Here is a 63,664-nt window from a genome sequence, read left to right as displayed (position 1 = left end):
TTTGGCAGATTAACTAAAGGTGTGCGGCTGCTGCGGTGGGGAAAGATGAGGCTGAACTTACAATGGGGTTTAATGGAGACATGTTGAAAGTTGTTGTCACTTCATGCCCTCAAAAGGCATTTTGTTTAATTATTTTTGCTTAATTTTTTATATTTTTCAAGCTACGAGATGTTTTCCTACGTTTCTCATGAAAAATGATGTAGGGTTTGGGAATTATGGCAGGTTTAAAAGAAAATATGAAGGCAAACTAAATCTGTCCTCCACTCTAGCTGTGACATCACGCACTCTAAAATCTGAAGAAGGCCTCTTTACCAAGGTCTGAACAATGTTTAATATCTCTAAAAGTATGAATCAGATTTTAAAGTTGTGTTACACGAATAATGTCAGAAAGATGTGTAACATTTTAAAGTTGGAATGAGGTTTCTGAGTGAAAGTATGAAGGAACAGTTAGCAGTTGAAGTCGCATGAAGACTTTTCAAGTCTGAAGAGTTTCTCCATTGACTTCCATGTTGAAAATGTGATGAATTATGGGATATATCTCTGGAATTATGAAAGTTATGAATGAGAAAAGTAATAGCCATCGATTCCCGACCGAGATGAACGTTTTGATGTTAGAACGGAGTTTCTGCGATGTGGAATGTGGGAGCATAAGAGGCGCAAAATAACCCGGCGGAATAATAAAAAAGAATTTTGTGCGTAGAAGAACAAGTAGTTGGAATGCTGTATCAGCATTCCCACAAAATTAGGCGTTAACTAGGCCTAATTAAAATGCGCTAATTTGCATGCAGTTACCAAGGCATTGCAGGTGAAAAGGCTAAAACTAAAAAACTAAAAAGCGTATTTATATAGCAGTTACTTACGTCAAGTCAGTATTTTCCCCTGAAATGTTATGTTTAAATATGCAGATTAGCTTTAAATCTATAGATGAATTCCGACATGGTAGTAAAACGAACACCATTTATATGTGTTTTTGGAAGTTTTCTTTCCATTAGAGTGAAAGAAAAGAGAGTGAAAGAGACCAAAATACCAAAAAGTACATGAAAAAAACATATAATGTCCTTAAACAGTAACTTCATAATTTAGATGGTTGGCTGCTCATTTAATAACTATTAAGTGTACTAGTTTGTTGTCTGCTGTGTGAGGGTATTAAAATAAATTGGTCAGTAAGTCAGTGATGTGCAACTATAATGAACTTTTTTTTTTAAACATTTTTTTATAAATGACTATGGGAAGTGCCCTTTTTCTCACTAGAGCTCCTGCCCCCCAAAATGTCTGTGCACGTCCCTGCTCCTAAGGCCTTCTAGAAGTTAACTCGAAGAAAGCTACAGGTGTGTCCATTTAAACGCAACATTTTTCTCAGATAGCAACACAGCAGCAAAACACACCCAAAATCTATATTTTATCAATTCACAGGCCGTAGATACTTCAATATCAATTATCTTAAAAGAACACTATTTTATTTATGGAAATTAAAGTAAAAATACTGTTGAGCTGCAGTATAAATGAGGAGCCTCTTATTGACAGCATGGTTTGTTAAGGTGTCTTCTTAAGGAAAGCACTACATAAATATAGTTGTTAGTAATGTTTTCGAGCTGTGTCTTTGTTAAATCACGAAATACTGAATGTGTTAAGAGGTTTTTCAATTATTAAAAGCGGAAAACTGAGAGGAATAAAGCCAGCCTGACTCACCAGGGAGGAGCTGCACTTCATGCCGACATCCGGAGGCCTGTCCCGGGCCCCGGGGTCGGTGTCTGCTCTTCCTCGGTGGAACTTCCTGGAAGTGTTTAAGGCTCGACGACATGAAGTTGAAACCTTCTTCTGTTGGGATTCTCCGGTGGTACTCAAGGAAACAGTTGATCATTATTGTCTTTCTTAACTTTTAAATGTAATAAAATCACTTTTAAATGACAGTTTTGTGTCCTTGTTTCTGTGTCTCCCTCGCGAGGTCCAGCAGGTGATTTAATTAACAGCAGACACTAAGTTGCGTTCAATAACTCCTCTGTAAATCCGCATTTTACGAAGATACGCAGAATCCTTCATTTTTCTTTCAGAAAATAAAATGTTGACACGATTTTTGTTTATTTATGTGCACATACGTGTAGCCTTTAAAAAATACAGTAAGTATTTAATTAAAAAAAGTTTGAACATTGTGCAGGAGAGGTACATTTACCTCTTCTGTCAGATGTCAAAATAAAGTAAAATATTAGTGAGTTTACTTGGACTACAAATCACATGTAATACTTTTCTGACAGCGTTTGAATGCACCCAAACAGACAGACCATGAAGCAATACAATCATCATTTAAATTGGCAATTTTAAAGTGAACACAATTATTGTTACTGTGGAAGACAGTCAACTCTGTGAGGTGCCGAGTGAGGGCAGGTGGAGTTTTATGAGGAAGGGAAGGACTGAGATGAGTGGAAAACGTGAAAAAAATGATTGTGATGATGAAGGATGTGAGTAGAGACAGATAGTGTGTGAGAAAAGAGAAATGAGAAAGAGGAGTGTGACTGTGAGCTCAGTTGAGAGCCCGTAATGAAGCCGGGCAGCTGCAGAGGAGGGGCCATCACTGATGGGTAGTGAAGGACACACACACACACACACACACACACACACACACACACACACACACACACACACACACACACACACACACACACACACACACACACACACAGAGAAGCAGACAGCTGAGATTTAAACAACACCATGATAGACAGGCCATGCAGTTGAGGAGCAGAGTTCATTGTCAGGACTGAATTCATTGCAGGTTGTGCATTATGCCTTTCCTGCAGTGAACATTGCACATTTAATTTCCCTGTCTGAGACTGACATTTTTAAAAATCATTATGCCTTCATAATTGTATTTGTGAATTGTCTTCCTACAAGTAGCAACACATAGTGTATTCGATGCGACTGAGTGGGTGCAAAAATCATAAACTACAGTATCTAGTTTTCCATTACACGGTTGCCATTATTTGAGCATAAGAGTTTTGTTTTCAGATATGCACGTCTTTTTTTGAATAACTTATTTTGGATATTTCAATATGGTGACAAGGAAAACAAGTTTCCTCTGTCTTTTTTAATCCAATGTTTAACGAGGTACACGCTCCACCTGCGTTAATGGAAATACTTGCATTCACAGAAATGTGTCATAGAGGCTAACTGAGATACAGAGTGAAACTAATAATCAACATATTCAAATACATTTGCAGACAGGGCCTGACAATGAAGTAAAATAAGGATAAAGTGTGTTTTGCTACTACTTAAAGCCAAAGGAAAGATTGAAAACACTCTTTGTTCATAAAGGCCATCCGTGGTATATTTCAATACAATCATTTAATGTGGTTTGATTCATTTTAATTAAGAAAAAAAGCACAGGATTATAATAACTGCATGACCACATTTTGGGGATGTTCCATAGTCAGGGTTTAAAAATGGAAGCTGCATTACGTAAAAGTAACAGCAGGTGGCAGCAAATCACTTAATTTCTATATTTCCCAGTATGTGTAAATACAGTGATGTGCATTTTTATTTTTTAGTGAAGACAGCAAGGTTTATCATGAGACCAGGTTATCTCTTGATAAATATTAAAGATGATCAGCGTTGTATTCTTAACTTTGTGAAAAATATATCATTGGTCAACACAAAAATATGGTTAAATAAAATTGTTTATTTAACAATTATTAATCAATAAAAATAAAATAAAATGTTACAAAAAATCTTTACAAATCATGGCTCCACTTTAATCTTATCCTGACATAGAAAAATACAAAAGGCACTGTGCATTAGAGTCTGCTGCATATAGAAAACATTTCGAACAAAATATAGTCTACCACTCAGATTTACAACATGTTATTATTAATAACCCCCCTTCAAAAAACAAACACCTCATCCATCTCGAGATGAGAATTTCCCATGTCAATGTCCGACCAGTGCAGACTCGCTGCTAATAGGAGTATCTTTTAAGAAACACGACTGAAAATCAAACAACTGATTAGTCTAAAGACAAAGAAATAAAGCTTGTAACTGTACTGGAGTGTAAGAAGAAACATAAGATAAATACAGTTCAAAGACACAAAACACAATAAGGGATGTGTGGATGTGCATATGAGGAGAGTTACTGTACCACAAACTTTTCAACCAATAAGCAATCAGTTAACCCAGAAACGTCAAGTCCCTGAACACCACACAGGTGTGCAGAGATATGTTGGTTTATTAAACCTCCTCTGGTTGAACATTAAGGAAAATATGGATTCACATGTATTCTCGGGATCCATTTTTAGGTCGTGCCAAAACAGTGTTCTTCAGCATACACTGAGAGGGGGGTATTAATGTCAAACTAGAGCAGATAAACCAAAACACTGAAATGTGACTTGTTAAATAAACACATGAAAGATTCCTTAGAGTGAGGGGAAGGAGAACTGCAAGAAATATTTCTTAGTGTAAAATAAATCTTGTGTGGTAAAGTGGCTTTTTTGTGACACATTCTCTACAAACCAAACCCTCCAATCATTATTCTCTGTACCTTTATGGTGCTATATACTGTGCAAATTCACTTTTCATTTAAAGCTTTGAGTAGTTTTTACCAAAAAAGCAACTTTTAAGGACACATGCCATTCTTTTACAATCTCTTTGGCATCCAGCTTCAAGTCCTGCTTTCTGTCGGGAGGAGTCACACTTTGGAGCAGTCGTAGTGCAGAACATTTCCTCTAGGCTTCCAGTCTCTGAATCAAACAAGTCCATTGATGATTCTCTTCTAAAATCATAAGAAGCCATGCTCGTCCAGTCCTTTAGGAGTGATGGGGTTCCACTTTGCAGTCTTCTTTGTGGTGGAATAGCCTGCAGGACAAAAAAAAACACTGAATTAATGCCAGAGAAAAAGTTACGCAATTTGTATGAATGGTAGTGGTAAAATGATATGTATTAATGCACTATATTCTTTCATTAAGGCTTAAGCCAACACCAGGAAAGGCCACGACACTAACACTGTTTATTTCTTATTTATGCAAGTTAACATGTTTTCATCTTCCAGAAAATGGAAGTTAACACATTTTGTTGTATTTTATTAGTTGCAAATAGTAATAAAAGTATATCTATGCTTAAGCCATTTGCTGATGAATACAAATAAAATAATGTAATCGTGTAATCCCTTCCCCTACTTCTTTTGTTTTTTTGTGTGAGCCTTGTCTTGGTAAATATATAATAAAATCCATATGAGAATAAAGGTTCAAAAGAAACGATATACCTGCTCCCTAAATATTATCATCAGCCATAAAGGTGGAGCATTAATAAACAGCATGAGTAACATGACTAATGCTCATGGTACCTGAGTCTCTGCTCCTGGAGCTCTCTGCAGGCTGAGGCTCGGGCAGGGGGAGTCTCCCCTCAGCGTCACTCTCCCCTGACGACGTGTGCTCCTCCGCCTTCACGTGCACGGCAGTCTTCTTGTGGTATTTGGCTCGGTAGGTGTCCGTCATACAGCTGTCCACGGTGAAGTAGGTGGTGGGCAGAGCCATGTCGGTCACACTGGGGAAGTCCGTACCGTCATCGTGCCCGGGCTTCGGACTCGGGAACCTCTCCTCGCTCTCGCTGGCCGAAAACTCGTTCCTGTCCTGATCTGATGACCCCGACTTGGAGCTAGCGTCTGACGAGAGCCGGTGCTCCGCAGGAGTCTCAATCCACCTCCGCAGGGTGGTGTGTGAGAGCGCAGACGAGCCGTTTCTAGGCTCTCGTATCGGCAGCTCCGGCGGGTGGGAGTAACCGCTGCCAAAGTTCTTGGGGGGTAAAGGTGGGGGGTAGTGGTGTGCGAAAGGTTCCGAGTGGGCGACAGTGTCTTCGTGTTCAGAGAAAGGTCCAGCGAGGTCGTCTGAGCTGTTCCACTCGGAGCTGCTCGTCTTGGCTAAGTACCTAGACCCCGGGCTCACGGGACTGCTGTCCACGTTCTCCTCATGCTCCTCGTGCTCGCTGTCCACACCGTTGACCTTCTCGAAGATCCCTGGAGTGTATCTGAAGGCTCTTCTTCTGTTCCAGAGCAGAAACACAAACCACAATCAGAACCAGGTTTAGTTTCAAGTAGGAAAGTTACATAAACACAATAAGTTGGAAGGACCCAGCATGGCATACTTTGAGATGCTGACCAGTGAAAAAACGTTTTATTCTTGCACTTAATATATATATTAAAACCCTCTCAATGTCTACTTTCAAAGAACTTCCATACCACCTCAAAAAGACAAACTTTCAATTATTTTAAGGAATAGTTCAAACCATGTTTTTACTATATTTTGCTCACCTTTGTATTGGTTTTCCAGAGAGGCTGTCTGTATCATGTAGATCTGGAGATTGTCTTCCGTTCTCACCTGGAGAAAAATAAATCCATGAGCATTTTATATGACAACATTTGTAAAGTCATGGTCATCACTAGCAGTCAAAAAATATCACATCTGTCTTGGATTTCTATTCGAACACAGCTACAGTATTTTCCCTGTGTCTCTGCAGCATGTTATCTAACCGAGGTCATGGTGAGAGGAAGCATCAAAGCAGTGAGTCTGGCAGAGCACCCTCGGGTCCCGAGTGTACCACTGACTGATACAGCTAAAGAACGGGGCCCTCATAGGCAGAGTGAAACAGTAAGCACCCTGAATGAACTCCAGCAGGTTCACAAACTCATGGAAGCAAGGAGATCTCCCAATGTGGTGTCAATATGCGCTGCAATATTTGGAGATTATAGCACGTGTGGTGTAGCACAGGTGTGGGCTGGTTTGGAGCTTAGCCACGTTAGCAGGGTGGGTGTGAATTACAAGAGACAGACAACAGCTGGGTAACAGGACGAGGAAGAGAGTGAGCACCATCTGCGATGTGTCAGCAGACCCTCCTCTCCCCCCCCCCGTGCTCTCTCAAAGCATTAGCGGCTAAATCCTTTGTGCTGGCATGCAATTACGCCGGGGTCAGACTGCAGACTCCAGATCCCCTACCCAACACTGTTGCATGTTTAAGCCCGCTAAGTCCATGTGGCAATTCACAATTTGATGACGCTGATCTGCAATGTTGGCAAGCGACGGCAACAATATCTTCTCGCAAAACGGGGAAAAAAAGATGCAGTTTACAATGCTTTCTCTCTCTGAGATCCCCTCATCTTTACGGTCAGACTGTTGCCAGGAGAAAGCTTGAAGGCGAAAGCAGCTGGAAACCAAAAAAGGGCAACAAGGCTGTGTTGTTGTCGCTGTCCGTCCGCTGTGGTTAAAATCAAAAGAGTTTTCGGAAAACAGCTATCAAATAATTGCTGAAGACCACCAGACTTATCCCACAGACAAGAGTGTTGATCTCCTGAGCTCACCATTGCATGTGTCTGTTTTCTTCAAAATAAAAACATTTGTATATACACAATTGAAGTATTTTATCAACAGCACAGTATTTAATTGTACATGCACCATTATATCACTTCAACCTCCTTATTTCTTTGTGTTTTCTACGTTGCCCGGCACTAGCTTTTGTGCATATAAAAATAAAACCTTTGAATTTATAATCCCATTTGAATTTTATGTAAATTCCTCAGGTTCAGGGTCTGGCTGGTCTCCAGAAAACATTCACTTCGGTGGAGTTCTGGGATCACTGCTGTATCTGCAGAGCCAGAGAAACAGATGTAGCGAAGGTGTCCAGCTGTTTACATGGCCTACTGCACTGCATGGATTAAGCTGTAGCTCAGTGGCATTCAATGCGCCATCCCAAACTGGTGTACATTAACATTTCTCCTGGTATTTCCACGTTAACTGGAAAGCATGAAGTCAAGTTGCTAAAAAGGATTAAAGAATGTGATGCTGTCTAACATGCATACATGTTTTTAGTTTTTGCAGTAAAGTGAAATAGGCACCTTTCTGCAGTTTTCCACTAAAAGGACATTTAACTAAGGGAGTTTTCCAACATACCATCTGCCCGAGTGTGAAACTCCCAGAGAAAATAGAAACATGTCCTCAATACAAATCAAGACATGCAAAACAGTTCTGACAGCCCTTTGAAGTTTTGTTGATGTAGGATGTTTGTTGACAATAAACTAAAAACTAATTTCACGTTTTTGGGGTTGTCGAGTTGAGATTTTAAGTTCTGCTGTCTGCGGTTCTTCAAATTCCTGAACATCAGTCAGACTCGCATGCATATTTGCAGTTCAGCTTTTCATTAGACCCAAACTATGTGGGGAGGGGAAATAAAAACTGTATCTGTCCGTGGCCTAACTCCAAAAAGTCATCACATGTAATTACAAATAATTTAGCATAGCCTTTGTTTATGGGCCAAGAGGAAGATTAAGCCACAATGAAAATATGAACTCTATTCTATGGCATTTACACATTACTGCTGAGGAACATTAAATCCTCAACACATTAACTAATAGATACAGTCACTCCAGAAAATGTAAATCCAAATACCAGAGTAACACTTGGGTCACCAGGAGAATAATACAAAAAAAAGGATAAGATGCACTGGGGGAAACATTATAAATAAATAAAATAAGTTATTACAAAAATACCAGTTGAAAATACTTAATTCGTCATATGAAAAGAAATGCATCTCACAGGAGGACCATTAAATATGTTGTAAACCTCCAAACTTTTCACCATCTCTAAATATATTTTGTTTCTAATTCTCATGGTTGTTCTCCCAGTCCATCATTTTTTTTTTTTACAAGTTCCTTACATTTGAATTTATGAAGTTATCATCTTTAGTCCAATTTCCGGTAATTTGTAAAGAAGTGGGAATTTTTCTTTTGGACCATTGAGGGAAATCTGAAAATATTTGACAGCTCTCTTACTGTTTTTTTTTTCCAGAAGCTAATTCTACCAGCATCTTGAAGTTCATTGTGTGTACCTACTGTGAATTTAGGGATTCCTAAAATATATAAATTGTATTTTACCACGTGTATTATTTCCAATGTTTTGAGTTAGGTATTTCAAGCACGATTGTATAAGGTCAATTTTCTCATGTATATTTTCCATTATAGCTTCTCAATTAAGTTTCTATGTCTCAAAAAGTTCTTAAGGACAAGTTGAGAAAATGTGTTACTCTCAACATACAGTACTGTATCGCAGGTTGAAGCGTTCCCATGACTTGACAGCAGCGACCTTTCATGCTGTTTTAGACAAAATGCTACACCGTGTGAATTTCAGTATAAAGCAACGGGATGAGATTTATCCACGACACAAACAGGTTGTGATTAAGGTGAAAAGCAGGCCCCCAAACATGGACATTAGGTCAAAATGAGCGAGCCTGCTGTGCTCCAAATGTCAAGTCCCCACTCCCCGCCTACATGTGTCTGAGCTTCAGGAAGGATTTGGGACTTCAATAGACTGCAGCTCAGGCCGGACTGCAGCTGAACTCAGGCCAAAGAGCCTCAGCACACATTAACTGCAGCTTGTCAATACAGTTTGCAGACAGCAGGGTGAAAATATCCCAAACTGATGTTAAACTGAGAAGAACTCATAGATCAGAGATTGTTAGCCAAGTTAACAATTCAAACATTAGTCAAGTTAATCCAAACTAACTCAAGATACAGCTGTAGATACTTTTCAAATACATAAATAAGTCATGTTACGAATAAGAAGAGGTAAGTGATTAAGAGGTGGTTTAGTGTATGATGGCTGTCATGTCCCCTTAAAGGCACTAGGGGGCAAACAAACAGCGTGAGTAAATGAAAAGCTTTACCAAGTGCTTTAGTCAACTAATCAATAAGGCAGAATAACAGAACAATAATGTACCTTACAGAGATATCAGAAAATGCTGTTTTCAGTCTATTCCATATAAAAGGTTTGATGCTTTTCTCAGTTGTATATCATATAAAAGTAAATATGTTTGGGTTTTGAATAAAACAAAGTATTGAACAACATATTTGTGGAAATGGGATGCATGCTTTTAACTATGTTGGTACATATTTAGACCAAACCATTGCTCTAGAAAATGATCTGCATTACATTTATATTATAAATATTAGTTATTTGCAGGCCTGCACAAATGTCACATTGTCTACATACACATTTGTACAGAATGTAGGTTTGGGCATTTCATTAGAAACATACATTTAATTAGATGAATGTGAACAAAAGGATATTGCAGCATTGTGGATTATTTTACACAAAGAAATATCTTTGCATGTGCTCACAGCATTTAACTTGTTATCCCAACTCACTGCACTTGTGTAAAAGCTATCTTCAACTGTGTATAAAACTGAAGGCAGACCCAATTGTAGCTGCTGTTTATGCAGCACTGCAGAACTCTTTGGGACCTTGAAATAACTGCAGTACAACTAAATGGCATTTCATTGCCTCATGTTTGAATACCACCTTCTGACAGGCCCAGTCGTGGCATTTTCTGCCCGGCCGGGCACAGCTGGGCGGCCCCTGCAAACTCACTCATCTCCCCCTCTACCCAGGATTAACTCTCCTGCTGAGGGAATTAGTGAGGCATTCTTCAAGATATTTGTTCGTTTTCCTTCCTTTTCTCTATGATATCTCATGCACGATGAGCTGGATACAAAATGTGAAGTGTGCCGAGGCGACAGACCGCCTTGCGCTATTCAAGAAATGTAATCTCCCTCCATCCTGTCTGTAGGATAAAAATAATCTTTTTTGCAACTGCACAACATGACTCATTTTAGGCTTATCATGCTTTATCTTTACAGGCTTTTTTCTTTAACAGTAGTGGTTTCCAAACTCATAGAAGAGCAGTTATTAATTCTGATAAAGAAGCTTTTTTTATTCACTGCAGTTAACAATTAACATGTTTTCCCTCCCTTGTATTTACATTACGTCTGTGGGAACAAAGGTCCAGGTTTTTATCTCCATGCCTAACTTTTAAAAGGGTTTGCTTAGCAATAAAGGAGACTGCCACACTTAATTGTAAAAGGCGATTCTTTCCAGTTTTTCTACCCGGCTTGATACTTCTGTTAAGCTCATGTACATTTCTCTGTGTGCTGCATGACATAAACTTTACTCAGGATAAAAAAAAGGTCAAGGCAAGGAAGCAGAACACACGTATTTCCATACAGTACCCCTTCAATCAGGAGGTGACCTTACAGTACTGATGGCACAATAAATCACGGAAATTGCTCAGTGCCATCTTAATGTTTCAGTTCCTTACACAGAGGGGAACTTTCTTTAATGTCAGGGCCTCTGCGAAACATTGACACTTTAATCTGTGGCTTATTCCCACAGAGTAACAAAGAATATGTATTTGTTCCTTAGCGACACGTACCAAATGCCTAAATATAAACACATCTCAACCACCTGCTGATGAGCCGAAGTGGCTGAAATGAAGTTATGTGCAGAAGTAAGACATTATTTTTTACTTACCAGTGGAAAATGAAGAGTGCAATATTTCAGCTATCAAATCATCACTTCTTCTCTGAGGGAAGTGATCCCTAAAAAACAAAAATAAATTAAATTATTCATGCCCAGTGGACTGAAGATATTCCAGAGTTTGATCTTTCACCAACCATTTAAAGTTAAATACATGCAGCAAAAAAGGAGGACTAAACCTCCATGACCTCAGCCTGAACATATGTTTTAAGTGCTATACTTTCCATCTACTATTAAGTGCATAAAGATGTATGAAAACGTCATGCCATTATACACAATAAAGTAACACATGTATACAAGTTTTAGGCTTTAATCCAAGCCTCTGACCAGATGTAACCATATGTTGATACAAAGATTATCAAAGCAGCACTTTAGAGTCAAGAGATAGGTTTGAATAATTCACCAGGAGTTAAGGGAGCGAGTTTTTCTGCTATTCTGGATCAAACAATCAAACAAGCACTACAAAGCCGAGGAGTGACAGCGCGGCATAATAAGGCCGGCACATCTGCCCTCTGTGCATTTATGTTAAATGGGCCTTGCTATTCTTAGAAGATTTTGTTTGTATTGTTTAATCATTTAAAAATGGCAGCACTTTTGAGACGCACTTCCTTAAATGAGTCTGGCATGGGATGACGAAGCTGCAGCAACAATTGTGTAATAGTCATCTCTGTGTCATTCTTTGCAGAGTGTACTCAGCTGAGCTCAGACTACATTAGTACAGAGTGCTCTGGAGGCGAAACACAATCTGCATTATCATGTACAAAATGTAAATATTCACCACTGATTGTTATTATAAAATGTGTTTTATTTTCCATCTGATGTGCCATTAAGTATGGTAATTGTTTTCTAGATGAATTGAACATTAAATCACTTATTTGGGAAGTCCAAAACCAAAACATATGAACCGTTTGGTCTATAATCAAAAGATATTTACTGCTGATATGATATACTAATTAAGAACAGAATATGAGGCTATTCTTATAATGTTCTTAACTTTACTTACCGTTAAAGATACATTTATAATCCAAATATTTCTCCAGCTCTACCCCTTTGTTTACTTTCCATTCTTGTCAAAAGTGCTGCATTTCTTGTATAAAATGTGCTAAACAGAAAAGGTTTATGAATAATATGTACCTGGTCAGGTGCAGCTCAGGGATGGGCCTCAGGTCTTTTGAGGACAGGGTCTCCACCACAGGGGAGTCCAAGTTAGCGGAGCCGTTGCTGAGTCTGTCGCTGCTCTCGTATCCAGACTCGGTCCTCTGCATCTTCCAGTTGTCGCTCCGCACCTTCAGGGCTCCCGAGCCCTTCGACCTGTCCTTGTCGCTGTAGCCCCCCCGCCCCTCTGAGTCCAGCGAGCTGCGGCTGCCCCCCGTCTCGTGCCTCTGCTCGTCCTCGTAGATGGTCATCAGGCTCTTGGGTTTGCGTTCCTCTCGGCCTCCCCACGTAAAGTCTCTGTCTCGCTCTCTCTCTCGCTCTCGCTCCCTCTCTCGCTCCCTCTCTCGCTCTAGGTCTCGCTCTCGGGTAGGAGACTGACTGTTGGGTCTCCTGCGGGGGCTGTGCTGCCTCCTCTCCTGATTTACTGCATTACCCCCACTCAAAACACTGTCAACATTCAGCGCCTCTCTCATGGGCTTCCAGGGCCGGCTGGGCCTGCTCCGGTTTGTCCCGGCGCTTCCGGGACGTTCCCTGGATTCCTGGCTGCTGTCCGAGTCGTATCCGTTGGAGACCGGTTCCACCCTCCGACTGTGGTGGCTGCTGGTGAAACTGGGAACACTGGGCAGCACCTGGACCCTGGAGGTAGAGCGGACGGGCTCCTGTGAGGGGCGTACTCCAAGGTGGGGGGTGCGTTCAGTACGAGTGGGACCCTTCCCCTGGCTGCTGTACAGACGGGTGTCCACGTGCTGCCTGAAGCCGTTCTCAGGGGGGGACACGGAGCGAGAGTACGTCCTGTCCGGAGCTGGGTCTGGTTTGAAAAAACAGAAGATTGATAAGAACCTGAACAATACATTAATAGATACTATATAACAATACATGTTTTACATTAATGATTCAACAATATCTGGTTTCAAACGTTTTTTCTTGCATTTTTATGACTTTTGGAATTCAATGTCTTTTAATACTAGTAAAGATCTGTAGGAACCATGCCTGAATTTGATCATAACGCATTCAAAAAGTAATTAGAATGACCACTAGAAAATATTCATGTAGAGCCCCTATGGGAATTATAATACACTATAATCCTTGTAATAAAAAAAGTGTCATTGAGTGACAAGCAATTATGGTTGACCTTATGTGGCGTAATACAATTATCATTGTTATCAGGCATTATTAATATTTGTGACTGACTTCAACTTTCATTTTAAAGTTGTATAAGTGTGTTTATTATGCAATAAAGTCATTGAAAGTGTCAGTGTTGGCATCGACAATTTAATCGTATAGTCATATTTGTCCTGCTGAAACTGATAACAAAAAGACAGCGTAATGAATAACACTTTCACTGACACCTCAACACAGTGCTAAAGCCTGGTGCATGCTGGGAGAAAAGTGTGTGTGGGGGGGGGGGAATGACGACAACAGGGTTCCTGACATTTATGCCTGCAGATGACAGAGAGGTGTGAATTACAGCCGACAGGAGTCCATTCTCCTCTCTGGTGTCTACAATGCAAGCTCACACATATCCATGCATATACACACGATAAAGAAAGCGCTTTGGTGTGTGTGTGTGTGTGTGTGTGTGTGTGTGTGTGTGTGTGTGTGTGTGTGTGTGTGTGTGTGTGTGTGTGTGTGTGTGTGTGATGTGTTATGGATGTGCGTCTGCTGTTCCAAGGACACTTCCAGCCATAATAGCCACTTTCGGAATATATAGGTAGACATCCTTCCTGGGAACAAGTTCATTAATGTCAAGCTTTACATGCACACACACACGCACGGAAGGGACATTGCTCAACAATTGTCTGCATAATGAATATTTTCATATAAATTACAATCTTTATTATTTATGCGGTGAATAATTCAAAGTAACAAGGTTAGTAATCGATATGCAGATGATCATGTTGTTGGTGAAGTAAACCTAAATCTTCTAAATGAAATCAAAAAAGGTCATTCTGATTAATTATGCAAGGTAAATGCATTTTATGTAACTTGAAGCCAACACTGCTTATGCTAGTGTTAACGTCATCATCTAAATAAATTGGAAAATGTGATGCGTGGTAATGCTTGAGGGTACAAAAAGTAAAAGTAATACTACATATAACTGCCACTCTTTGGAAAGAGATATAGTTCTATTGCTTCAGATTTTGCTGACTGGGAGCCAGAGTTAAATCAATTCACACATTGCTCTCTCTCTCTCTTTCTGCTCAGATATATGAAACCGAGGTATTTTCAGGACTTTCTGAAATGTTGTCAACAAAACACAGGACTGTGGATCATTTTGAATCAAGTCTTAATCAAAATCCCGGGGGTTATCCAATATGAGCAGAAAGGGTGCTCAAGCTGTTCTTGGGTGTGTTTTTTCAGAAGATTTCTTAGCAAAATGCTAGCCTGTGAACGAGTCCCCGCTGCTGTATATTTATTCTACTTACATTAACTATAGTGTCACCTCCAGCCCCGCCATTCATCACGCCAACGACACTAGCCTCTTTCAGCAGACTGCATTCAATCATAAAAGGGACTTGAGCTCGCTACCAACACAGGCTGCTGCTGTTGACATGCTGGATTTGGGAGCGTGTGACAATTGTGCTCCATAATCCCTTCACTGATACTTCATTGAAAGCAGTGATGTACTAAAAGAGTATTAAAAGGGTACACCAATCAGCATGCCCATTACAATGTATGGGGTAGAAGGGAGATACAAAGTGTGGCAGGAACATTTTAGTTTAGTTAAACGAACACTAATGAATGCAGTGTTTATATTAGAGTTGTTCAATTAACCATATTTTAACCGAGATTACCATTATGGCTTGCAACGATTACGAAAACAACGTAATCGAAATAAAACGATTATGTTTTTATTATTACTTTTTTTATATAATTTTTTTTTTTTGGGGTTTTCAGTTGAATTATACTTAAAGTTCAGGGTAATCAACTGTTAAAAACATACTGTTCAAATGTTTTCCTCCAATAAATGGATGTTTTCAAAGTCAATGGATAATCACATTTAATAATCGCAATTACAATTATTGACCCAAATAATCGAGATTATGATTTTTGCTTTAATCGAGCAGCCCTAGTTTATATGTTTGTAAATGCCCATGTAGAGTAAAGAGAGGAGGACCAATGGCTGTGAATATGATAGAGGGATGAATGCAGGCTCCACTTAATCCCCTTTCTGACACATTGCTCCCAAACCAACGGTTACATAAGGGCTGGGGAAGTGCAGGCTAGCCATGATGTGTATGTTTATGCACTGTATTGCATGTGCACACTGACCTCTGTAGCGTGACTCCGGCCTCCGCTGGCCGCTCCTCTCAGCCTCTCTTCTGGACGGATGCATCCCTCGCACCTCCGCTGCTCTCTGGGCAACTTCTCGAGAAATCTCTCTGATGCGACCTTTAGGATCGTTTGTGCCAATTTTGACTGTAAAAGAAAAGGAAAGGGAAGTTGTCAGGAATCACTGCGCTCTTATGGAGGAACAGACAACCTGACTCTCTGCTGAATTAGGAAGGGATTTTCACAACTGCAGACTCCACTATATCTATGTATATCTCATACAGTGTACATATAGATATTTATTGTCATTTTCCTTGTCACTTTTTCCCCCCCACTATTTGTCCCTGGTATCCCTAATGCACTGAGCACAGGGTATATGCAGGAATCCTGAAGTCAGATGTAATACCTTTTAAGACCCTTTCCATACATTGTAAGACCTCATCGTTATTTGGAGTTTTAACCGGTTACATTGGCGACACACTTTACTATATACAGTATTGATTGTCCTTCCTCCTTATCTTCCAGCCATTTGGACGCAAACTTGCATTTCCCCATAACGATGTTGTTTAGCAACCGGCGTAAACGGACCTTCGCGCGCTATACAGTGGCGAAGTCCCTCCCCTTCCGGTGGACCTCCATGGGACCTTATTTCGGAAAAATTATTTATTGAAGTCAATGGAGAGAGAAAGATTATCTTTCAATCCCGTTTGAATTGTGCCACGAATTACACATATGATGTTTGTCAATTTAAAAGATAATTTTGCAAGTCAAAAAAGTCACAGTTTGTCGTTAAACTGTTGAAATACCATAAATAAAACTACACAGAATCACACTACACACCTACGCAATGATTACATTCAGGCAGACTGTAGAATACAACCTCTTTGGACAATTTATATACTTCTTGAAAACAAGCTACAAAATGTAATACCTTGGAAAATGCCGTTTAATACTTTTTAGTTGCCTTCATTTTCGCTAAATTGATTTATCAACTTTTAATACTTTTTAAGACCCCGCGGACACCCTGGAGCAGTTGCAGGGAGTGTAGACAGAAGAAATCTCAACATCATTTTTCTGAAATGTAAATGCGGCATTTTCTGCCAGGGAGGGAAAAATATCTCCATGCTGAGGATTTTAAGCTCCGTCTTTGACAGATTGCTTTGAATGATTAGTCATGAAACTAGAAAACATGATCGTACTGTGTGTCAGATTTCAGCAGGAATATAATAAGAACATAATACCAGGAGTTGTCTTGAGATACACTTCAAAGAAACTCGGTGGAAGACCTTAGATATCTGGCTGGTGGAAATTAAAGAACATATCAAATGTATGGGAGAATAAGGTCCCTTAAAGCTTTAATTACAAGTCAAATATGATCACTTTTATTTATTTTACCAGTAGTATTATAAATATATATTGTATGATTAAATTGTACCAAACTTTATATCCAAAATTAATAAAAGAGCAGTCCTTCCTGCTAATTAAGTTGTTGCATCAAATTAAAACTTTAAAATAATCTTCTTCACCCCCAACCCTACCGAGGGTCTCTAATCCCCTCTGTATTACTAACACGGCCAGATTTAGTTGTACAGCGAAGACGTTTAATGATCTTGTCCAAATCTTTCCTTGACCCCACTCTCTGTGGTTGAAAGAAATTCGAAATGAAGCAGTTTTTAAGGAGTCGATTTCATTTTTTGTAAAGACTTAATTAAAGGACTTGTTCAAATAGAAACTTTTGCTGCTTGTTCATCCACATCCTAGGTAAGAAAACTCTCTCTCTCGTTTTCTCTCTTACCTCCCCGACCCACGCTGTCCTGAGCGCTGCCCCGGCTGAAGGTGGAGGGGGTCTTCTGCTTGAAGGAGTCCTGCCCCAGCAGAGCCAGGTTCTCTTTGGTGAGGTCCAGCTTCTTAGGAGCTACATCTGGAGATTCCAAGCCTGCAGAGGACAAAAAGAAGAACATTTTTTAAATTCAAACTGAGGTCATACATGCAGTATCATCTTTTTTCAAGAAACAAAAAGCCATGTTACTTGAATCATATGATAAATAGAGCAAAACAAAAACACTCAAATATTTAAATTTAAAAATCCACACAGCGTTGTGCTTTGTTTTTGCGGGATGATCCAGTTTGGGTGCTCCGTCAGCTCTAAAGAGCGAAGAGTTTGGACCTGGGGCTCGGCCAGCCGGGGAGTTGGAGGAGGATCTCTAAAAGGGATCAAAAGCTGCCCAACCAAACAAATCCCGGGATATATAATCCAAATGACCAGCTGCTCTCATCAACACATTTTCATTACTGCAAGGCCACTAATATATCAGGGATTTTACACGTCGTCCTGAAAAGAGTTGTTTTTTTGGTATCTCTGATTTTTAAATCCATTTAAATCTGTTTTAAAATGAAAGGAATTTTCTATTTATATTGATTCAATGTGTACTCAGAGGAATAAATTACCAGCCGGGCAATAATTCTACTCAATGTGAAAACGTCCTGTCTATTCAAATGTCCATATTCCTGTATTTTTCCTTTTGTTGTTTGTCAAACACACTCCAGTTGGGTGGTAAGAGGAACATTGTATTGTCTCCAAATCCTGCACTATTCTTACGATGAAATACTAAAAGGAGAGTGCACGCCTCAGCTTCATATTGATGGCTGTTTACAGCATGGCACAATAATTAAATAGGTCACTTGGGAGGGGTTCTGGGTCAGTGGAAGCAAAGAGAAACACTCAACAGCAATAATAACAGAGAAAAGCGCTTCAATAAAGATACGTTTTCATTCCCTTAAAACAGGCTATTTTCAATAAATTCCAGACTGTCAAAGCCATTATTTTCAAATCAAAATGTTAACTATGAATGCCATCAAGATTATAAAAAGTTTACAAAATGTATGTGACCCAAAGTAATCAAAGATGATTTACACTCTGCATATAGTCTTTATTAGGCTCCTTATTTCAGCCACAACTGACACATGTTAAGTAGTTTATGTAAAATAAATCCAGACTTAATGTTTACCTTGCACGTCTCCGTTGACGGGGGTCTTGTGGGGGGTCTGGCTGCTCTTTGGTCTCGAAGTATCGTCTGCGGGGATCGCACTCCCGTCGGGGTTGGCGTAAAACAGAAGGAGAGGCTGGAAGTGACCTTTGATACATTTGCTGACCACATCTTTCCACCTGGAGCCGATCTACAGCAAGACACAAAGGAAAGGTGTTCAATGCATCTGTATATGTGAGAAAAGAAAGTGAGAAAGAAAATCCTTCCTTTCCTCGATCCGCCTTCCTTTTTTTATTGAAAAAAGGGTTTAAAATGTTGGATTCTTGTAATGGAAAGTCAAGCTGCCATGGTCAAATTCATTTCATACAAGCAGACAGATTGTTCTTAGAACATCTGGCTTCATTTTACAAAGAGGTTTCAACAAGGTTTTGTTGTGTAAAAGATCTGATGCGAGTCACTTTAAATGATTACAACCCGAACGCAGCTTCTTTTGGAATCACTTTATCTTCAACTAACAGAAAATGGTGTGACTAAAATTAATGTATTTATGTATGTGTAACACACTGAAACCAAATCAAGCCATTAGCCCAACGAGGTGCGTGTCCGACAGAGAGGCAGGCTGCAGGCGAACAGATGCTTCAGTGTGGGGAAAAAAAGAGTTGAGGTAAAGAAGAACTAATGCAAGGCAAACAAAAACACACACAAAGGAATGAGAAAAAGACATTCATAAATGAGAAGAAGAAAAAACTGTGGATGTAGGGCAATGTAACTAATCAATGTTTTTTCCCCAATTACAATTTTGGCATCAATCGACTATAAAACAAGATAATATAAGTTGGAGTTTTGCTTTGGCAGTGCACTAAAACATATTTGTTCTAATTAATTTTAATATATGTTGTTAGATATTGAACCCTGTATTATATATTAATGTTTAGAAGAGTTCAGTATGTTGTGGAAGTACACAGTCACAGAAATGCTGCAGGTTTAAACTCAGGTACAGACTTGGCAGCACCAAGCGCTGTAGCTCCTCCACCTCAGTGGTGGGGGGGTGTGGGGGGGCTGCACACGCAGCACAAGCTGCTGATGGATTGACACGGGAGCCAGCCAGCCGCTGCACCACTGTCCCCGAGAAAATGAAAGGATGTGAAACAAAAGGCATGCTCATATGTGCACACCATGAAAACACAGCTAACATTTAGAGAATTAGGGGCATGAAAGGATACGTGGCCTATAAAGTGTACACACACACACACACACACACACACACACACACACACACACACACACACACACACACACACACACACACACACACACACACACACACACACACACACACACACACACACACACACACACACACACACACACGTACACACACACACTACACTACACACACACACACGCACACACAACTTACACACACACTTACACTACACACTTAACACCACAACACACAACACCGGACACAACCACACACGGGACACCACACGACACACACACACACACCACAGTCACACACACACACACACACACACACACACACACACACACACACACACACACACACACACACACACACACACACACACACCTTTAACTGGTGAAGGGACCCGTAAAAAAATCTATACAGGTTAAGCTCCACTACTGCAGTACTTTGTGAAGATAGAGTTTGGGAACTGCAGTAGAAATGAGGAGGGGGGGGCTCATAAAGGCTCATCAACCCGGAGGCTATGAAGGGCAATCGATGAAGCCTTTATTGACCGATAAAGACAAGACTGAGCTTTGCTACTCTTTGCTGCTGGTGGCAAAAAAGACTTTGATGAGTACTGAGGTGTCCACATTTTGAACTGGAGCCCGTTTGTACAGTAGTAACCTGCGAAGATTGAACTAAAATCATGAAGAAAAAACTGCCCTTGTATATGTTGTCGATCTGTTAGAGGTGTTGACATTCAAATTCAACATTCAAAATGTTTAGTTTTTTTAATGTCTATTGATAGTTTCCATGTGTTGCTGTTTAGCAATCTTAAACAGCAAGCCATAATTGTGTTGTTGTGGTCATAAATGTTGCTCACAATTTGGATGTGTTCCATAATGCAAAAAATAATCACTTTACAATCAAGCAAAAGAAAGAAAATAACTAATTCCCCATATCAAGACAAGCTGGATGCAGTGTATGCTTTGGCATGGATTCTTTCTATGAACTAATTTAGTAATAGACAAATTATTTAATAAAGAGGGCACCCAGATCTTACCTCTTTCACCGTAGCGTCATCGAAGAAGACCCATTTGGAGGACTTGGTGTGGAAGGCGAAGGCACAGTAGTGGCGGCTGGAGTAGCAGATCATCCCCACCAGCAGCAGCTCGCCCTTTTTGGCATGCTCATCCGTCACCCTGTAGAAGAGCTGTGCAGACACACACACACACACACATTAATATATATAAATATATATACAGCAATTACTCAGCGGCCTCAGCACTACAGTAAGTGTGCAGGCAGTGAGTGATGTTGACGGGGGGGGGGGATCAGTTACTCCATCTGTTTATAGATTAGGTCTGAGGGAATGAACCGCCATCGATTCAACAATCAGGACGAATCAGGAGCCGCTTTAAATCCGAGCCTTCACTGCACGTGATATCTGAACTAATTCTACAGTATAAGGCGTGGGAAAATACGAAGGTTTAAGGTCACGATTATCATGGTTAATATTACAAATAAATACACAATAAAATCATCAAATATGCTTGAAATCTCATACAGAGTGGAATCACTTTAACCTTCATTTTTTGAAGAAACTATTTTATTGCATCATATCATTTTAAAAAGATCAATAGTAAGGTCGCCTACATAAATAAATTATAAACATAAAAATCAGCAACATAGCCTGAATCTTTTCTTTCCTAAACAATTTGTGTATTTAAAAAAAAAATCAGGATACATTTTCGTACTTCTCTAGAATGTTAGAGAGCTAAATCAGAGGATATCCATTATTATCCCAATAATGGAAATGCACCGAAATAAACTTACTGTGAGTGTTTTTATTGCAATAACAATAAGATCCTGGACACAGTGTTCTTATTTTTATGGTCAAACGGCTGTTATAAAGAGTGGTTTTCTTTCTTCTTTGCACAAATATCAGCAAGAAATAAAGTCAAGCATTTGGCAGACATAACAAGCCATTTCTCCCGCCCATGTTTCCTGCACAGCCCGTTCTCTGTCTGCCTCTCACTCTCTCAAACAACACATTTCAAAGCAAACTAATGGGGGGGGGGGCTCCATGTAACACCCAATAAAGTCACATGAAACACTCTTTAATGAATTAAGGTCTTTGTGGCACAGTAGTGGGAGGTAGATATATGTATGTGTGTGTGTGTGTGTGTGTGTGTGTGTGTGTGTGTGTGTGTGTGTGTGTGTGTGTGCGCACGCATGTGTGTGGAGGGGGGGGGCTGATAAATTCTGGTATGTTGGTATGCTTGGAAATGCGTGAGCTGTCAAATAAACGCTTTGAATGAAGGAGTTGTGTAATGTGTGGAGCGTTTGAGTAATGATTGCTGTGTTTGCTTGTTGTCCAACACAGTGTCCTCATGTGAACAGGCTACCGAGGAATAATAAAAAGTACATTTTTCAAATACATATTTCATTTATTACCTAATGTGATTTTATGGACTGAAAGGGAGTTACACTGTGTGCATACTTTGGATTAAACATGTGTGAAATATAAACAACTAAAGAAGCATTGAACATGTTATTTTTCCATCTCGGTGACGGCGTGTTCAGCCCACATGTTCTCTCAGACACACACACTCAGGAAACCACAGAATTGAGGGGAGGGGCTTTCTGACCAGGGCTTGTTGATCGCGGCGCCGGCCAACTGGGCATTGGGCGTTGACTGCTTACGCAACGGGCCGACTTACAGAGGAATAAATCCCCACTTTATTTCCCACATATGTTCCAGCGCAACAAAATAAACTGATCCTAAAAACAGCATAAATGACAGCTGTGTGAAAAAAGTCCAAAACGATACTGTCAAACTGAATGATGTCTGGAGAGAGTTACTTCATATTTTTTTTTTATTGAATTACTTCATGTCAAAAGGCAAATGAAATATTCTAGTTTTGTGTTAATATCCATGCTGGAAATCCAGAAACTATTGGGCAAAAAATACCAGAAAGAAGATAAAAAACTAAAATCTTTCGTTGTTTTTATGTATTCAAATGTAGTTGTTGTATTCATTTGGGCTTTGTGGCTAATTATTTATCAATAATTCTACACACAAAACCTATTTTTTTGTTCTTTCTTGTTATTGTTTTCTCTTATTATATTTTTTTCCAATTTATTTTTATTTGGGCTTGATGATTTAGCTCTGACTTGCTGATATTCTAATATGTTGTTACTTGTTTTTCTAACTACTTCCACTACGCAGTGTCTACAAATATTCAAATGCATAAATCACAGAGTGTCAAATGTAAATGAAATGTTGGTTGAAGGTGACTCACCGCAGAGAGACTGAGATGAGGCCCCAGCGATCGGACCACCTCCTCTGTGAGGTCGGACTGATCCGAGTCCCAGACGAAGCCGATAGTGACGATCTCCGGAGAGTTCATGAGGACGCTTCTGATCCGAATCCTCTGACCGCAGTTGCTCTAGAGAACAAGGAAGAAGATGACAGTTTTACTCAAAAGCAACTTCACCAAATGACCAAGTAAGAAATGAATATCAAAAACAAAAATGTTGGAGAACACTCCTTCAAACCATAAAGAAACGGAATTGCTAAAAGTTTCGGCAAGACATTTGTTACTCTATGAAGAAATGTGAAAAATTGCCATGTTTTAATCCAAATTATATGCACATTTTATCAACATTTCGCATAAGTCTGCAAAAGCAAATATGATAAATGCTTTATTCCATTCGTTGCAGTTATTAGGAGTTTGTTCATTGAGAAAAGCAGTAGGTGGAAAACCATTATACCTTTACAAAAGAAGATACAAATCAAGATGACTGAATTAAAAGAGCTCCAGTGGAAGGTCAAACAGTAAAAATAATGAAGAAAATTGCATTTAAATATAACATTTGTTAGTTTCATCATGTATAAAAGTAAGGTAGGTTATTTAATATAAGTGTGGAACAATGAGGAGAATATTTTCCATCTCATCTGGGGGGCAGAAGCTTCATGTATATCATATTTCATCTACTGAACCTGTTAACATTCAGCTTTTAACCATACAACAACTTTTGACCACTGCCAAGAGGAAAGACTTTTCTGTGATACTTCACAATGCATCTCATGTGCTTTGTATAAACACTTTCCAGAGGACACTTACTGGACAGTTACGGAGGTCCCCTATCGTACTTGCTGCTCGTAACAGTTCCCCAAAAGACTCGTGTGGCTGAAGAGTCTGTTGACTGAGAGAGATGAGAAGCATTGTCAGCAAGAAAAAGAGAGACAGATAAAGATAGAGGTATGTGGAGCAAAAGACTACGAAGTGTGAGATGTCAGCTAAAAGGTATATTAATGGCCATGTTGCAGAGGGAGAAATGAGCTGGATGGATGAACACGAGGAAGCCGGGAAAGTTTCACAAAGCCTCACCAGAGTGCGGTGGTGGAGACATAATGCACCAGCTCTGTAAACGGCAGTGGGTCGGAGGACGCCCCGCAGCTACGGCACACAGACTGCAGAGGAGACAGAGTCAGAGGAAAAAATGTGGTAAGTTACAGGGGGAAAAAAGAAACACAGGTGTGATTTCAGGGCTGATTATCAAGTCAGCATGCCATTCTAAAAAAGAGTTGTAACAGAAATACTCACAGAAAGAAAAAATCCCCAAAACTGTGGAAAGAGATTCTGACCAATCGTGCTGCGTTCGATGATGATTTGCATTATCAGACATCACATTTATCAAATGAAGTCATCAATCTCCCCCTGACTATGCAATCCTCATTTCGGCCTTGTTAATATTGCAGGATTGGGCGCCCTGCACTGACTGTCCCCCGAGGGATTTAGTCCAAAGGCGTATTATCTGTTAGATTCACAGATAGGACGGGTGCAGGACAGGGACAGTCGGTGATGGGAATCACAGTGTGTGTGTGTGTGTGGGGGGTGTGGGTGTGTGTGTGTGTGTGTGTGTGTGTGTGTGTGTGTGTGCTGTGAAGGAATTTATGTGAACACCATCTGTGATTTATCTGCTGCTGCTGCTGCTGCACCGTGGAATCTGACCAGAAACACCCTGTTTATTCCACCGGGGCGACCCAGTATCAAAACATGACAGATTGGATTTCTACTGTCTCAGACAGTGATTCATGTACCCGTCTGTGTGTGCGCGCGCGCGTGTGTGTGTGTGGCTTAATCCTAACGTTGGCTAGCATGGTTAGCATGTCCACACCTTTCTGTACAGGCTGAGCAAACAAACACTGTGTGCAATAAAACATCAAGATAATTAACACCTACTCCTCACACAGCCTGGTGTGACCCCTTTTTTTTTTTTTACGGATTGTATATCTACAACAGCGTTAAGAGACCATTTAACGTTAAATACAAATGGAAAATGATGGAGCCAGCGGAATATCTTGAGAACAAACTCAGCTTTTACGAGATTAGAGCCATAAAAGAAAAAAACAGATAAAATACAAAACAATATTTTTTTTGTCGTACATTTCTTTATTAGTTTTTTACCCATTATCGCCATATTATCATAAATATGTCCATGTGCAATTACATAATATTTCTCCTCACCTGCTCATAAAGTGTCATAGCAAACTTCTGATGTGTGATGCAAGACTTTGAGGTACAGGCATCCGTCTCCTCAGGCACGATGTGCAGGTGGATCCTCTCCAGGATGTTCTCCTGTAACACAAACATCTATCAGGGATTGGGTTCAAATACAGCGACCTCTCTTTAAAGCACCGCATGCTAGGCTATTTGCTTTTCCAGCGAACAAACCGGCAGTACAGTGGGACACATGTTGCAAAATCTGACATTTGAAAGGAAAACATATACTGAGGCTCCATTATGGCTCACACCAGTTTCTATTTTTCTTGTGAGTTTATATTATATTAAGGCTGCAAGGTTGGTCTGCAAACGATACAAAGGCACAACTTGACTGGCTGTTAATCTGACACTGGCTAAATCCATAAATTCATGCTGCTGCCAATACATTTCATGCTGAATGCTCAAGGTTAAAGATCTGCGCAGGATGTAAGCTTCACTCTTGGTGTAAAAGGTTACTGTCAAGTTTATGTATTGACTTGGCAAAAAAAGTTGCTTTCTCTGCACCCAACTAAATGTCGGTTGTGAGCCATTTCGACTGATCATAATTCCATTGTTGAGGTTTACTAAAATAGATTTACATTGTGCAATTTTCCAAAATCTCATTGGTTTCTCATACAGCATCTCTGTATAGTATGTGTATTCACTCTCTGTCCTACACGGCTTGTTGGAGCTCCTGCCCCCCCCCCTCCCTATGAGCCCAGTGGCCGTCTGCGAGACAGTGAGACACAGCAAAACCAGCCCGAACACACACACACACACACACATACACGCAGCCTGGCTGGGAGTTTGTGTGTGTGCTCACACACCGACTCACAGCCTCGCCACATCCCGCCTTCTCAGGGAGGAGAAATCGGCGGAGCTGCAGCTGAGAAAAGATTGAGTGTGTGTGTGTGTGTGAGGAAGTCCACGGATTGGTCAATTTAGACCAATCCACAGACGTAACGGCTCCACGGATTGGTCCATTTTTACCAATCCACGGAGGGGTCGTTGTTACGTCACTTGGTTCCCGGAAGAAAAAAATTGGAAAAAAACATCTCCAACGAGGCGTTCTGGTGCAGCATAGACACGTATTTTCTGTGTTAGAGTTTTACTAGCTACAGGGTGTACTTTGAGGGTTTGTGACTTTGCAGATAATAACCGGAAAAGCATGACATGGGACCTTTAAGATAAATAGTATCTTAATTCTAACCCTGGTCCAACCTAGTGTCCACTTATTGTCAAATCTTCTCCACTTCTGCTCCAGAGACATTAGATTCTCAGTCTTGTTTATCCATGTGTAATTGGACTTCCTGGGTGTGTAAACAATGATTGTGGGATAAAAGCAGGATACATCTGTAATGTTGAACGCAGAAAGGATAAAAATAAATAAATAAATAAACAACTGATGGACACAAGAAGAAAAGGTGGAAAAATCGAGGATATAAAATGCTGCAGGAACTGTTTTGTATTAAGACAAAAAAAGAATTTAAATTAGTTTACTGCTAATAGTGGAAAAACAGTTTCTGCCAAAAAGAGCAGAAAAACTGGAGCTGATATGTAAAAAACATAAACGATGAAGGGCGAATAAAATCAGCCCAGAAATGATGCGACAAAACATGGTAGCAGAAAAACAGAGAGGTTCAAACAGAACTCTTATATAACCTGTCATGATGATATTTAGCGGCAATGGGGCAGGGGTTGATGGGAGGGGAAGGGAGGGACAGAAGCTCTTTCAGTGACCTCGCCAAACAGTTTGTTGCTGTGCATTACCCCGGTGTGTGGACAGGGTAACACACAAACACACAAACATCGCTCTGAATACACTGCTGGGTTGCCACAGGAACTTACAAAGCACTCTGCGGCGTCGTCCATGAAGCCCAGCTGGAAGCGGTGCTCGTCCTTAAAGGTCTCTGCCAAGGCGTGACGCAGGTTGTCAGAGGGCAGCGCACGCTCCCGACTGTGCTGGAACTGGGAGAAGATGCCCTGGAGAGGAGAGGAGAAATGGTTTACTCATGGACAGAGGGATATATTGTTTATCATAATTGTTTTTGTCACCCTCACTGCTGAATAGGGCTGTATGATTAATCCAAATGTCATCTCAGTCTCGGTCTTAACAAAATATCCTTGTTTGGAACAGAACATCTTAAAAAAACATACCATAAGCATTTCAATATATTTTTCAATGATAAACTGGAGTTAACAGTTAAATATATGAATTTAGATGATGCTTTCTACCTTTAATGCACAAAAGATGCATGATTCCCCTAAACAGAAGTGTCCAGGTAGCTGCCTCAGGCTGCGTCTGAAGATGTCCAGCTGCCACAAAACCTGAACGAGAGAAACAGAAGGTTACTTTGATTCTTCACACTATAAAACGTTATAATAGGTATTTATTTTGTGTGAAAAAAAATTGACATCCTTGGATCTATTGCTTAATATGGCAATCAGACGTTAGGTTACAGACTCCAAGGTCATGAGGATGAGGAGTGGGCGAGAGGAAGAACTCCCTCACAAAAACAGAGCCTTGGGTAACGATCATCTTCAACCAGCTCAGCCTCTGAGTCACAGTCTCTGAGAGAGTGACCTCACTGTGGGCACACTGCAGTAATGAACCAACTATCCAGCTAGTGTCCCGATAGTCAAGTGCATAAATAAACTGCCAGGAAGCTGTGACACACGCAGACAGTGAGTAAAGTCTGAAACTTTAAATAAATGATGGTCATATTTTGAGAGGGTGAAGTACAGGTCCTGGAGGAAAACCACGACATGCAAGGGAGGTTAAACAAAAAAAGAATGTAGCGGCCATTTGTCCTTATATCAAAAACGAATTAAAAACTTCTGCCGAGGCACCAGAAACTGAATGTTACGGAGAGATTGAATCCAATGTCCTGGTATGAATATAGTTTGTTCAGCATATTATCTTTTCAAAGACCAAACAAAACAAAGAACAACAATTGTACCTCTACTCTGGCCCTGGTAAAAAGAAAAAAAAAAAACATATGCCTTTCAGGTGCCCAATCCCACCTCCACCTGTAAATACGTTTTAACCAGGTGCTGCCTGGAACAACCGGAACTCAAATAATGACACTTAATAATGATGCTGAAATAACTAAAACAGCCATAAAATAAATGAATGAATAGCTTCAACAGAGAGAGAGAAAGAAAGCACTTGTCAAAAATATGTATTTTGCAACACATATGGCTTTTTGGGAACATAGTTAAATATATTTCCAGTGATGGAAATATCAGTCTGTCAATCATTTTGGAGTAATTTTAAGTACCTTGTAATGACTATGTTAATAATGTCCTCCCTACCTGCACGGCGCTGTTGAGGAAGCAGCTGTTCTGGCCCGGTTCGTTCAGCAGTCCTTTGGTGGGGGCCAGAGACAGCATGCTCCCCGGCTGGTACGACTTCCCCAGATTGCCACCCGGCTTCCTGAAGAACTTGACCCATGCCATCGGATAGGGGGGGTCTGCCTCAGACAGGTGGGCCGGGCGGAGGTTGGTGCTGGGATCAGATCCCCGATAGTCCGGGGTTAAGTTATTCCTGCAGCAGCAGCACTGCTACACATCTAATCCATTTCTGCAGCTCACGTAGAACATCCTTTTAGTCAGTCTGCTTTCTTAAAAAGTTGATCCAAAAAAAATAAAAGTCAACACAAAAAGTTAAAATCCAAGTGTTTGTTTTGGAAAGCCGTTGATGATCCGCGGTCTGATGCTGGTGATGAGATGAGTTTTGACTTCGGAGCAGCACGCCTCAGTCATCCTGACGCTCTGCAGCACGAAGCTTCACAACGCTTCAGAGGGGACGGCGGACCCCTGCGAGCTCATTCTGCCACATGGTCCCGATGGTATTGGAGATTTTCCGCTGCAGTCAATTGTCCCTCTCAGAGGTCAATCCATTGCAAAGGTTTGTCAAGGCCGGGCAGAAAACACAGCTGCGTTAGAGACAGAGAGAACCAGATTAAATGGGATTTAGAAGACAATATGGAGCTTATCACCACTTTCTGTTTTTTGTCTGGTGTGTAAGCTCTATTGATGTTTAATTGCAACATTTCCGAGTCGTTTCATAACATGATAATGATATTCCATAAAAGCGACCGAGACCACAGTCTTCATAATATCCTGCTTGTTCTAGGTCAGATGTCGACAGAGTTTACACATTAACTTTTCAAAACACCCTTTGCACTGGAGGCGTGTCCAACTGAAGCTAAAGTTGCAGAGTTTCCTTAAAAATAGATGGCAACTCCCAAGAGACATTTACAAGGACTGATGGTAACGTTTCCTAAGAACGTCATTGTGAATAATGTTACCTACAATTGAGCCATTTATTTTCTAAATGTAAATTCCTTCTCTTTTCACGTGACTGGAAAGCAACTTGTTTTATAAATTATACTACTGATATTTATCCGTAAGTTTTTCACCCGACTAATGTCAATAAAAATGTAAAAAAAATAAGGAGAAGGCCCACAGAGCCCAAACAATAGTACGAACAAATTAAAACAATCCTATCTGATATCTAAAAAAAGGGTATTCGTAATTACCATTGATTAATCTTCCGCTGAATAATTGACCGCATGGATTTATAGATTCACGAAACAGATGTATCCCTATAATTGTCATTTTAGCTCTACTGTAGATGGGAGCCCCAACTAAAAGAAAATGTGTCAGCAATTGAAAACTTTCACCCAAAAAACTCATTTTGTCAGTTTTCTCTGGCATTGTCATTCTTTTGTAACGACAAAAAGAGCATAAGAGCGCTGTCCTGGCCTATTTTTAACTGGAGAAGAGCAGCGGAGGACATTTCAACAAACCACTGAAGATGCACTTCGATTGATAAACTTGCAGTCCATGCAGCTTCAACACCACAGTGAGAAAGAGCAACACAATCTGCAGAGAGTGTGCACAGCGCTGAACACACTCCTGTGAGCAGTTTGATGGATGAACACGTTTGTGCTGAGTGAGGCAGTGGGAGCTGTGTGTGGGTTATTACAGTACAGGAAGATGTGCGTGCTGTATACACAAAGCCTGTGTTCTTTCATGTCATTCTAAAAGCTTGCTCTTGGAGAAGTTGCGGCGATGTACTTGTAGCTTCAAAAAAAGTGTGAAGAAGCAACAATGAGCAATAATTCCTTGTGTACCACACAGTGATTCATCCTGTTTTTGTCCCTAACACCTTAAAGAATAAACCTCAAACACTTTGTTATTCAGAGTGAGGACAAAACAATATGTCCTACTTTGCACTACAATGAAACTTCCCTCTTGTGACACTCTCCAGAAACAACAAAAAGCTTCAGCCAAAACCCGTTGGACCACATTTACATACTGGTATTTCAGGAATCCTAGATGCCCGATGGTACAGTGTCACCTCTCGACAGGTAACAGTTTAACCTGAATTTTAGTCATTTCAGTCCTCTCCACATGATGCAGCTAAACATGCTAATGGACTTAGCGACACAGCAACAACAGCATTCCTGAGCAATCTGTAAAGCTCAGTGTTGCTTAAGAACGGCTATTTACAGATTAGCTTGAGAGCAGAGAGGAAAACTTTTCACTCCACCTTTACCAATAACATGCCTCGACGTGTTGGTGCCGTCTGTACGTTTCTTCAATTGTCCAGGTCACAACCTAAGTTTTCATAATTTTTCCGAGATCTGAATGCCCACCTAAATCACTCACTACACAAAGTAGTAATACTGATTGATTTAAAAAAAAGTTTGAGGGAAATTATCAGACATGTTTTTATTCTCTTTCAATATATCAATGAACCTATTCATGTCTTAGCACTTTAACTTTAATTTGTGTAATGTACACCCGTCTAATCTATTTAAGCTTGTTTTAAGTTGTATTCTCTTATTAGTGACTAAATGTTATAAAATGTCATTTTCAAAAAAAAAAATTGTAAAGCACTTTGAATTGCCTTCTTTTCCCCTGAACCTCTGATTAAATATGTGTATGTCTCTAAACTCCTTTTATTTAGATGTTTAATTAATCTTTCATATTCTCATATACAGTAATATCACTTTAACAGCTAGACCCCTCCAGGACGTCACAATTCAACAAGTTATACAGTTAAAATATTGAGTCCTACTTTTTCAAACAACGCATGAACTAGAGTGTAAAGTATCTCTTCAATTTAAATTTACAAACAAGCAAAGACAATACCACACATCCACATCATTCATTCGGTGGCATGGAAAATGAAGCCAATGCAAGCTTTATATTGTGACAGTGCTGACAACAGCAAGAGTAAATATGGCTCTGCTTTCAGGTCTGAGAGAAGTTATTAAATTACGGCAGTCCACTTGAAAACTGCCAACCTCACTTATGTTTAATCACCTTTTAGTCTGGGCAGAATTGAGAATTGCTGACTAGGATTTAATGACATAAAAGATAATGCCAAGAATGAGTATAATAAAAAGAATCCTGAGTATAATACAAAGTATTTGCCCTCGCTCAACGATTACAAACATGATTTTCATATTACTGCATGACAATGAGGCCACTGCTGAGGAGAACATTGGAGCCACATCCGTTTTCCCCCCACAAGAAAAAAAAATAAAAAATCATTCCCGGCTTATCAGATTAAGCATGACACCTTTCATCTGACAAAATCATGTGACTGCACCATGGCGCGTCTGCACCGCAGGACAGGCGCACATTTCTGGACACAGACTGGCTGAGTTACAATCCAGAGAGGTTAAAGTGGAACAAACTGCACCGACCTGTGAGCAGAGACATTATCTGAACAGGTGGCTGTGTACGAATGGTTTTCATTTATATTCTCAAACATCTAAAACAGATCCCTCATAATAGATTACAAGTGAATGCAGCCATGTGATGTATCGGCCTGTTTGTTTTTAAAGCTTGGTGGAGAAAATGACTCAACTGGCCGGTCACAATATTTTCAAGCAGCCAGGTTTACGTCATTATTAGGTGGGAAGCCAACACGGCTACCACCCTTCTGCTTCAGTCTGTGCTGAATTAAACGGTTTTCTTCAGGCTGGTTTCCTCAATTTAGGTTAATCCTTACAAGTTGGCAACATTTTCCACACCAACAGGTAACAGAATGAGCTCGTGTCTGTACGATAGTCAGTTCTGTTTTCAACACTGGTCTTTTTCTTGCTTTATATGACCAACATGACTCTTTTTCCCAATTCAGAAAATGATATTATTGAATTGATACACAAAATGGTCATGTGAAGCTACTGTATAATGTAAGTAATAATGTAGAAGACAGAAATACACCACCATTAAAACCTCAACTTTAACATTAAGCAGGTTAAACCACATACAACAGATTTGATGATTTGGATGTATTTGATACGAGATAAAATCATTAACCCCTGTGGGGAAATTAGGTCACGACTGCAGCAAGATGTTCAATTCAGTCAGGTAAAAACGTTGTACCGATCTGAGCCAAGCAAAAGGAGAGATTTCCCTTTTTCTCTCAACAGCAGCGGTACAGGATGTCCAGTCTTCCTCTATAAACAAAGACATGCCCAGACTCTCTCCAGGATTGACTTTTTTCTTGTCACAGGGAAAAACGCTAGGGCTAGCACCTTGGAGCAATCAGCCCCAGTGTGTGTGATGTGCATCAGCACCTCTGATAGGCCGAGGGGTTCTGAAGGCACGCGGAGCAGGATGCTATAATCTATCTATTAGCGATCTGCTGATGGATAGCCTCATTTAGAATGATTCAATTGATCAGCTTCCGATGGAAATCCAAACAGCCGCTGATTAATCAAACTGTGGAATTGAGTCACACTAATTCAATGTCTAGAAGACGTGAAACACATGGTGGGAACAGCAGAGAAAGGAGGTATTCAATATGTAAAGAGGCTTTGTGGGAATCTAACACCCATAATTAGTTCACAAGCCTCTAATGTACATTCAATCTTTCATACAGAGCCTGTAAAGACATTTTAATTTGCTTTATAAAAACACAACTTCCAGCCTCTCCTTAACTTCTGAGATAAATCCAGGTACCCTTTTCAAATGCAAATCACTATATATTTCCATCATCTTGGTGCATTTTCCTCCTGCATGACAGCTGAGCATTCCCTCGGGTTACTCCTCAACTCTGACTCTGGTGATGAATGACTTTCCTGACTCAGGGTTACATTTAACAACAACTTCGACTCCCAGGTGTAAAAGCAAAAGTATTGTACATCTGTTTCTCCGCTATTTTTAGTCAAATCTATTTTGTTGTATTCTGATGTCTAATATTGGACAAGAAATGTGTAAATAATTCAACTCTACCTTCAGAAAAATAACTTCTGAGCTATGTTGAGTCATACCTCGTGTGCAATAGGTTGGGGAAACATATATATTTTAAAAACTTTTGATAGAGTAATATCCTGGGATGCAGAAGAGTGGGGAAAAGCAAAAAGTATCCTCACAAATGGAATAAACAATGCTGAGCAAGGAAACAGTTTGTACTTTGTGATTATAAACTGCAGTTTCCTTTTACTAAAGTGTTGATTTATCTCCCACTGAATTTTTAAATGATCATCCACTGCTACACATTCACATTTTCCATGTCTTGAGTTCGCCTTGGGTAGAAAATAATCAACTTCTCCTTTGTTGATGCAGTCATGCAAACTTCTGAGTCTGAATCATTTGGTAAACGCATGAAGGGAGTCGAATGTATTGAGAGATCTCACAGATGACTCCCACTCAGTTCACCACTTTATATCTGTAAAAAGCTCACTTAAAGTGGAAGTCTAAGTGTCTGACATGAGGATATAAACATTTGTCTCTACATTTCCTCTCCACTGTTCACACAATGTTCTAATATCCTATGATTTATGAATTTGCTTTTCACAATGCTGTCCGACTGTTTATTTTAATCAAGAGAAGTCTGGAAATATACAACGCCTCAGCACAAGTAGCCCCCGCCTGCTTGTAGAGAAGAAGCAATAAAACCTGACCCTGCATGCTCTGACCCTAAGAAACTGTGAAACTTGGACTGTGGCGTTCCCTGTGGACTGCAGACAAGCTTTGAGCCTTTGGGCAACAATGCAGCGGGGTTTCCTGTGTGGGCTTCCTGCTCAAAGGCTCGCCACTTTCCAGGCAGCACACGGTCCAGTGTTCTACCCTGTGAAACTGAACAGGTCCCCCACACCACGCTGTGTCACCGCTTTCTCCTCGTTGAGGAAGAGGAGAACAAAAGCACTTGGTCCAGGAACCCCTGCTCAAAAGTTACATCCTCCTCTCCCACCCTTATAATTGCTTCCTTAAATGTATCGACAATTTACAGAAACTTGCCAACTAATCACAAGCATGATGAGGATCAACAACTTACTTCTCATCCTTAAGTTCTATCTTTTTTAAATATTCATAGTCACTAATCATTATTTTTCATTAACCATAAATATGCTGATTATTTACTCTACTTATTGTTTGTTCCCTAAAATGTCAGAAAACGAATGAAACATCTCCATAATTTCCACCAGATCAGTTTATCAAAGTCCAAAATCTCTTTCTTGCTTTGTTTGAAACACAAGGATTTTTATTTTAATATAATATAAAAACAGAGAAAAAAAATCAGGAAATCCCCATTATTTTAAAACAGCAGTTAAAGATATTTTCGGATGAGAGATTATTACTTACTAACTACAAATGTTAATCGGTTTTCAAACATACTGTCCGGATATTGTTCTTATTGATAACTCAACTTCTTATCTTTGCAGCACTAACAGGTACAATCCTTCAGTTTAAAAGTAAATATCAAGTTACAAATCTTTATTTCAAGTTAGCTACCTGAGTCTTTATCAAAAGCAGAATCACTCAGTGAATAAAGCAACCAATACTTAGAAAAAGAGCACTTACTCCAGGTACTCCAGCAAACAAAGAGGTGACAGAAGGCTGACTGTCAGAACTGGTTCTTCAGCATGTCGGTCCTAAAGGAAATGTTCCACAGGCATCAACATACAGGATGAGTGTGCACACACTGTGAGCTCACTGCTGCTGCATCACCACTGTGTGTGTGTGTGTGTGTGTGTGTGTGTGTGTGTGTGTGTGTGTGTGTGTGTGTGTGTGTGTGTGTGTGTGTGTGTGTGTGTGTGTGTGTGTGTGTGTGTGTGTGTGTGTGTATCATTAGGGTGAGGTAAAGTGGGAGAAACCAGTCACTGCGTGAGTCTGGAAGTGACTTCTGCATTGTTGGCCAAATATATATGGGGTGCCAAACTTACGCAACATGAACCTCTGAGTGCACACAAACATGTTAGCCCATACTGCTTTTTATCCTGATGTAACACCATAAAGACAAGGGAAAGCGTATCTGTGTACGTATTAACTATATGAAAAGCATACGTGGGTTACAAATACTTATTTAAACAGACTCAATAAATATTGTGTTGGAGATGCGACATGAGTTGAGACTTAATCCTTATTTTGGTGAGGCTAGCTGCATATTTTAAATAATGAATGATACACCCGAGCTAGCTGTCAACAACAAAACCATAAAACAGACCACTTTGAAATAAAATACCAAAACTAAGTTAATAAAAAAGACACTATGGACTGTCGAAATAACAAAGCAAGTATTTTAGGTTATGTGTAGCACATTTTTGACTTGACATGAGTGCTAAGTGAAGCTAAAGGACAAGAGGCAGCTAATGCTAGGCCTACCTGACTTACCTGAGCTCAGGTGTAACTACATTTCCGCCCCACCGTACTCCTGCCACACTGATAAATAAAGTTCAAGAACTATTCGTGTGGCACTGGAATAAAGTGTAACTTACCCCAGAGAGGAGAAATGAGCCTGAGTGCGGAGTGTAATATCCTGCAGCGAGAAAAGAGTTGAAGTATTTTGGTAGAGTTTCGGGGGAGGAGTCGCTGCTGGAGAAATCCACTTCAAGGCAGACAGAAAGTCTTTCCGCCGCTGAAACTTCCCTCTCTCTGGCTTTGTAGGATTAATTTTCTCTCAGAAAAGCCACTTGGGACACAGTCTCGTTACACTTTGCGGTATATTCCTGTCCAGAGGATCCCGCTATAGTTCGCTGATGCGCGGCAGTGGAGAGCAATGGTCGCTCGGTTCTCTCCGGGCACCTGAAATACTGGATTAGAGATGTTTTCAGAGCCGAGATGTCAAACCCCGCCTCTTCAACAGTGTATTTACTGCAGTCTGCCATGCTACTGTACACCGCTGCCACAGCCACAGCGCACACACACACTCACACACACTACAGCGCCAACTCTGCTGGCAGCCTCGTTAATGTTGCTTTATGGTGCAGGGGTTTGCAGTTAGCCAAATACAACTCTCTAACTGCAAAGCTACAGCATATGCATGGCTGAAAACATGTTTAAAAAGTAGCTGGTGTTTCAAAATGTCCCCTATAATATATTTGGATGTTTTTATTTTATTGTTGTTGTCTGCATATCTGAATATATGCGTGCATATTATTTGTAAGTAGCATTGCAGCAGTGTGGTGGGCACATGGCAGTTAGCCTACACTTTGCTTATTTATCCTGACGTAACTGCATTAAAACAGTGAAAAGTGGGATTTGTGTATGTAAAACATGTTTATGGGCTTCTAAATACATATTTGAAAAGACCTTCCAAATATTATTTTGAAATCAAATCTGAATACAAAATTAGATTATTAATTTAAGCCATATTTTCGTTACTCTACTTAAATGTGTTGCTCTATCTACTACATTATTATTGTTTAACTCTCCAACTGCATACAATACATAATTTAAAAACGTGTTGGTATCTAGCTTGTCTTAATAAACCGCACAATCAGGGGAAATGCATTTCGATATTGTTTTGTTCGTGTGCATCAGGGATACCAGCCATAATATCTTCTTGCATATATTTGCAAATGAATGAGCATTGCAGCAATGTGTTGGACAATGATTGAATAGGGGTGTTAAACATTTACCTGCCTGGTTATACCCCAACAATGTGAAGACAATAACCCTGATGATTATGAACAACTGGGAGCAGAGGAAAGTGATGTAAGACTCTTGTTACTCAAACACCATCTGCCTGATCCAGTTATATAAAGAAAGCAATGAGAGAGAGACGTGCAATTAAAGCTTTTCTCGCCTTTCTGAAGAGACCACTGAGTGTAATAGCCGCTCTCATGTTTCATTGCTCAAGGCAAGGCAAGCTGACCACAGTTTTATTAGGAAAGATTATATTAATTAAAATAAGTAGTTTGGATTGCTTCCACAAGAGGGCATATTATATCGGATATATAATTCTGAGGCCATAAACTATACTTTCTTATCCTGCATTAATTTATTTGCAAAAACAGTATATTAAGTTATGCAATGGCTCTGGGTTAACCTGAATATAGAGTAGAAATATAGCCAACTGTTGGAATCCATCACAATTTATATATAACTGATTGCCCTTGCAAGCATGCACACATTTAGCTATTTGGACTGATTGCCTGAAAGGAGGACTCTCTTTAATATTCCAAATGTATTTTTTACAAATTCCAAACTGGCTTGTAAATAATCATTGTACCAATTAGCTTGCCATTTAGATTGGCAATTATTAGACAAAAATCTGGCTTCAAATCAAGTATAGCCATTATTTGATCCAAGCTTTGTGTAACAGGGATGTTTCTTTCTTAAAATTAGCACAGTCACTCATTAATTTAGAGGAAACGGCAGTCACCGAGTGGGTGGGGTCCAGCCTTTCCCCAGGAAGTACTTAAAGAGCCCATTGAAGAGACAATACCATTTCCCTCCCTGCATATTTCCTCAAGGGACATATAATGCTTCCTCTAAAAGTGTAAAAAAGTTAAAGAGTGTAGTAATAATTAATTTGAGTGATGTGGGCGTTTAAGTGTTTGATTTACCTTGTAAGACCACTCTGGTGGGGTGATGTTAAAAGATTAACAAAGAATATATATTTGGTTGGTGATCTGAGAGGATTCACATTACGATGTTGGACATTCCCACCGTGGCTGAAGGCTTTGAAGTGGTGCCAATGAATATCTTATACTCCCTTTAAATTATGGATCTGACGGCTCAAACAGATCAGTTCTTTAACAAGTTCCACAAACGTAAACTTTATTTTTCTGACCCCAGACAGCCTGAAGCTGCTGAATCTGACAATCTGCACCTGTCAGCATTACTCTGAGCCAAAAGTCTAAAAATGACCATATCATTGCACTGACACATCACTGACTGCTGCCATGCACTCTGAATGACTTCTACAGAAGAGGATCTCCTTGGTTTTCTGAAATGATTGTACAGTGTTACAGTGTTCAATCCTATTACAAAGAATATTGGGGGATTTTGTACTTTCTAAACAAGACATTTAAAGCATTTGAGAAAATAGAATTGACGTTTTTTTTAAATAATCTAGAAAATATAATTGTAAAATGAAGCTATCTGTTTAACTCTCTAAAAATGAGATCAAATTGTTCTCAAACTCAAGACTAACAGCCCAACAAACCCTACACAAGTTAGATGCTACAGTAAAGGGCATATTTAATTTAAGATTAATTAGCAAGACTTTGCCAGCTCTGCAAGGAGAGTGTGCACAGTGAACGCCCCGCTGAGAGCCGATGCCACCGCCCTGACTTCTCACCTTGAAAGCCCCAAAGAGCAACACAATATCTGCTGAACACAGTAATAAACAAATGACAAACCCTCTTTGTCTTTTTATTATTCACCAGCATCAACAACACACACATCATGTTTGAGTTTACTTTTAATGTGTTTCTTTCTCCCTCTTGCTGGCTGTCAATGTGTTTGTCTGTTAGATGGATTCATTGATGTTCTTGATTGGGTCACTGAGCAGCTAAATTCCATTTCACCCCAAATGTGCTGTACCAGTTGAAGTGGGATATTTTTAGCACTGTTGTCTGGCTTTTCAATCCATACTTACTGGATTCAAATGGAAAGTGGGGCAACACTACCAAAACAGTACAACTTTTTCAAAATAAATCAGCTTTGTCCTTTTTAGACCAAAGCCACAAAATGAACCACACAATGTTCAATTATATAATTAATCTGATTAATCATAAAGCAAAAATCAATTTCATTAATATTTTCTAATGGGAAAGCGTGTATTGTGGGAAGAAATATATTTGTTCCAATAAATCCACAGCTTCTTCTGCTGCTGCTCTCTTCTGCAACTAACATTTAAGCATCTAATTAAAATGTAAACTTAATCTGCTCCTGTCTCAGCCAGGGTAATAATAAATGTTCTAGTTTGTGTGTGTGTGTTTTTGTACACACACTCAGAACTGGTATCATGGGAAATGCAAATAATTCAAATGGAACAGCTTGTACTAATGAAAAGAAATGTAAGGACACAAGTTTTCCTGACCACGCACGTAAACACAAACAAATATGGATATTTGTCGGTAGTGTTCAAACTGTGAAGGGTGAGCATTAACGTCACGCCACTTTTGTCACTTTCTGCAAAAATTGCACAAGGTGGAATGGCTGAACAAAACAAAGCTTGTTATGTTTTCTGTGCACACCAATCGTTGTGTTGCTATTGAATTACTACTAATGAGGAAGCACACAGTGGTGAATGCCCTGTTGTTACGTAAGAGATTAGACATGCTCCAACGCCACAATGAGGGCCACGGGGAGGCGTTGCTCTCAGGCAGTTTCTAATATATTTAACCGGATATTCAAATCCAGTAATAATGAGTTTTATAAAACCAAACCACTCTCAGTTTTTCTCAGTCAGCTCTTTCTGAGGACTTTTTGTTCTGTCCAGTACACTCCTTAAATGTAGCTTCTGGGAATTAATTTCAGTGGAATTTCAAAATAAGGGCCTGCAGAAAACACAGAATCACTTATAAGAACTTATCCTTTTGTACATCTTGTAAAACATTTAATTGAATGTGTGTCATAATGATGACTGAGCATTACCACAATCACAGCATGATTTCAAGAGGAAAGACTCTTCAGTGTGCATTTATTTAAATATTATATTAAATAATTTCTTCTTCTTTTCTAACCCCTGAGCAGAGCCGTGCTCATTGTTTTACTGCAGAAAAGTGGATGACATTAGCATCATTTTTTGGCAATTGACCATGTTACATTAATTCTGGAGTGCAGCCAAAGGGGTGACTGTGATCTATTTCTCTGCTGTGTTTGCCGTATCCACGGTAGCTGCAGCGTGCAGGGGAAGCATGCTGCTGCCTCACTGCTGTCTGTTAGGGAAAGTAAGACCCTTCATTAACCAAGATTAGGCACATTCATTATTCCTATCATCAAACATTAGCCATGTCCTCTCTTTCTTCGCATTAAAGACATTTAAAGCTGCTCTTTCTCAGCTATATCAGATGATAAAGCAGCGTTTCATTTGTCACCTGAAGGTCTTGGAACAACTTTTGTTGTGTTAGCAAGTTAATAATTCTCCATTGACTATTAACCAAAGAGAGGATGTTAACAAATATTGACCAGTGAGGAATATAGATGAGCCCCTGAGGTGAAAGTCAGCGACTGGATTACTGCGAGAGAACTAGGCTCTAATTGGTCTCGAGGGCTTTTGCAAGTCAACAGGAACACAGTCTTGAAAGTTCATTCGTCCAAACAGGCTAATTGCTCCCTGGCTGTGTGCATTCTTCCATAAAGTGGTTTCTACAGAGGGGACTCTCTTTGCACTTAACCTCTCTGCACTTGATGAAAATGAGTGCACATTGCTCAACAATCATTTTCTGTATTTGTTTGTTTATCTCCGACATATGTACACACAGACAGACCAAGCATCTGTTTCAGGATGACCGTGCGCAGGCATCCACTCTGCTGACACTGATGGATTGAGCATTTTCTCAGAGTGGACACAGTTCAACCCCTTGCGTCATTTCACCTCATTTCAGGAGAGGAATGTGTGCCTCTACACCCTTCACCTCACCTGCAACTCAACACCGCCCGCTGACCCCTGGGATGCTTTATTTTCATTTATATTTTTAGATATCCCATTGGGCTTTGCTCTTTCCTGTGGGAATGAACACCTGCTGCACACATCCATCAGGCTGGACAAATCCACCATCACATGACAAAGACATGGACTAAAATGTTGACACACCATTAGCCGTTTATGGATTTTGATGTCAGTATGGTCACTTTAACACAACATCACAAGGTTAACCCCAGATTTACAACATGTCTGGTAGAACATTTGAGTATAAACTGGACGAAAAATCTAACTGAAGACAATATGTGAACTGAAAACCTCCGACAAAGCAATACCATGGCCGTCCATACTCACAGAAGTGCTCCTGGGATATTGGTTGGTCAACCTTTCAGGAGTGTGTGTCAGCAGCAGGCTGCAGACTCGGGGCCCGCTGCTGTGTGTGCAGATGGAAACCCCAGGGACTTTAGCTTTAAACATGACAGTGAATGCCACAGCAGCAGAGTCGATGTTAACTGCTGATAAAGAGGTGAAGGCCAGCTGCTCAAACACACTGAGGGTACAACACATCAGAGGTCACGTGAGTTACACTCTCAAATTTGATGACTCGAGACTCAACTTGACAAAATAAGAAAGATTTGCAACTCAACTTGGACTCAAACATAAATGACTGGTGACTTTACTGAAACTTGGGAGTCTCTGCTTGAAAATACTTGATACCTTCCCATAAGTGAAAAGATAAGAAAAGTATGCCATGAATCATTATTTTCCTGAATCGACTACCATTAATGCTTTTCATTCCACAGTATATTGACACCTAATTACCCAAGTCCATTTAGTGTAAACTTATCTGATTAAATTGCAGATAAAAACCTTTATGTGGCTGAGCAGCAGATGAATGATACCAATAATAATTCTTTAAGTGTAGACAAAACAGTGTGTCTCAACAAAAAATGTATTGCAGTATGCAAAACATGCAAGTGAAATAAATTACAGACAGAGATGTATTATTACATTATTATACATTTCAGGACTTTGGACATGCAACGAATTAGCTGAATTATGTAATGTTGTCAAATCTTGTTTTGCAAAAAACAAACCACTTATGTGTTTGTGTTGTTTCTCCCTCCTATTAAAGCACTTTTAAAGGATTGCCCTGGATTTTAGCTGACCAATCCCCCACCACCATCACCTCACTGTCCCTGATGCTCTTATCCTCAGAGATTTAGGAGGACTAAGCATGTGGGGAGGCTCAAAGACTCCACAAGATTGCAGCTTCATCATTTCAGTGTGGGACACTCACTCCACCCAGGCCGCTGATTGTCCAGAGCCCTCACAGTTTAATATACTCTATGCTGTGCCATCACATGCCAAAGCAAACAGCTTGAGGGGAAACTGGTTATAGTCAATGATCGAATTGTCTGGCTCCCAAACACCCAGCCCTCCCTGATCTCACTGCCAATCATATTTCCATTGTTGCATTTGGATAATGGCTACAATCAGAGTTCACAGAGAGGTCATGCCTGCCCTTGATAAACTCGGCTCGATACTTGCTGTAGTTCTTGGCACACTGTGGGATGTTGGGTAGTGAACTCACCGTCCTCCTGAAGAGAGGAATTCAAAAAGGGAACGGCACATTCCTAAGGGTCTCCGACGGAGGCGAGGAATGCTGATGCTGGACTAAAGTACGTCTGGAGGAAGTCTGAAAGCATTTACTAAATCATTTTAGAGAAAGAGAGGATGTTAAAATGAAATACATCCTTGCTTCTAGCTGGTCAAACGCATTTCCATTTAAGTAACTTGCAGGATGAAGCGTACTGTTTTGTTACAAATGGGTATTCATTCAGTTAGGAAAAACTAATCCAACATGTATAAATCATATGCATCCACAAAGAAGAAGGTAAAGAAAAACATATAAAGGAAAAAAAAAACTAAAAAGAAAGTGATTTTGGTGTTGGACAGATTACACTAATCCCATTGATATTGAATTTAAGTCAATCTATGATAAGTATTCACAGGAGACCAATTTAAGTTACTGTTTATCTCCACATAGAGTTTTGCTGGATTTGTATGCAGTGCAGTACAATGAGTCAAGTGGTAAATCAATGTTTAAAATGGCAACACAAAATAAGAAAAACACCTTAACAGATTTGAATGAAGGTGATTTAAAAAAGATTCACTGACCTGGTATAACAAGCAGAATGAAATAATTGTTTTTAGGAGCCCTTCTTGCGCTTTGAAAACCTCTTCTTTAAAATGTCAAAGCACTTTTAATCACAGGTGAATGTGCTCTGCCTTTAACCTTGGACTCAAATGGTCAGTGATTACACAGAGAGATTAAGATACTGCTAACGGAAAAGGGAAGTGGAGCTTTCAAATATTTGAACTTGTCCACTCAGGCTTTCTTCACATAATAAAATATCACGGTTTTTAAAGAAGCAGTCAAAAATATGATTAGGTATTGAAGACAGTAAAGAGACACATCAGAGCAACTGTATTTCTCACACTTACTTTCAGTCAGACAGTACAGTCAGTAAGTACATAGTTTAGATAAGGACTCAGCAACTTGAAATTGAAAAACAGGCTGAATCATTGTGAATTGTCAGAACAACTCTTGTAAAACCTGTTGCTAACTTTCAGTCAGTCATGTTTGTTTGTTTGTTTAAGCCTGTAATGTCTGCAATGAGTTCTTAAGTGTTGTCGTAATACCATACGCGCAGCGCAGATAAGGAGTGGGCACAGCTCATCAAGCGTATGTGTCTCTCACATTAAAGGTGAGAGACACATCCTTCACGTCGTTGAAAATCATTTAATTTGTCAGGCGTGTAACCTTGGGACGTGTCTCACATGTATCTCTGCTCTCTCACACCATGCCGCAAGTAATGGCTTAGCATATCACTTTAACACACATCGTTCACTCAAGTGCTCCTTCAGTGTCGCTCACACACTCAATGTGAAATGATCACCAGGGGGCATGCTGTGGAGTAAGATACAGATGAAAAATAAAAAGAGAAAAAAGTTTGTTGGTTCTACACAATTTTATTGAGCAAAAAGATAAAATACTCTTATGCACATTCATATACAATAAACTACTCCAGTGGTGTCCCTGCCTACTGTACAGGATCATTCAAGTGCAACAGCTTACATCCCTGAGAATAGGATGCTGCATACATGGCAGCATGATAACCTGACAGCAACATATCACCCCCCCCCTCCCGGACCTCTGTGAATCTCTGTGACCTCACTCTGCGTTCAAAGGTCGTCTGACTCAGGGATGAGCGTGGGGTCGAGGGGAACAGCGGGGAGGGGGAGTGGATCGCCTGTCGACACCCAGCCCAGAGCGGATCTGTTGAAGGAGGGTCGATCCTCCCCTGCGTCGCCCTGCAGCTCAGGACACTCGGAGAGGGGCTCAACCTGCAGGGTATGGATGGGCACAGGTCGGGAAGCCTTGCCGAAGCCCCCGAACGGAGTGGCCACCCTGGAGGTGATGGAGTGACAGCGCTTTAATGAGAGGGACTACAGTGACATCTGAAGTGATCCGACTAATTAAAGACAAACAAAGACTCTGACCAGAGGACTAAGAGAGCTGCTGTTGAGAGAGGAGCTCACTTTGATTCATTTTAAATTATATGAAGGGCAGTACTTTTTGTTCACTCAGCATGTGTGTGCAACTTAAAGCAACTCAGTGTCAGTTTTTATATCACAAAATGAGTCAAAATGTCCATATATCACACCCTTACTCAATTCAATCAACCTTATCCCCTACAGAATTACATTCCCATACAACTAAAAATCTTCTTCTGGTTTACACTTGCAGTTTGAAACATGTAAAGGTTGGAGATTGACAAAAACCCAACAAAACGTGGTTAGGTTGAGTAAAAGATGATGGTTTGGCTTGAAATAAGCAAGTGTGTTCACATCACATATACATGTTTCTCTGTTCAGGAGGGGTACATCAGAATACTAAATAACCCAATGACTACTAAATACAAGCACAATTTGCAATTGAAAACTCACTATGAGTAAGCTGATTTAAAACAACTCATATACTGCATTGATGTATAATTAGAATTTAGAATGATTACTTCTTCATATTACCTCTTTTAACATCATCCCATAATCCCCAACGTTACATAGGCTCACTTGAAATAACAAATATGCTTAATTCAGTTGACATGCATCTTGTAGACAGTAATATTATTGAATACTTGCTGTCCAGGTGTGAAGTTGTTACCTGTTGAAGCTCTTGAAGCCCGGCAGTTCAGGTCGTGGCTCGGGCTCAGATAACTGGAGGTTCATGGTCTGAGCCAGGGAGGGGTCACTGATGATGGCCTGCTGCCAGGGGGAGTGGTAGGACTTTGGCACAGATGTACTGTTGAACTTCTCTGGAGGGATGTCTTTCAGAGGACCCCCGTAGCCTGCAGGGTGTACAGCAGAGACACAGGGTTAGTTAGGATACACATAAACAGAGCTTAAAGAAACATGCTGTCCCAAGACATTCTTCTCTTTGATTTCCTTTTGTGAGAAAAGCTCACAGAAACAAAAGAACAGGAGTGAATGCGTCTGCTGGTTTATAACCATATGATTTTAAAAGTTACTGAATGTAAAAAAATACTTCTTGTTACTACATGAAGTATTAAATGCAATTGAAGCATTGATAGCAAAAGTTATATCATTATATTTTTGATTTGGATGGCGATATCCTTCAGTTATGTTCGGTTTCTTTCCATGATTTGATATTGCATACTATTCTAAACATAGGTGTTTAATAGTTAACTTTTGCACCACGTTGTACAATGTGCGTTGGCAAAAAAGTTAAGGAGAGATGGATGAGAGACATTTTCAGGAAAGAGCGGAATTTGGTAGAAAGTCGATTTTTGTATAATTTGCATTGAAATGTCTTAAAACATCAATGTTTGTTCATATTTAAATAACTAAATAAAATATGTTGTTGTTAACATGTAGGTCTATATAACAATAGAAGTGTCTTTTTTCCCCTGTATATGTTAAAGTTCACAGCAAAACAAATGAAGGGGCCTCCTCGCTGTAATTCAGTGTGTTTTTGTGTGTGTGCGTGTGTGCGTGCGTGTGCGTGTGCGTGTGTGTGATGATGGGAAAGGCCTTTCCAAAGCACTATCCTTCAAACCCGGGTGCACTCAGGGGGGCTCTGCCTGCTGAGCCTTACATAATGTGGGGCGTCGTGTCACGTCCTAACCTCTCACAGAGAACAATCCCCCTTCCTGGGTTTATGTTCTGCCCGAGGAGGAAGCAGGAGAGACCAAACACACCCGCGGGGAGGTGTACGGAACTCGGGGAGAGGAATCTAAAACATAAAAGATTTTCTGAGGCCATGGAATATTGTTCCTGTGGTTGTACATTTGGCTCGGTTGATATTTGTGTGGGAAAGGACTGTCACACAGTCTGTGCTCTGTGTGTGGAGATAAAAGGCCTGAGAGAAACAGCACAGAGGCTTTCTGTGCAGAAATGTTCTTTACAGCTTTCGAAAACATTCAAACGTGGCAGAATTTTTTATGACGGCCTCAAGCAGACACTTATATCTTTGTTTGGAGAATGGTACGAAACAATTCAAATGAGCATAAATCTATGTTACATATATTTGCTTATTCCTAAGTTTGACTTATCTCGATTTCATCTGTTTTCTATTTCTTTTCATGTTACAAGTATGTTGCACTGCAGAAGGAGTCTGTTCAGATTTTCATTGCCAAAACTACTCTGCAGCTATTCTGCTCATGACAATAAAAGCCTTTGGATCCTTTTTTGAGGTTCTAGCAGCTATGTGTCCTATGGTTAATTATCATAATGTTGTTTCAGCATCTTCTCTGCCAATTCTTGTCTAATTATAGCTATTATCTAAAACATATCACTGTAGCCTAGTAGAAATGTTTTGCAGTCGAGGCTTGGAAAATGCACCCCTGGCTGGAAGCTATTTAAAGAGTTCCTACCATTCGATACCTAATGCTGTCTGGCCTGATTTCAGAGTGACTTCGTTAAGATTGAAGGTTGGTGTCCGGTCCTGAGCTCCAGAAATAACAGCCCCCCCCCTCCCCTCGTTCAGCCTTTCACCTCCCTAAACCAGTATCGGTTTTGTGTCAACTGGGCAGAATTGAGCCACGAGGGAGGAAGTGAGTGCAAAGCTTGATGCTATCAGTGGCACGGGACGCAAACAGGAAACACTTCCTGTGGGTAAAACTCTTTTTTAAGAGATGGTCAAATCAGATTGTAACGAGGAGGAGGAGAGAGAGAGGAATGTGGAGGAGTAGCTCTGAAACAAAGGAAAGGGAGGAAGATAGAAAGGAGACAGGCGGGGAGAAAACCTGTAATCATGTTGTGACTGCACCTGGCAGATTCCAGGCTTAAAGAAAATGTTTTTCTACATGATCAAAGCTGCGTGAGTATACACAATGAGAAACAGTTGAATCCTTATCAAACCCCATGGCACATCCAGTGCTTTGTGGAGAGCACACAGTCTCCTCCAGGAGCTTTTGTACTGTACATTCATTACAGTACATAAAACACTTGCCAAATCATCCCAAACATCTTAATAAATCCCAAACTGTGCGCGATATAACAGAGGCTAAAGTAGATAAGATGCTCTGCTCAATGGAAAGGAGTTCCTGGTGTATATAGGGAGCAGGGATGACATAATTCGTGTATGCTGACCCGAAAGTTAACATCGGATGGGCTCCCTCGGGAAAAGGCAGATGGCATTCTTTCTATTGACTAATGTTAGGCTATAAAGAAACTACAGCACGATCACCCGACTTCACGTCACCACCGCTAAGCTAAATGTGGCTTGACGACATTAAGTAGTCTCATTTAGACACAAGGTCACAATTACCGTTTTAACTTCACTTGTGGGGTATTTACTCATGTACATTCAAACAAACTTTGACTCCCACAGGAGGGAACAGGAAGAGCTAAAATGCTAACTATTTCTTGCACCAGTCTATTGTTCAGAAACAGACTAAAGGTCACTGAGTGGGTAGAGGTCAGCTGCAGCACCTGCTTCGGGTTTCGGTCATTGAGCGGTCCTATCAGTTCTTACCTGGGGCTATGCTTTCTGGATTTGGCTTCATGGTCGTGTCAGGCGTGTCGTTTGGCACAGCAAGCGACTGGTTCACTTCCATGTTGTTCTCGCCGTTTTGGCCAGCTGTGGCACAGCCATTCTGAGTTTGCAAAACGATTGTGTTCTAAAAGAAAGGTAAGGCAAAAATCATTGAGTGGAAAGAAAACATCCAAAATCCACACTGAGGAGTTTATTTGACTAACTTCATGTATTTGGGTCTGTAGATTTCTCCTTAATTCAACTAAAGTTAGCATTATATGATGCCACATTTGCATAACAAATTATATAAATATTTCAGAAATATTATAATCCTCTGAATGTAAGTAAATCATTTGTATTAAGTGTAATGTCCATATCCATTACAGTAGCTAACATTTTGAATATATTGACCTTTAGTGTCTCCCCTAAACACATTTTTACCTGCATGGTATGGAAATGTAGATGTTTACATTTTCCTTTTTGATTTAAAAGGAAAAACGGATTATATTTTTGAAAGATTATTTAATAGGATTGAAAGCTCAAAAGCAAAACTGTAGTAACCTTTTAGTGAGATTGTCTAATCAAAAGATGCTCATGGCACAGTGGATTATTGTTTGATGAACAGCAAAAATAATGAATTACATCTGAATGTCGTATTTGGATCCATTAAATTAAAATGGAAAATATGATTTGCATGCTCAGTGACTCATTAGCTTTTTTTAGGTTTGTGTATTCTTTACAATGCTGCAGCTGTATTTTTGTGTTTTACAAATACAACAGAGACACTGTCTGTGTGCCCACTTTTCTCCAACATTACAAACATTGTTCTGCGGGCTGAGCAAAGCTTTCATCCGTCTGAAGGATATTTAGGATTATTAACTTTCTCAGGAAATGTTGACAACTTGAAACAAAATCCCTCCGAGCAATAAACAAACCAGAGATATTCTCACTTCAAAGATGAGTCCAGAAACCTCCCCGGAGCATAATAATTATAATCTATGAACTTCATGAGAGCCCAGACAAATACACAAAGCCACTACACAGCTAAATGAAAGAGGATTTAACTAGTGTTGCTAACTCATTAGATACAATAATGAGAAACTTAGTTAATTTATAGTACAGAAATTGCTTTATGTGTGACCAGGTAAGAAAGCTAAGATAAGCTCTTCTGGGAAAGAAAACGCCGACTTGGCATCAATGCACTAAAGGACATTAATAAGGTTTCTTATGACCATAATTTATAACTACTCTGTGCTGTGCCACTCCATGTGTGTACACGAGTCAAATAAACACTTCAAGTGCTCAATCTTTCCCACATATTCTATGTCCGGATGTAAGGTATTGTGTGAATGTTTTGAGTGATGGAGGGAAAAGATGTGGGGAAAAGGATAAATATTCCTGAAAAAAAACATAGTGCTCTGATAGTGTTACAGTCAATGCTTTATCAAAGTGTGTTTTTCAAATCCATAATAATGTACTTTGAAATGTGTATTAAAAAAACATCTACGGATTTAATTTCCCTTATAAAGAATTATAAACATATATAATCGTATTAGATTAGTTGTCTATACTTTAGATTAGATATACTCATGATTCCAATTTGGAATTATTATTTTCAGTTTTTAGGATTGGGATTTCTTTTTTTTTTACAACTTTGATTATAGAAAGCTTTATTCATTTATTTTTTTTGGATTTTGTTTTTGGGGGAACATTTTTATTAGAAAGCTACAGACAGAATAAATCCCATTGTCAGCCATTTTCTTAATGCTTAATATATGGGGGTGTCATTAAAATGCTTCAGAGTTGTGTTTCCCCATGCATATATGTTTTTGTATGTCTTCATCACATTGTCTTACATTGATCTGGATGTTGGTTTGGTTCTGGATGCTCTCGAAAGTGTATTTCTCCGAGCGTCTCTGGCGCATCTTGAAGAGGCGTGAGCCGCGGTTAGAGGCGAGGGAAAGCTCCTCCAGCATGATGTCCTTCGGCATGTTCACTTTTCTCCCAAGATCCATCTCCACATCTGGACACGAGCAGACAAACAAAGAGCTTGTGTGTACAATATAAACGTGTAAATTGATCTGATTTCTGACAAGACAAATGTATTTTCCTTTCTCCGATACTCCCACCTATCGAACCTCATTGAACACAAATTATATTCACACAGAAACAGCTCTGAACACTGCTGACTTGGTACTCCTGCCATTATGATGAATGAGCAATTATCTGCCCTCCTAATCCTCTCATGTCTGCTGCTTGTTTTGTGGTTAGCGTGCTTGCTACTGCATACTGATCATGGAGATGTCACAGACCTATGTCCAAGAGTGAGGCCAATAATTAGCCAGAATATCTCTCAGCTGTCAGTAGCCTTCAGGCCCTGCCACACAGTTGTCCTCGCCCTGAAATAGCGTGTTCAAACGGACAAAGGGATTAGTTACTTTGGCCCATAAAAACATTCATTTGCTTATTTATAGTCGTGTTCGTAGAAGGGAGGGTTGGCAGCTGCTGCATTGGTCAATGTAGGACTCTAACTTTCTATGAAGGCACGTGTGCAGCAACGGGAACATGTCTGAGAAGAATTAAATGTGTACTCTAAGCAATGGTGTTGAATCTATAAGGGAAATGTAGGATGGCAAGATGTGAGGAAGAAGAGAGAAGGTTGTCAAGTCATCTTTTGAGCTAATTCCTATCTGTTATTATACACATATAGTAATTTATATTTAAACTTTATACATAGTTTGACATAGATTGTGCTTTTTTTGTTGAGAACATATATTATATTACATATCTTTATTATGATAGTGATGACACAATTTCTTTGTGAGATTGTTTTGACTAAGATTTGAGGACTCATCAAAAATGACTAATCTTTAGATAAATATGTTAGAAACAGAAGCCGACAACCTTCTCATCCAAGTTGGGTTGGTATTCAAGATATTTGAAATGCTTCTCCTCAATTAGTAGCTTATTTCGGATCCACTCAGAACATCAACATCTGCATAAAACACAGACTTTATAACTTTATACAGTTTATGCTCTAAACGAAGACGTAAACATCCCACTAAGGGAATCTAACTTTGCACAATCTTCCTTTTGTTATACAGCTATCAAGCATTGGAATATGCTTCCAGCTAAGCATAAAACGTGCAAGAACTTAGCATAAAACAAACAAATATTGAGTCTTGTCAACAAACATTTTAAATTGATTAATTAAAATGTTATAGTTACTGATATGTGTGCAGGTATTTTAATTGTATAGATGTGTACTTTGATCTGATTTATAATTGTTAGTTTGATAGACACTTTGTAAGTGTTTGTTGATAGTTATGTGTGTACCTGCCCAGGGACTGTCGATGGAAATGAGCTAGTTCTGGCATCACTTCTCCATTTTGAGATGATTGTGTTTATACTGTATGCATGGTCCTTGTTTAATAATGACATAATAATAAGCAAAGAAAGGATGCAACAGGAGGAGCTGAGAGGTCAGAGGGATCAGGAAACAAGGAAGTGAAGAGGAAACGATGGAGCTACCTTCCTCCATGGATTGAACCTCCCTGCAGATTGCTGCCGCCTGCATCTTCCTCTCGCTGGTCGTCATGGTAGAGAACTGAGACATGGCGGCCCCTGAGGGAGAGGAGGGTGAGGCCCAGAGGAGACAAAGCCCATCAGTACAAGCTGTTCAAACACACAAAGAGACACAAAAGCAAGACACCAGGGCTGCATGTTGACCATCGATTGGACAACATTGAACACCCACACCACACGCATACCTAGAAGCAGATAGGATTTATTGGGGCAGTGAAAAGGGCAAAGTTAGCACATCCCTTTAAATAACCTTGGGCTGTTAAATGCCAAGCACATGCTCTTCAGACATGGCAACCAGCTGTGTCAGGGCTCTGGGAATCAATATGTTTGAAATTACACAAGTGGGCTGAAAGGACACAAACAGAGAACATGGAGTAGTCACAGCAAACACACACACACACACACACACACACACACACACACACACACACACACACACACACACACACACACACACACACACACACACACACACGAAAGTTTACACCGCGGTGTCAGAGAACACAAAGGTCTCATGTTCACAACGTTCCTTAAAGGAACAAAAGAGCTTTTCATAGCCGGGGTACATTCAACAAGCAAATCACTTCAGCATTAGGAAATCATTGGCTGAGCAGATAACAGGCTAACATGTTACTTTTATCTTCAATAAAATTAGCATTTTCCACATCAAAAATCCAAAGCAATACGAGACCAGCATGCATTCATAAAAAAATGTAAAGAAAGTAGAACAACTGACATGAGACGAGCTGTGTGACTGACAAGAAAATTAATCATGTTTGAGAGTGAGACAGCACACCTGTGGGAGGGCTTACCTGTCCTGAGGACCCTCAGGGAGGAGTCTGGAACAGCGTCTGTCTCCACAGGTAGGAAGTCAGAAAGCAGAGAGGGTCACACTGGGTAGTGGACCCAAGTGGGTGCTGGTGCTCCCCGGCACTGGGCTTGTGTTGGGGAGGGGGGCTTGTGTTGGGGAGGGGGACTGGATGAGTGGGTGGGTGTCAGTCAGACTGGTGTCATTGGTATTTAGTTCACAGGCAGAGGAGGGACTAAATTTAGACCACTACTGCTCACTCTGCTCTCCATGTAGCTGTCTCTATGCTGCCAGTATAAGATGAGATATATCACTGGTTTCAAACAGGAGGACTTAAACGTACAAGTATTTACATTAGATCAATCTGCATTATTAGATTACATTATTTCTTGTTGGCGTGGTGTATGAAATGTCAGAAAGAGTCCATCCCATTTTCTTGAAGTCCAAGGAGATGTCTTTAAATGTACTCAGTATCTCACTTTTATATGATATACAACAGAGAGAAGCATTCTTAAAAATGTGGATGAAAATTACTTAGGTGGTGATTCTTTTTCTATTTGATCAGTTGACAAATTGTTGCAGTTATAACTTAATGGGGCACTTCTGCAGTTCATTATGCGTGTATGAAAATGCTTTAAGATCAGATTAGAAAATAAAGGTATGAATTCATGTTACGTTCATGATAAATGTTAATAAAACCATCAAAGGATTAGACATCCATCTTCTGTAAACCCAAATGATCTATCATGAACGCACGCATAACCAACGTAAACATTCGTTGATTTGTCTGAAAGTGATTATTCTAACACAACATCCAGTTTATACATAGTTGTGCTTCATATGTGGAAACAATACAAATTGTAATTATAACTATTTGCATCTAAAGAGATCAATAATCTGTTGCAATCTTGCAACATTGGAAAAGCACCTCGGGCTGAAAGCACTCTTTGAAAGCACTGACAAAGCTTTAACATCACAAATAAATCAGTTTTAGCTGCAGTTGTCTTCATCAGTGCACAGCTTAAAGTAAATATATGCAGGGCCATAGTGTGGGAACATGCCCCCCCTCAGGGCCTGCAGGGTAGTCACATACTATTAGTTTAAAATGGCATCATGTGATATAGGAGGCACACAGGCCTAATGGGGTGCACTCACTTTTTAATCCATTATAATGTTGCAATTGACCTTAGTAAATGTTATTTAAGTTGGTTAAAGAGATAAATAAAGGCAGGTAGGTTGAGCAGCAGCACCCATCGGGGGAGAGCATGAAGAAAGTTGCAACAAACTTCAGACACAACAATAACTTCTTAAAATGTGTGCACACGGTCAATCCACCACTTTAATAGTATTTTTGTATCAATTATTAGGGAGATAATGTATGTTTATCATCACTCACTGAGTCCTTATCTTGTTTGCAATGCTACAGTAGATACTCGCTGTAGTTATGTAACTGGTTGTCACCATGGGAACAACCCCCACCCCTCCTCCCCCTTACTGGATATGCAGTGACTGTTGAAGACAACACATCATACAAACAGCTTCATGGGATGGTACAGAGAGCAACAAATGGCTCGGAGCCAAAGAATGTCATGCTCGGAATAAAAAGCAAAGAGCACAAACACACTGGGCGATTGGTGAAATGGTGCGATTTGGTTGTATTTATTTTACTTTATGTGAATTCATATCAAAACAGAAATGATTACTGGTTTTGTGTTATGGCCACAATGCGTTTATCTTTGATGATTACACTGCATTGCCTCACACAACACAAAGCTGCGTGATAAACCTTATTTATGGTTATGAGATTGCTCGGTGAGAATCACATTAGGACATTATGTACACTCTTTGGAAAGTAGCTTAAAATAAAGCAACTCATTACAGATCCTAAGCAATTCACCCAGTGCCAGTAAACCCAAGATAAGTAACCCATCCCTCATAGAACGAGTTACCAAACAATCCTAGGGAAAGTTAAAAAATTCAGCTTTTCATCTTCCATGGTTTAATTAAAATTCACCTGGTAAATAAGTGAATGTATTTTAGAGCTCACACAACATGCTGAGTTATAGCACTAACCTTTCCCCAAGTTTTAAGCAAACTAATTGGATTCTGACAGTGAAATGTTTAGCCGACCTGGAAACAGCAACTCATTCTCCAATTTTATAGATTCAAAATCACCAAAAATCAGCAGGTGCCCAATCACTGCACACTAAATACTAACATCTACATAGGAAATGAGCAGAAAATCCAAAATCTCAGAACAAACTATTTAAGGGATAATCTTCACTTCAGCTTTCTGGTAGGTGGGGGTCACTGTTTTACTATCTTTCATCCTTACATATCTTCTGAAAGAAAAACTAAACATTCAATAATTATCTCCAGATAAACTCTTACTTAACAATCCATAACATCTTCCCACTTATTTTGAAATAAACATGTCCATTCAAACTCATTCTATCCAATCTAAACAACATGCTGTTACCTCATCTGATTAACCCACTTCAGAGTATTTACCAAACTACACAATTGCTACAACATAAATTATTTTTAAGTCTCAATATACTGTTAGCATAATCATCTCCTTTGCAGGAAAAGGGCAAAAAATGGGTGGAAGCATTTAAAAATGTTTCCATTTTGAGAATAAAAGTCAAAATATTGATACTAAACCTTTGAGAATAAATCAACCGAAAGCGTTTTCCCTTATGCCAGATCCTAATTATCTTCCTAACCCTCACTTTTCACATTTCATTATGGCATGCAAAATGTATTTCATACTAGATATTTAACAGAAACATCTATCCAAACGTCCACTTAATTATTTAAGAGCTCACTCTGAAACTGTTAAGATTAATTAATAAAGTAAATGCATTTAGTGAAAGTTTGGATTTTGCCCATCAAAGGATCCTACCGCTTCCAGCTCCAGATGTTGCCGGTGTACACAGACTTGTACGTTTTTTTTTCAGTGCCTCTGTTGAACATGAAGGAGGACCCCGAGGACCCCAGGGGTTCCTGAGTGACTGCCCTCTGAGGCTGCCACTGTCTAGGGAGAGACCTGTACCCAGCAGGCTCTGCAGGAACCGGGGCAGAGCTCCTTGTGAGGGACCCAAACCACGGTAGCGGGCCCCGGCTCTGAGTTCGGCTCTGGCTCTGGCTCCAGGTCTGGCTGCCGGTCCTCTGCGGGGCCTGGTATGACGAGCAGGCCTTCCACTCTGCCGGCGGCTCGGGCAGCTTCTTGCGTTGGGCTGCCAGGCGTATGTTTGTGGCCAGGCTCTGATGGAGGTTCTGGAGACAAAATGCTTCATCCACCAGGCCCAGGGGGTGCCGGGAGGCGGCCTCCCAGGGCATGATGGGTCTGCGCCCCTTCTCTAGCCAGGATGTCTGGCTTGTCGGGGGGGCGGTGGAGGCCCGAGCTTGAGGCTTTTGGGAGGCAGCAGACACTGACTGCTGGCCCATGGATGGCACTCTGGCTAGAGGGGAGAGAGAGTAGCTCCTGCCAAAAGCCTGCAAAGAACGAAGCAGACATGTTTGTTTTAATAAGGGTTCATTTATGTTTGGCTTGCAAAACGTTGGAAAATAAGTAGCCCTCAACACATTTCTGTCAGAGGCTTTCATACTCAACAGCAAAAATAAATGTCTAATTTTGTTCTCTGCTTTGTTGTTTTGTGTAAATATTAGAGCAATGTTAAGAATTGACAATAGAATGTTAAATGCTAAAGACCTAGTAAACTTGTTTTTTGAACTTGAATTGTCTATTCTACAGTAAGCCTCCACAACAGTGCTTCAGTACTTGTCCAAACAGTTGTTCTCAGAACAACCCACTGTGAGAGTGCATGCTTCCCAGAATACACCACAATCAGCTTGTTTTCATTAGAACTGCTGTGCCGTGCAACAGTACTTTGATAGTTAGTCGATGAGATTGTGAAACATATAAATGCTCAATACTAACATTTCCATTAGAGCAGAAAGCTAAGGGTCGTGTGGGGTAACAAAGCTCCTTTATTGTTTCTGACTAAACACACAGTGGTTATTAGACTATCCGAAAAGGCAGTGCTGCCATCATCTGGTGAAAGATGTGTAAGATCAGTAGACAGCCAGGGGAAATGAAAGAAGAGAATAGGGGAGAGTGCAGTCATAAAAAGAATGTAGCTGAATGAGTGCAGAGGGAATAAATGCTCTGCTGACTCCTGCTGTACTTGAGGCCTAAAGAGCCTGTGGCGGTTTTATCCTGGATTAGAGCAGACACAGGAAGCGATGGAGTAGATTAGTGGATGATCTACGGATATATTTTCATTCTACTAAAGGAAAATGATGAAACAGTGATACTGTATATTTGCCTGACATTGTTCATCACCATGCTGCCACTCTGCAGATTTTCACATAAACTATATCTCAGAAATGGAGCTGAGCATCTTAAGAGTAATATGTGGATGCAGACGCTTTTGTTTTGAGACAGGTGGTAAATAATCTCTTAATTCTAATTTATATTATGGTTTTCTTTGGGGAACCATGGTCCCCAAACCAGTTGTGGTCTTATTTTTTCTTTCATGATTATATTTATGTCTGAGACAAACATTTAGATATATATGGCAATTCTAACCTTAGAAAAGAACTGCTCTCTCTGAAAATGCATGACAGCATGGATATATATTTCAGAAGGGGCCACTCACTTGACCTCCAGAATTGTCCAATGAGGTCGCCTGCACCCATTGAAGCCAGCAGTCTAATAATATTCTTCATGAATGCATCATCAGTTAGTCATTCTGCAGGAATGTGCTTTTCAAGCATTCACCTTGGTAAGCTTTTAAAGTCGGTGATTTGGATAATGAGGTGATTCTGGAAGACGTTAACAAGCCCTACAAACTGTTTTTTATTGTTGAAAACTAATTTGACTGCTTTTGCAAAAAGATAATATAAGTGTTAGTCTAATGTGATGGTACTTGAGAAGCAACGGATTAAATGCAGCCAAATTCTTTGTCTGACAATAACTATTTATTCCTTTTTTTTAATAACTAATTATAGGTATGTATAGTGCATCAGGAGTAAGTGGTGAAATTCAGCAACATGGAAAGGAAAGAGACTAGAAATAGTTGAAAACCAAAAAGCATGCTCAAAGGACAAAAGAAAGGAAAGCCAACCAAGGATGAAATACATTTTAATGGCACTGCAGTGAATCATACAGAAAGTGCACAAAAAAGAGAAACACACAAAGGAAAAGGAAAAAGAAAATAACTTAAAAAACAAAAGCAGCAAAATACTTGTGAACATCAATGGGCTGGTTGTCTTTTTTAATAATTCTTCATTTGTGGATCATCTATCTATATTATACAAAAGCCAGAGAATATGTATGGAAGAGTGTAACTACATTTGGTAATACTATATTTCTGTTATCCAGGACGTAGGTATAGTAGCTTTCACTGGCTTAATTTGAAATGTAAGCTTACTATCTCTGGACCTCAGCACTCCTCCCATGAGGCAGTTTAAATATAGTACCTAACATGATGCAACAGCTGGGGAGAAGCTTAAAATAAAACTCACCCACTTTAGTAGACGCGACGTAAAAGCCACTAAAATGTAACATCTACCATTTGAAGTTTAGGCTAGTTACTTTATGTATTGCTGTATTCTCTCTGCTGACTTTACTTAAAACTGTGAACTCTGACATCATATCCTTCTGCTTGGTATCATTACACTTCACAGATTCATTGTGTCCTTAATAAGATTTGACACAATTAGCAATTTTCTTCTTTTCAAAAATCGAATTCCTGTTGTCACCGTCCGCTATCATTCCCTTCTGATACATTTTTTCCATTACTCCTTTCTTTCAATTCTTACTGAGCATCTTGCTCCCCTACATTCATATATTACCACCACTTTAGATCATTTGTCATAAAAGTACGTTTTAAAGTAATTTCTCTATTAACACGTAAAAATGTACCTGCTTTATAAACATGTCAAGGTCATTTTGGCTCCTTTGTGTCCGGTAAGATATACTTGCATCCCACTCTTACTTATTTGTTGTTATGTTGTGATTTGCATTAGCTTTTAAAATTGTGAAAACCACCAAGCTCTGTACTATGACAAGAGGTGGATATAAAGATCGCAAACGCAAGTTCATGTGCTCAAAATAGTCCACCTTGCAGTGGATTACAAGAGCACCAACCCTTTGACTCAAGCATGTGGTGATTGTACCAGAATCACTCTTTATCTGCTGAAGGCTTCCACACCTGAGCTGAGCTCTTTTTTGCCATGAACTTAGGTTTAGGAGCAGCTGCAGGGCCACCTAATGCAGATTCAGGCCTGGCAGCTACAGTAAAGCTAGAAACAACAAAGCTACTGGGAGGCTGCTGTTGGTAAGGTACTGAGGGCGCTGCCATGTAAGGCGGGCTGTTAGCTGGTTGGTAAGGGGCCTGCGGGGGCTGCGGGGGATGTTGGTACGGTTGGTTTGGAGACTGAGGAGCTTGGGGATGATAAGCAGGGGGGCCAGGTTGCTGATACTGTTGGTTATAAGGTTGCTGGTATGGACCAGCAGGGGGTTGTTGATAAGGGTTGGAGGGGGGATAAATATTAGCTGGGTGTTGCTGGTAGTGGCCATCATGCATCATGGGCTGCATTGGCATCCCATAGCCTTGCTGGGGGTAAAGGGTATTATATGGTCCAGTTTGCTGGACGGGGGCCATCTGATCATATCTAATTGGTTGGTTTTCGACAGGTGGGTTAGGAGGTGAACACTCTAGCTTAGCTTGAGCTGCCTTGGCAGCCTCTACTGCTGGGCCGAAAGTAAAGAGTGAGGAATCGAGTTGATAGGGTTGATGCTTCATAACATCTATTACATTGAGGGGTTTAGGGGCAGGCTTTGGTTTCCCTTGGTCTTTTTTCTTGGCTTTGATTGTAGGACTAGTGGAAGGGGGCTGCTTTGATGGGGGATTCCAAGGGGACAGAATAGGGTTGTATGATCGTGAAGGAGGAGCACGTACGCTAGATGTGTATTTCCATTCATTTGGTAAGGATGCAACTGGTGATGGTGCCCGGGTTGCCTTGTTTGCTTCCACAGTCTCAGAGTCCACAACATATTTCTCCATACGAGACTGCCTCTTAGCGAACATATCAGCTCCTTTCCCTCTGACGGCTGGCATATCACAAGATGAACCCTGGGTTGCTGGGTTTAAGACAGTCGCCATTGGGTTGATGGGAGATGAAGAATGTTGACTGATGTTGAAAGAGTGCATTCGCTGTGGTGGAGTTGGAGGGCTCCTTGCTTGTGGGAGATTGTGTGGTGGTTGCCAAGGTTTTGGTGAAGGCTGAGTGTTTACCATTGTTGTGGAAGCACTCACAGGTGTTTGCTGTGGCTGTGGTGCCCAGGCATTCACAGGTGTCTGAGGTTGAGGCCATGTATTAATCGGTGGCTGTGGTAGAGAAGAGGACTGTTGCCAGTCTGGCTGTGACGCTGGCTGTGGTGGACCTGGTTGAGCCCAAGGTGGTTGATTTTGGGGTTGAGGTTGGGTCTGATTTTGCTCTTGGGCCCAAGAATTAATGGGTGGCTGAGCGGGTTCTGTAGGGTTCTGGGCCCATGATGGTTGGGACTGAGCCTGGGCTGGTACTGGCATCCATGGATTCACGATGGCTTGAGGCTGCGCAGGAAGTTGTGATGGGGCTGCTTGGATCCAAGGTGGCTGAACTTGGGCTTGAGTTTGTGACGGAGGCCATGCATTAATTTGAGGCTGCTGTTGAGGTGGAGCTGAGACCCAAGGTGGTTGAGGCTGACATGGTGCTTGCGCCTGTGGCCATGCTGGTTGTGGTGCCTGATGCTGTGGTTGCTGAACCCATGGCTGCTGTGGCTGAGATTCAGTTTGAATCGGTTGAGCCCAAGGAGGTTGTGCTTGGGGTTTCTGCTGCGGTTGTTGCATCCATGGTGGTTGAGACTGAGAGTCTGTATGTGATGGTTGTGCCCATGGAGCCTGGGGTTGCTGCTGCTGCATTGGTTCATGGGGTTGACCCCAAGGTGGTTGTGGCTGCGGCATATTTGGCTGCTCGTGAGAGTGTGTCCAGGGGGGCTGGGCCTGAGGATGAGACGGTGGTTGCTCTTGAGGTTGGGTCCATGCTGGCTGAATTTGAGGGTTCCAATTATTTGTAGGAGGTTGAGGCTGTACTTGGGTCTGTGCAGGTAGACGTGTCACCCAAGGTAGCTGGGGTGGCGACTGACTTTGAGGTGGTACCTCGGGCTGCACTTGAGCTGGAGGCCAAGAATTGGTAGGTGGCTGTTGTTGTGCCTCTGTTTGTGCTGGAGCCCAGCAAGGAGCAAGCTCATGCTGCGGGGGACAATTCGTATGACCATTTTCCTCCTGAGCCGTCACTTGCAGAGGCTGTTGAGTTTCAGGTTCTTGTAGAGCCCATGTGGGCTGTTCCACAGTGGGATTGCTGGCAGGAGCCTCCTGAGGGGCAGGAGGGGGGGAGGGCTCAGGGGCAGGTGCAGGGGTTGGCTCTAGTTCTGGAGCAGGGGTTGTCTCTATGGTGGGGGCTAGAGCAGGTGTGAAAACACTATTTTCAGCTTGTTGAGGCATGTCCTGGTTGATCATTTCTATCTGCGGTGTCCAAGGAGGAGAGTTGGGGTCGATCACAGGCTTTGGAGCTACAGGTGGAGGAACCTTATTTTTAATTTGTTGAGATTGCAGGAAATTACAAGCCTCAGCCCCAAGGCTAAGGTAGTCTTCCTCGCCTCCTGACTCAAAACCCAACTTCCTATCCTTTCTGTTGAGGAGGTTTAGCAGTGCTGGGTTAGGCGATACTTTAGGTGCTTCCTTAAACGAGAACATAGGCTTACCAGCATTTCTTCTCCTTGCGTCGGACAACACCCCAGTCCGACTCGCAGGGGTAGCAATGCGCTCATCCCGGGAGGCTATCTGCTCTCCTTGGCTCACAGAATCTTGATTGGTCCCACTCATTGCGGGAGAATAAGGAGCAGCCGCCATGTTTTCTGCAGCGAAAGGCTTTGCAGATGGATTACTGAAAGAACTCTGGATTTCACTGTGTTGATGTTGCACTGTGCCATTGATGTTTGTAGAATAGTGCTGCATTTGCTGTTGCTGTTGATATTCTCGCTGCTGCTGATACATTTGCTGCTGTTGATTGTGCTGTTGTTCATACTGCTGCTGCTGTTCATACTGCTGCTGCTGCTGCTGCTGCTGCTGCTGCTGCTGCTGCTGCTGGTATAGTTGTTGTTGTTTTAGCTGTAGTTGTTGTTGTTGTTGTTGTTGTTGTTGTTGTAGCTGTAGTTGTTGTTGTTGGTAGTTCTGTTGTTGCTCATAGTACTGCTGCTCCTGATATTGCTGGTACTCTTGTTGTTGTTGGCTTTGTTGGTGTATATTTACATCCATATAAGCATGGCCCTCTGTTGTGGACTGCATGTAAGTGTGCTCCTCCATCTTCTTTTCAATCAACGGTACTGCTTCCACGGCTATCCCCTGGCGCCTGAGCTCATCATGTTCAGCAGAAATCTCGTCCATCCTTAAACGCCGTTGAGCAAACATTGTAGCCCCCTTGCCCTGTGTGTCAGGCAAACATTCCATCTCTGCTCCGTTTTTCAGGTTCCTTTCAATCTCCAGAAGACCCTTGTCCCAGTTGATAGTTAGCACACTTTTGCCACTTTTGGCATTAGTGACGAAGTGCTTGTCTATTTCAGAACCGTTTGGAGCCACAAGGGTAAATTCAACAGTGTGGGTTTCCTGTGTATCCTCGTCCTCTTCGTCGCTGTACTCGGGTTCGTCTTCTCCTGTGCCGTAGCTCACCAGTGTGTATTTCTTGGCCCTCTGCCGATGTTTCTTGAACATCAACACCCCCTTGTTGTTGGGGTTAGGCGGAGCAGCCGACAAAAGGAGAGCAATACGTTTACATTTGGACTTGGCTTCCTTCACCTGCTTTTCAGAAAGACTCTCGCTGCGCCTGAGCCCTGTGTAGAGAAGAAAGTTCAAGGGTTAGGGAAATCAATAAAAATGCTTTGAATCCTAACCTTTTTTTTTATAAATTGCTGCTCCTGAATGTCTGTCCGAAAAGAACATATTAGGTCATTATATAAACTCCATTACTGTTATCACTCATCTGAAGAGTAAAAATAGAGCTTGCATAAACAACATGGTGACAGATGACAAAATTAAGTTTCGAACCAAAGTTAAGCAGGTCACAAAGCAATTCGTTTCAGTGTGTAATATTAGATTGATTACATCACTCTTCTGTAAAAATACGTTTTACCAAATGTTCATATTTTAAGCAGAAGCAGATATATTAACAGACTAACAATTGATTATAAGTGCTGTAAATGAACCGTGTTATAAAATAATATAACACAACTAATCTAAGCCATTAACTCTTTCCTTTACATTTCTACCTATAGCTGTATACTGTCCTAATTTGTACAGTCAGTTTAATATAAAACATTAACCCATATAGCCATCATTAAATCCTCTGAACCATGTCTAATACCCTTATTCATTCACAGACAATGAACTACATTAAATCAGTTGCTCTTTCCCATAAAATATCCAGGAATAGGAACTGAGAAAAATTAAAGATAGCCTGCATGCAATACATTCAAGAGGAGCAGAGCGTCTTGACTTCCTTATCTGTGAGTTCACATGCTGCCAACTTAAAACCTTCTGCTCTTCTCAAAGCTGCCACACTCACAAAACAAAGCCATTCTAACCAACAACGCAAAGCTAAAATAAAATAATAAGAAGGTTTCCTTTTTCATATTCCTGCAAGACAAACCTGAAGGTGGAGGAGACAGCGGGAGTGAGCAACTGACTCACTTTTTTAGCTCAGTTAAAGCAGCCAGTTTGAGGGGATCAGGTAACGGGCCAGTGGAGCACA

General features: G+C 40.6%; 3 protein-coding genes across 6 annotated transcripts in view; all 3 read right to left on the bottom strand.

Annotated features, from left to right (window-relative positions):
• Positions 1-3,653: 3,653 nt before the first annotated feature.
• On the bottom strand, positions 3,654-36,584 carry usp53a (ubiquitin specific peptidase 53a). Of its 3 annotated transcripts, none has more exons than XM_010791171.1 (18): positions 36,250-36,584; positions 35,336-35,406; positions 28,817-29,439; positions 27,737-27,829; positions 27,350-27,484; positions 25,487-25,597; positions 24,347-24,429; positions 24,080-24,161; positions 23,255-23,401; positions 21,013-21,162; positions 18,779-18,947; positions 17,566-17,706; positions 15,771-15,917; positions 12,477-13,305; positions 11,337-11,404; positions 6,293-6,359; positions 5,330-6,021; positions 3,654-4,842 (listed from the first exon to the last, which is right to left on the bottom strand). In XM_010791171.1, the coding sequence occupies exons 3-18, from the start codon at positions 28,958-28,960 to the stop codon at positions 4,766-4,768; spliced, it is 3,135 nt and encodes a 1,044-aa protein (XP_010789473.1). In that variant the 5' UTR covers positions 28,961-29,439; positions 35,336-35,406; positions 36,250-36,584; the 3' UTR covers positions 3,654-4,765. The 3 variants fall into 3 exon arrangements, with proteins under 3 accessions (XP_010789473.1, XP_010789471.1, XP_010789472.1); XM_010791169.1 differs by having other exon boundaries at positions 5,330-6,024; positions 36,250-36,583; XM_010791170.1 differs by lacking the exon at positions 35,336-35,406 and having other exon boundaries at positions 5,330-6,024; positions 36,250-36,583.
• A 7,783-nt stretch (positions 36,585-44,367) lies between these two features.
• LOC104962703 (myozenin-2) lies at positions 44,368-52,960 on the bottom strand. Its single transcript, XM_010791168.1, has 6 exons — positions 52,812-52,960; positions 51,946-52,038; positions 50,271-50,437; positions 48,415-48,559; positions 45,583-45,766; positions 44,368-44,826 (listed from the first exon to the last, which is right to left on the bottom strand). The coding sequence occupies exons 2-6, from the start codon at positions 52,028-52,030 to the stop codon at positions 44,601-44,603; spliced, it is 807 nt and encodes a 268-aa protein (XP_010789470.1). The 5' UTR covers positions 52,031-52,038; positions 52,812-52,960; the 3' UTR covers positions 44,368-44,600.
• Positions 52,961-55,130: 2,170 nt separating this feature from the next.
• The window catches only part of synpo2a (synaptopodin 2a), a 17,527-nt gene continuing 8,993 nt past the window's right edge, over positions 55,131-63,664 (bottom strand). Inside the window, exons 4-5 of one of the 2 annotated variants that reach the window (XM_010791167.1) lie at positions 59,779-62,747; positions 55,131-56,305 (exon numbers count right to left, since the gene is read on the bottom strand). In XM_010791167.1, coding sequence (XP_010789469.1) covers positions 55,709-56,305; positions 59,779-62,747 — 3,566 coding nt within the window. In that variant the 3' untranslated portion in view covers positions 55,131-55,708. Of the gene's footprint in view, positions 56,306-57,940; positions 62,748-63,664 lie in introns of those variants that run through there. The other variant, XM_010791165.1, reaches the window with a different exon arrangement.

This window comes from Notothenia coriiceps, unplaced genomic scaffold, assembly GCF_000735185.1.
Source record: "Notothenia coriiceps isolate Sejong01 unplaced genomic scaffold, NC01 NC01_scaffold00035262, whole genome shotgun sequence".
Classification (NCBI taxonomy): domain Eukaryota; kingdom Metazoa; phylum Chordata; class Actinopteri; order Perciformes; family Nototheniidae; genus Notothenia; species Notothenia coriiceps.
This window is presented reverse-complemented; position numbering and strand designations above follow the sequence as displayed.

Bases quoted from the DNA above. Each gene is read 5' to 3' on its own strand.
- usp53a (XM_010791169.1), bottom strand. From the start codon at position 28,960: ATGGCATGGGTCAAGTTCTTCAGGAAGCCGGGTGGCAATCTGGGGAAG. The intron at 18,948-21,012 runs GTAAGATCTGGG...GTCTTGCTGTAG, and splicing joins ATGACGCTACGGTGAAAGAG to ATCGGCTCCAGGTGGAAAGA. The intron at 11,405-12,476 runs GTACATATTATT...TTTGTTTTTTAG, and splicing joins CCTGAGCTGCACCTGACCAG to GGATCACTTCCCTCAGAGAA.
- LOC104962703 (XM_010791168.1), bottom strand. From the start codon at position 52,030: ATGTCTCAGTTCTCTACCATGACGACCAGCGAGAGGAAGATGCAGGCG. The intron at 50,438-51,945 runs GTAGCTCCATCG...GCTCGTGTCCAG, and splicing joins GGTTCAATCCATGGAGGAAG to ATGTGGAGATGGATCTTGGG. The intron at 48,560-50,270 runs GTAAGACAATGT...CCTTTCTTTTAG, and splicing joins AAACCAACATCCAGATCAAT to AACACAATCGTTTTGCAAAC.